Source organism: Ruditapes philippinarum, unplaced genomic scaffold, assembly GCF_026571515.1.
Source record: "Ruditapes philippinarum isolate M1 unplaced genomic scaffold, ASM2657151v2 ctg803_1_1_1_1, whole genome shotgun sequence".
In the NCBI taxonomy this organism is placed as follows: domain Eukaryota; kingdom Metazoa; phylum Mollusca; class Bivalvia; order Venerida; family Veneridae; genus Ruditapes; species Ruditapes philippinarum.
In genome coordinates this window covers 168,285-240,373 of record NW_026866327.1, presented here as the reverse complement: position 1 = coordinate 240,373, position 72,089 = coordinate 168,285, and the positions used below count along the sequence as shown (strand labels likewise).

At 31.8% G+C, this 72,089-nt stretch overlaps 1 long non-coding RNA gene across 1 annotated transcript; it reads left to right on the top strand.

Annotated features, from left to right (window-relative positions):
- The first annotated feature begins 17,344 nt into the window (after positions 1-17,344).
- Positions 17,345-38,362, top strand: LOC132732142 (uncharacterized). The gene is made up of 3 exons (XR_009625991.1): positions 17,345-17,424; positions 29,731-29,805; positions 38,294-38,362. It is a non-coding gene; the product is annotated as an uncharacterized LOC132732142 (long non-coding RNA).
- The last annotated feature ends 33,727 nt before the right edge of the window (positions 38,363-72,089 follow it).

Sequence of the window (72,089 nt, the reverse complement as noted above, 5' to 3'; positions counted from 1 at the left end):
TGAAAAATTCTAGCATTATTCTAAGTTTAGATTGTTTACGTTACGAAAACAATTTCTAACGAGTTGTTAATTTGCCAAATATTTATTTACTACTTAGCACAATCGACTGCTGAGCCAGCATTTTGGCTTTTATAAGAAATTGTTAAAATATACAAACGCAGGCTTATCATTTTTTGTTTGTTTTGGTCGTCCGACCGAAGCAACAGAAATCTTGCATAATTATCAGACTGGCAGCCTAATCTGGCATGGGGACGCAAAATGAGTTGCGTGCTCTAAAATTATGTCATTTTTGGCGTATTTTAGAATGTTCTTAGGATTGACGCAATTTCGCTGAGTTGTAAAGTTGTAAATTCATACATTTTTAAAGCAAATAAGCCGGTATTCTTCGAACCAAACTGTAACGCATGACATATATATTGCCATTCCGAACCATTCTCACTTAGGAATTGAGAAAAAAGGGAAATCTGTACATCAATAACTACATGTACAATAAAGTTTCGTAAAAACGAAATAACATTGCATAAGACATTGACGTCGAGGAGTTGTTATGTACTATAAAAACTACTTCATGTTATATCTCATTATTTCGTTATTACGAAAAAGTATTTTGTTCTTACAACATGTTAGAATTTGACGAAAGAGGTTATCAATATTATAATGTACATGTTCTTTAAGTATGGCTTTTAAGTCGTTAAAACATTTCAAAACAAATTTTAAATGTTGAAGAACGTATAAAAATCTTTAAATTTATTGCCTAATAAATAAACCTGCTGTTTAATATAAATAAAATGTTTTATCTTTATTGGTCTGAATATTGGTTTGTTGTCCTAGGGTACATATGTCACAAAATGATAATGACACACTTTTGATATAAGACCGACAGATTTATTGTATTGACGGTATTTACCGAATATTTCTATTTAAACAATACGAAAAGTAAACAAGTATTAAACTTAGTAAATATTTACTTAAGTCGTTGGAAATTATTCAAGTTATGTTTATTTAAATATATTCGTCATGTTCGCTTGTATAAAAAAGACACAAAAGAAAGTAAAAAAGGAAAATTACAAGTATGTAAAATGCGCCATTACATATCATAGGATTTTCCTTATCTATTATTATTGTTGTTGATGTCATGTGTAATTACCTCGGTTAACTGTTCTGGTTCATTTATTTTTTGTATACTTACGCTGTCTAAAAATATTCAACTTTGCGCGTAAACTACACAGTTTTTGTCAGACACGTATAGTAACAAGTCGTTACATTACTTGTTTTTCCATTTCGTTTAGCTTTTTTGGCGGTTTTAACTGTAATCTTCAGAAATAGTTAAAGTCTAATTAATTTTCAAGAGAAATGAACTGTACAATGTAGTACTGTGGTATTGTGTGAACGGATAGAATTTTCGGAATTTGGAATATCCCGCCGAATGAATTTGCAGAAAATTTCCAGTAGAAACAAGGAGAAAGTAGATTATAAGATATTAAATGAGGAAGGAGTTAAGGTGTTGGTTGAAAATGAACCTTAAATTTAAGACAAACACTTTGGCGCTAAACCAAAAAGTCGGACATATCCGGTGGTCATAGGACTGGTTAAAGTTAACCACTGGATAACGCATTTTATCCGTTGGATAAGTTTTGAGCAACAGAATTTACCCAACAGACAAAATTTAACCAGCGGATGATGAATTTAACCACTGGTTAATACTAACCAATGTTTTGAACAACCGGATCATGAATATAAAAAAAAAACATTGGATGAATCCTGTTGCAGGTATTGACTATTTGAAATCAACTCTAAAGTATATTTTACAGCCAGTCACACAACATATCCATTATTCCATTCTATTTATAAATAAAAGATAATAAGAAAGTTACTGTATAGCCTGATAACCACACTGCCAATAACCTAATTGTGTATAAACAGCTAGAAAAGTCTGTCTTAAATAGACAGATAAGGACAAACAATTTGGTAAACATGAGTTTCTTCCCCTTAAACTAGAGACAAAATGGAATTAATTGTATACATGCATGTAACATGCTTGAGCTCAATGAGCTGTCTAGGATTTACTGTATTAATTTGAATAGCTTAATAAAGGAAGATTGACATATTTCTAGGCATATATTTTTTTTATTTTTGGGGAGTGCCCTTGCTTTACTGGAGCTAGATAGGTTAACAAAGTTATGATGCACTCTCATCTTTAAACCAGGAGTTCTGCACTTACCATTTTGGGTTTTAAAGGTATATTTGAGCTAATATTTCTTTTTTTCTGTACTTATTGTGGAGGGGGTAGGCATGTGAGATGGCCTGAGATAGCTTAGTCAGTATAGCCCCATATGTTATTCTGATTGTCCGGATTTTGATATCGGGGCAATATGTAGAGCCATGGTGGTATATAGCTGAGACGTATTCTCTATACTCATGAAAAAATTGTGGAGTTCAATATAGCAGGGATGTCACAGTATTAACTGTTCAATGATTAGGGAAGGGGATATTGAAGAAACCTTAGAGCTCAGTTGGTAGAGCTTCGGAATGGTATTCATAATGTCCATGGGAGCCTCCCAGGTTTGAGCCCCAGTCAGGCTGCACAGTTACTTTCGTGAGCCAACATAGGGCCAAGACTGTATAAACAGACATCTCACTATGTCAGTTCATCAATTATTTAAGGAGATATTTCAATAAAGTGGGGGACTATATTCATGTATAGCGAGGATCGCATATTAATAGAAAAATGTTTATGCGGTAGAGCTGCAGTATGGTATTCAAAGGGTTCTAGGTTCATTCGGTAGTGCTGGTGAGGCATGATATTCTGAGGATCTTTGTTTTGAGTCTCAGTCAGTCTGCATATTTTTCTTACTCTGTGATTAATAAATATTTCCAGCTAATTATTTGCTTGTCTGCATTTATTAATGATTATGTCTTATGTCAAAATTGTGAAATATTTAATTATTGTCTAGTAATGTGATTTTACATTTTATAAGACATTGTAGCAGTACTAAATTTGACAGCTTTTGAATAAGGGGGCGGGAGTTTGCATCTAATTGTGTGGACCTAGGCAGGTGCCCTCAATTAATTGCCTCCTCACCAGTGAGTTTTTTTAGGATAGCCTGTAAGGATTAATCATTTAGATTATTATAATACCACTGGGGTATTTTCCTCTACTGGGTGTAATCATCTCCCCTGTAACATTTAAAACAACCATGTGAAATTTACTTGGAGTTTCATACTATCACCTATTCCACAGGGGACTGTGATGGTATAAAACAATGGTATAAAAGTCCTATTCACATTGTACCTATTCAAGGACGAATTTCAATAAAGCAGGGATATATGTAATTGTTCCAAACTGTCTACTATTTAGGGAGGTGATGTGTAATCAACCTGATAGTTCAGTTGGTTGAGCTGCAGAATGGTTTCCGAGGGTCCGGGGTTCAAGTCTCGGTAAGGCAGCATATTTTTAAACTTGTGACAGTAACATAAAAAGGAAGGTACAAGGCATTTAATGTTGCTTAGTAATAATATAGCATATTATTATATATTAAGCGCATATCAATAAATTTCAATTTTAAGTGAAATAAACAATATTTTCTGTTGCGATGTTATTGTTAATCCAATAACTTTACATTTTAAACATGATTCACAATATCTTTGAGTCCCACACTTGACTCCCTCATCTGGCACTAATTGAGGTGCATGAGGTTGACTGGTTTCCTTATTTTCCTCATTTTTTCCTCTCGATTACAGTTTCAGACCAAAAATAAGAGTGCATTCTTAATATTTGTATATACTCGTATTTTGTAATGCCCAAGAAATTTTACTTTTTGTGATTTCACTGGATTTCAGTAGATTCTATTGTTTATTTCTACTTTCACTTTCGTTTTGAGAAGCTTTTAATCATGCGGTGTCCCAATGAAACATATAGGACATCAATTTAAATCTACGAATTGTGCCAGCAATTTAATACTTCCTGATTCTGAAAGATTTTCCCTTAATGTTATCCGTGGTAGAATCCTGTGTTTTTAATTTGTTTTCGTGACTTCTGTCAAAATTGTTAATTCTTTTATTTTACACTCAGGATTTTAAAGATCGATTGTTTATTATGAACACTCACTTAATATATAGATTTGCCTAATAAATCCATCTTAATTAATTGTTAGTAATGTATATTTATGATAATTTGCAATGCACTTTTCCATGTCGGCCATGTTGGACTATTTCGTAGGCCTACTGTTGGTCAGACACTCACATTGATATTTCCATAGACTTACATGATAAGAAATGGTCCGTAATCCTACCTTAAAATTGAGTTTTCATGCTAAAGAGGTGATTTTTTAGCAGAATGAAATGCCTGACACATAAAATGTTCCTATTGTATAGGGGTACCCAACCAATTTTTTTGCAAAATGACTTCAAAGAGGATTACCCCCCATTTCATTGAAATTTTCTGCTGATCACAGGACTGACATACACTTTTTATAAATACAAATATCCAAGTCAAAATTATCATAGAGACTCATGAAATATTTCATTTTCTTCAGAAAAAAATGTAGTGTTATTTTCTAAATTATTTTATGCTTATAAATATCCCATTTTCATCCAAGCACCTCATGTATAAGTTGATTCATACGGTTTTCCCTGCACTTTTTTTCAGCCATGTAACGATGCGATGCCCTGACCTGAAGTCAGGTTACGTAGTTGATGTATAACGTTCGTTTGTATAGCGTGTAACGTGCGTGCGTTTTTTCCAGAGCGTGCATTTTGCGTGTAAACTGAAACGTTCACCCTACTGTATGCATAATATATTTGTTTGCAAAGGCATTTAAATATAAGGTTTTAACATTATGTCTGACAGTCTGATAAAATCATAGTTGCTATAAATATATAAATAGCACATATGTAATGACAAAACAAGTATTATCCCAAGGAAAATATACCCGAGTATTTTTACGAGGGATGATATTTTGCGAACACAATAGATAAAATGAGTTAAATTATTATTTGATAAAACAGTGTAAAATTAAACAATGTTAAAATTATAGTATCTATATCACCAGTATACTATATGTATAATGCTCAAATATGAGTGTTACTTTTGCTTTTGTAATGTTCGAAAACCTAAATAAACTCAAAAGTTCCCCTTGTTTACCTGAGATCATAACTACGCCATTGATTTTGACTACTTTAAAAACATTTGCTTCCAGAGCACTTTTTTTGTTTTTTTAAAAATAACAACTACAAGCAAATTTGGAAAAATTAAAAAGATCTAGCATGAAAATTATTGTATAAATATATATTTATCATCAAATTACCCTTGTCATTTTCAAAACGTTGGAAGACAAAAGATACTGCATGACCATGCACATATTTTAACGTGACGTTATATGCGTTTAAACACGTACTTAATGTAAGCGTTATACTATTGATCATTAATAACCAAAAAAAAAATCTTGTTATAAACAGAAATGCTGACAAACACCCAATAATTGTGAAAAGTCGAAACCATGTTGTTGTAAAGTCGAAACCACGATAATAAAAGGGTGAAACAGTTTCATACCGACTATTCACTATCTTGACTTTTTACCAACGTAATTTCATGTTTTTGTTGTTTCGGGTTATGTGTGTGTCGAGATGGTCCTAACACGACAACATAGATTCAGATTTAGATATATAGTAAATAAATATAATAAACTTTCTTGGTTACCAACACTGGGTTTCCATTAAAAATGGCTTCCACAGGATGTTTGTAACGCGGATATGTTTTTGTATATTTTTAAAAACGTATTTGTGATAACAATTTTCAGTTATTCCACGAGCGTCTAGAAAATTGAACTCTTGTAAGATTTTTCGCAAAGATAATTGATTACACTTTCAAAGTTGTTTTTTTATAAATTGTTACAATCATGAATATAGAAAAGCTCTTGTTGGTCGATGTTTGTCTACTTAGTATATTCAATGAACGCAACCCCACCCGATCCAGCAACAAGAGCCAGCGGCAAGAAGCCCAGAAGGACCCCAAACAAAAACAAAACAGGGCACAAGGCAGAGCATGGGCAGGCCAACCGCTTTAATCATAAATAATTAGATGATTGAATAATAGGCCCATAAAGTCATAGGGCATAGGGTAAGGGGACAGGAGACCCGGGTAATGGAGAGTATAAATATCACAAACAAAAACCAGGGGCAAATAGAAAGGAACTTACCGTAGACGAGAAAACAACAAGGGATGTAAGTGTCACCAAAACAGTATGAAACAACATAGACATACATCTGAGGAACAGAGAGGGGCGCAGCCTTGGAACGGTCATCAGCACAAGTACTGCTGGGGAGTTTAAACCGGTTAATGGTGTACCATACCTCGCTCTTAGCCCCACCATGTTCCTATAAACGAGACAGTGTAAATAAAATGTATCCCCGCCAAGTGAAATTCTTACAGTTGTTATGGTTACAAAAGGTTAAATAAGTAAAACATCAAAATGATCATGTCGAAACATATAAAAACCCAATGACCATAACAAAGGTACTCAATGTCTTAAAGGAAGACAGAGCAACAAGAAAATTACCTACAAGGGCCCGACAAAGCAAGACAGAAGACGAACATTAAGGCAATTCAGTCCCAAAGGGCTTTAAGAACTGTCCATCATAGAGTCTCCCACTTGGTCCGTCAGATGTATTCAAAAGAGAAAAGCGTAGCGTCCAACTGTAAGTGGTTTGAACACTAAGCATGCGGTATGTCTTAAAATAGTAGGGTCATAACCCCTTTTAATAAACCGTTTAATAATTTTAGTAAAGACAACAGAACAAATACAATGACCAGAGATCTTACAAAGTTTGTAAATAACATACCCGTAAAAATCAGGCTAGCTAATCCTTTGTCGCAGAAGTGTTTTTAGATCACTATTGAATTTAGAAATTAAATCAAAGTAACGATTGTAAAATTTTGTAAAATATATACGTAATTTATAAAAGCGGTAGCCCTGTTTTCGTAGCTTACCGGTAATGAAAATATTTCGCTCGTTAAAATCCTTTACGTTGCTACAAGCCCTAGCGAATCTAATTAACTGAGATATATAAACCCCGTAAGATGTTGCATGCGATACGTCTTCATCCAAATGAGGATAATTTACCATACCAAAATAAGTCATCTCTTTTATCATAGATTTTCGTGTGAATAGAATTGTTTTTGATAGTGATATGAAGATCCAAAAACGATGTAGTAAAATTTCAAGAATTCGTTTTATTAAGTTGTAGCTCAGTAGGATAAATATTAGACACCATTTGATCAAAATAAGAATTATCTAAATTAAAAATGTCATCAAGGTATCTTGAAGTGTTATTAAATGCTAATATAACATCTTGTTGTTTATCTTCAGTAAATATCTTTCATAGAAATATAAAAACAAATCGGCGACCAGGGGTGCACAATTAGTACCCATAGGAATTCCTATAAATATTGTCTAAAAGAAAAGAGAGTGCTCTACAAACTTCGTCACAGGTCCACATAGTATACTGTTTTACAATACAGTTTGTAAAGAAGGCTTTTTGAGAGTTACATGCAAGAAATGTAACTTTTTCCCGTGCAAAGGTTTTCTGAATAAGGGAAATTAGTATAGTTTATCATTAATTATATCATGTAGAAGTGTAGTATAAAGGGTAGAAAAATCGTAAGTACTGACAGTTGAAGCTTGATAGTTCTTAATTTTCAATTTATCAAGAATTTCACCAGAATTCTTAATGGACCAAGATAGATGTTTGTCGGTATTTTCGTACACTTTATCACAATATCTAATTACATTTGTTTAAATGGCAGTCAAACAAGACGTCAATTAAAATAGAAAGTTTACTTGTTGTGCAAGATGTAGAATTAGCAATAAATCTGGCTTTGTAAGGTTTTATTATCTAATTTAGGAATCCAATACATAATAGGAAGTTTGAGTTCTTTTTCATCGATTCGGACTTTTAGACTGGAAATATTAGTCACGTGACTGATAACAATGTCTTTTTCAGAAGCAGTAGTTTTTGGATACGCATTAGTACTATTAAGTTCCTTATGTAAAACGTTAATGTAATGGATACGTCATACAATAATGATATTATTAGCCGCCTTGTCTGCTGGCGCCTAAACAAATTTTGAGTGAAAAGCTAGAATATCCTTTTTCAAATGTCTTAAAGTAAGTATCGGTTTGTTGCGTTCATTGAACGCCGCCTTTCCTTGTTGATCTTGTTTATCATATTTTATGCTCACAAACGTGTTGTTTGTGCCGTGTTGCAGCTGTAAAAAGTCTCCCCGTACATGCAATCAATGTTGTTATATTTTCATCCTCAAGGGATTGTTCGGCGTTCAGTGTTTGTGTCCCCCTCCATGTCCAGCCTTCATAGACTAATGGTTTTTATTTATTTCCACTTTATTACATTTTTATACCCAAATTTTCTTTAATCTTACCCATTTGCAGGTTCTGTGTACACTGTGGCACTAATACTTTAGTCTCGTTACTTTAATATTGGTGCTCCACTGGACACTGAATCATTTTTTTATTACACATAATTAATTATGAATAACTTGAATAGGAACAATACACACTTTCTTTCACCTCTTCGGGTACATTCTACGTCTACTATTTCTTTACAGATTAGAAATCAAAGTACACTTATACGAACACCATCCGTCGTTCTTTCGCCTTTAAACTTTTTATCTGTTAATTATGTCTCCCCCACCTCGGGGGGAGACATATTGTTTTTGCCCTGTCCGTCCGTCCGTCCGTCAGTCCGTCCGTCCGTCCATTCTTCGTTTCCGGACGATAACTAGAGTTCCTTTTGACCTACAGCTCTCAAACTTCATAGGATGAATGGTCTTATTGAGCAGATGATCCCTATTGTTTTTGGGGTCAGTAGTTCAAAGGTCAAGGTCACAGTGACCGTTGGTCAATTTCTCGTTTCCGGATGATAACTAGAGTTCCTTTTGACCTACAGCCCTCAAACTTCATAGGATGATTGGTCTTATAGAGCTGATGATCCCTATTGTTTTGGGGTCAGTAGGTCAAAGGTCAAGGTCACACTGACCGTTGGTCAATTTCTCGTTTCCGGATGATAACTAGAGTTCCTTTAGACCTACAGACCTCAAACTTCATAGGATGATTGGTCTTATTGAGCAGATGATCCCTATTGTTTTGGGGTCAGTAGTTCAAAGGTCAAGGTCACAGTGACCGTTGGTCAATTTCTCGTTTCCGGATGATAACTAGAGTTCCTTTTGACCTACAGCCCTCAAACTTCATAGGATGATTGGTCTTATAGAGCAGATGATCCCTATTGTTTTTGGGGTCAGTAGGTCAAAGGTCAAGGTCACAGTGACCGTTGGTCAATTTCTCATTTCCGGATGAAAACTAGAGTTCCTTTTGACCTACAACCCTCAAACTGGGGGGAAACATATTGTTTTTGCCCTGTCCGTCAGTCCGTCCGTCAGTCCGTCAGTCCGTCCATCCATTCTTCGTTTCCGGACGATAACTAGAGTTCCTTTTGACCTACAGCTCTCAAACTTCATAGGATGAATACGAAACATGTACTCTACACGTTCTCTGGATGTGGTGAATTTTTGTTTCAAGTATCTACCAGAGAGGCTTCATTGTGAAAACGAGTGGAGTCATCCCAACACACTACAGTTATCATGATTTTACATACATTGTAATTTGAGTTGTCTTTCAATAGTGTAAAAAAATCTGACAATATGAACGTTTGTTTCAAGTATCATCAAAATCCTTTAAAGGTTTGAAGAATTATGGAGCAGACACAATTTCATTTAATTTCATTTGTGAAACTATATATGATATGACCATCAAGTGCAATTTCGTTTGACGCCCGCCTGCCATACGCTGATTGAATAACCAGGATTTTCAAAATTGAATACCTGGTTAAAAACAAACAGTTTAGGAAGCATCTTCTCATACAACCTTAACAATAGAAACCATCCATAGACAGCCTTCATTGAAGTGACTACCGGGTATTTACATTATCTTATCTCCATTTCCATTCCTGTTTCCATTCACAGTTATTCTCAGCAGTGGGGGAGACATGCGCTTTTTTACAAAAGCATCCTCTAGTTCATTTTATATTCCACGATCCATTAACTCTAATATTTTCAATAATGCTTTACGCATTAGACTTTCTCCTATAAAACATACCATTCTTAAGAAATATAATATAACTCATACAAATTATTCTCAATGAGCTAGAATGTATCCTTCTATAAATAAGTGTAATTCTAAGAGGTGCGGATGTTGTAACCTTTTATCGCACAGGTCTACAATAACCTCTAATGTAAATGGGAGAACTTTTAATATTATTTTAAATACAGACATTGACTGAAAGGCAACTCATCTTGTTTATGTTTCAACTTGAAACACCCCTGGGTGTGGCATACAGTATGAAGGTCAGACAGGACGTTCTCTTAAAATTCGATTCCGTGAACATTTTTATAAAATGAGAAATCGCACAAAATTTACAACTTTTCTATATCTACATTTTCGTAAAGATGGTCATTCATTTAAAAATGTTTCAATTCAACCAGTGAAACATATAATTTATGATTCTGATGCTTCTGCTAGTTTTAAAGTTAAAGTTAGACACCTAGCAGAATTAAAATGGATCAAGAACTTACAAACGCCTTTCCCACTTGGCCTAAATGACAATATTTTTCAACAAGGTAACATCTCTAAAGATCCAAACATTAATATATTTTCTATTCTGAATATTCGTAAACGTAAGTCCCGATCTCAAGGAGTACGTAGAAATGGCAACATTAAACGTAAATCTAAAATTACACTATCTGTCACCGACTTCAATATTATCTTAAAAAAAACTCTGATAAACATGCAATGTTATCACGTTTTACTTCCCTTTCATTATCATCTCTGAAAATCTTAGACGCGGAGGCAGATAATATAGTTATTCAAACAGATCCTTATATACAGCAGCTTATCTTATTCAAAGTTATACTCAGCACGTCTTAAGACCTCATATCAACAACACTTCTGACCACAACAGGCATTTCCTAAAAGTAACCTTTCTTAATAAAGATATCGATTTCATCGATTTACCAAGTATTTTTCGTGATAAACGTGTCTCTAGTTCAGTTCCTTTATACTTCGAAAACTCCGAGATACCAATTATTTGCTATAAATATAAGAAACCTGTTAGAAATATCATATTTAATTACAACAAAGTGGTTTCTGACTGAGATATACAGTCTAATACTCCAACAACTTGAGACTGCAATAAATCTAATTTCTGCAATTCAGATTTTGGCCATATAATCACTGGTAATTTTGATATAATTGCAGACAAAAGAATTCGTAACTTTTTCTTGAAAGGGCCTAAATACAGAATTCCTTCTGAGATTGATTTTAATGCTTGTCATGGTCAGATTGCTGAATCTATAGAGGAGTTTTCGGTCAAATGGCGTCGCCGTGAAAATGCGGATAGTAATGCTCTAGTTACATGGAAATTATGGATTCACGTATTAATTTCTATCGTGGAAATGAACACCTTTTGCCACCTTAACCAAGACTTACTTTAAGGCATCTGGAAAAAAAATCTAGCTTTTCATTCAAAATTTGTTTTGGTGCCAGCGGACAAGGCGGCTAATAATATTATAATTGTATGACGAATCCATTACATTAACGTTTTGCATAAGGAACTAAATAGTACTAATGCGTATTCTAAAACCTCAGCCTCCGAAAAAGACATTGTAAACGATCATATTACTAATATTTCCAACATTAAAAGTCCAAATTAAGAAAAAGAACTCAAACTTCCTACCCTAAATAACATAAAAAAACCTTACAAAGCCAGATTTATTGCTAATTCTACATCTTGCACTACAAGTAAACTTTCTATTTTGTTGACGTCTTGTTTGACTGCCATTAAATCACATGTAATTAGATATTGTGATAAAGTCTATGAAAACGCAGGCAGACATCTCTTTTGGTCAATTAAAAGTTCCGGTGAAATCTTGGATAAATTCAAAATTAAGAACTTTCAAGCTTCAACATCTTCAACTGTCAGTACATACGATTTTTCTACACTGTATACAACTTTGCCACATCAATTAATCAATGATAAACTGATTTCACTGATTCAGAAAACTTTTGCACGGGAAAAAGTTACCTTTCTAGCATGTTATTCTAACAAAGCTTTTTTTACTAACTTTATTGTTAAACATTATACTATGTGGACATGTGACGAATTTCGTAGTGTTTTAGACAACATTTATGTCAGGTTTGTTAATACCCTATTTAAACAGATTATAGGAATTCCTATGGGTACTAATTGTGCAACCCTTGTCGCCGACTTGTTTCTGTACTGCTATGAAAGAGACTTTATGTTGAGTCTCTCTGAAGATAAACAACAAGATGTTATAGTCGCATTTAATTATACTTCCAGATACCTTGATGATATTTTTAATTTAGATAATTCTTATTTTGATCAAATGGTGTCTGACATTTATCCACATGAACTACAACTTAATAAAACGAACTCTTGAAATTTTAGTACATCATTTTTGGATCTTCATATTACTATCAACAACAATTCTATTCACACTATTTACTAAATTTTACAATCGTAACTTTGATTAATTTCTAAATCCAATAGTGATTTAAAAACTATTCTGCGACAAGGGATTAGCCAGTCTGGTTTTTATGGCGATGTGATTTACAAACTTCGTAAGATTTTGGGTCATGGTAATTTTTCTGCTGTTTTTACTAAAATCATTAAACGTTTTATTAAAAGAGGTTATGACCCTACTATTTTAAGACATACTGCATGTTTAGTGTTCAACCCTTTTACAGTTGGACACTACGCTTTCCTCTTTTGATTGCATCTGACGGACCAAGTGGGAGACTCTATGATGGATAGTTCGTAAAGCCCTTTGGGACTGAATTGTCTTAATGTTCGTCTTCTGCCTTGCTTCGTCGGGCCCTTGTAGGTGATTTTCTTGTTGCTCTGTCTTCCTTTAGGACATTGAGTACTTTTGTTATGGTCATTGGGTTTGCATTTATATGTTTCTACATGATCATTTTGGTGTTTTACTTATTTAACCTTTTGTAACCATAACAACTGTTAGGATTTCACTTGGCGGGGATTCATTTTATTTACACTGTCTCGATTATAGGAACATGGTGGGGCTAAGAGCGAGGTTTGGTGCACCATTAACCGGTTTAAACTTCCCAGCAGTCATTATTATGCTGCTGACCGTTCCAAGGCGGCGCCCCTCTGTGTTCCTCAGATTTATGTCAATGTTGTTTCATACTGTTTTGGTGACACGTTTGCTTGTGTCCCTTGTTGTTTTCACGTCTACGGTAAGTATTTTCCCCCTTTACCCCTGGTTTTTATTTCTTTGATTAACCCCCTTCCCCCGGTCTCCTGTCCCCTTACCCTGTGCCCTTTGACTTTGTGGGCCTATTAGTCAATCATTTATTTATTTATTTTGAATTTCTAATATGTTACTTATTATTTATCATTTGGTGATTTACCTGTCCGTGCTCTGTATTGTGCCCTGTCCTGTTTTTGTTTGGGGTCCGCCTGGGCTCCTTGCCACTGTTTCTTGTTGCTTGGTCGTATGGGGGTTGCGTTCATTGAACGCCGCCTTTCCTTGTTGATCTTGTTTATCATATTTTAGGTGGAAGAAGATGTTCATTTCCACGATAAAAATTATTACGTGAATCAATAATTTTGAAAATATTACGTTTCCAAGAAGCTAGAGCATTACTAACAGCATTTTCACGGCGACACCATTTACTTGAAAAATTCTCAATTGTTTCGGCAATCTTACTTCGACAAGCATTAAAATCAATTTCTGAAGGAATTCTGTTTTTAGGTCCTTTTAAGAATAATTTACGAATTCTATTGTCTGCAATAATATCAAAATAACTAGTGATAATTTGGCCAAAATCTGAATTACAGAATTTAGAAGTATTGCAGCCTCAAGTAGTTGGAGTATTAGACTGAATATCTAAGTCAGAGACCACTTTGTTGTAATTAAATATGATATTTCTAACAGTTTTCTTATACTTATAACAAATAATTGGTATCTCGTTTATCACGAAATATACTGGGTAAATCGATGAAATCGATACCTTTATTAAGAAAAGTAACTTTTAGGAAATGCATGTCGTGGTCATATGTGCCTATATATGTGATAATAGGTTTTAATAAATCCTGCAAGTATGTATCGTTTAACATAAACTTTTATGTTAATCTAAACACTGATGTAAGGCGATTTTGTATTTTCATGTGTAACACACGTAAAATAAAATTCATTTCTCATTCAAGGAGCCATTTCATTTGGAGAAAATAAGTCCGCACTTTGCTAAACCGCTTTTGCAGTTGAATCAATTGCTTTAAATTAAATGTTCTAGTTAAGCAAAAATAAATGCACATCCGAAACAAATGTAACAAATATAGCAGTATTTTTGAAACGCCAAGTATGTAATAAAAAAAAACTAGAATAGGTATATCAAGGTATGTATATGTATATGATTTATACATTTGATTTTAAGCACATGGAGTTTGTATTGTCGATCTGGGTCAATGCAAGAGGAAACGACAAGATTAGATGACAATTTATCTCCGTAAATTTATAACCATTAGAAGTTTGCACACAATACAGTAACTGTATATATAGCGGCCCATCTGGTCGATAATTCTTCTCATTATTTGAAAACTTTACGTCTTATTCGTGCAAACATAAATATTCATATATTCATATAAAACCTTAACAAATTACATCAAATACTAGTAATGTTAAAGGCGATTTTTGAATGAAAAGACAAACATGTGTTTTATAGTGCTTTAGGATTAAGAGGTCTTCCTCCGACAGCAAAACTGGAAAGTCGCCATGTTGGTGAGATTTAAAACCAACTAAAACAGATACTCATTATTCAAATGCATGTTTTATGCTTATCAAGCCCACTTAATTGGAATTATTTGTCAACGTAAACATACTGGTCATTTGTCTTCCATACGAGCTAGCAAATAACTTAAACAGTTTTAATTACTTCAATCTTACAAATAAGCAATAGGAGCACCTGAGTAGAACCAGCGTCCTTCTGTAAGCTTGTTGAATAGCTTCCTCACATGAGATAATACAAAAAAATCTGCCGCGATTTGTACTCACAGTAGGTAGGGAAAAGTTATATGTATTTAGAAACCATAATAGTATTGACACGGAATTCCTCACCAGTGGTCATAATTCTATAGAGAGTAACATTGAATTTTTACACAGCTAAGTTCGAAACAACCAAATAGTCAGGTCTTATAATTGATTTGAGCCATTATAGTCGAAGATGTACGGTAAAACGAATAATGTTGTTTATAAGTCATTGCTTATCACTTTAATATGTTCAATATGGGATATTTTTTTATATTTGAAAATTATTATTGGAGTAACTTTGATTCACATATCACTCATTTATTCTTTATTCCTTACAGTTCCTGAATTCTCTCTGTGATTTAGTTTATGATACATACTAAATGTAAAATGATACTATGAGTAATATTTTCAGAGCCGTCGAAACTTAATCTTCTCATAATTCAATGAATGATTGGCCAAAGTGGGCATATGTTTAAATATATTTTTGTTTAAATTTCAATTGAAGAAGTATCAATTTCATACATGCTTATATATCTTTCTGTACATCAAAGACATGCTTGTGACATAATCTTCGTTATCTTATTCTTGAACTGTCTATTTTACTGCCAACATTCATATAGTATTCTTGTTGAAGTCATAATACTTCAAAAATATTATTCTGCTTAATACGAGGCAAGGTGCTAGGACGGCATCTGTGGTTTATAAAATAAATATGCTTAAACAACATAAACTTTATCAGGCGTTTTTTTATTGGAATTTCCTATTTCAAATGTTGTTTTAGAAATCAGAAAAGTATCTAGATATCATAAAATGTAAATAAACTTTGCTATAATTGTAAATATCGGAAATGCGTGCTTATATTAGTATTTATAATACTGCACGTCGCTTTTCATTGGGTAATCGTGAGGTTTATATAGTTTTATATACACGGCTGTTGTCGATACATGAAGAAATCTTACTTTTTTCTCTAAACAATAATGCGTGCTGTATTATAAATTTGTTATAAAGATTGTTGACAGGATACATGGCCGTATATAAACGGCTGTTTGCAATATAACCCTCGCCTAGCGGCTCAGGCTATATTTATAAACAGCCGTTTATATAGGGCCATATAACCTGTCAACAATCTTTATAACTAATAATGTGTTTATATGTGGACAATGATTCTCATTTCAAAATCGTAATCCGGTACGTATAGTGATAAGAGAATAAGATGCATCTTTTCTGCAGATATTTTACTAGCCATATTCGTCTGGATTTCATTTAAGATAAAACATGAAAATTAATTAATTAATAATGTGGTTTTACATTTTAAAGTAAATATTTGTCTGCAACAGACGTTTTTTAACCATTTTTTGCAAGTTGCAGATTTCGGACGGCGTGGATGAGGTGCATTTCTTACTAAATCCTCGCAACTTATGCATTTTTATACCACTGTGTGACAAATGAAAAAGAAAGTTCATTTTTTCCATAAATATGACATTTCACTAAATATGTCCCTGAATACAGCGGTTGTTGATATAGGACCTTATTTGGTAAGTGAAAGGATACCTTTTCCCAACCATTTGAGCTTTAGCATACCCGAAAACCAATAACCTTCGGCGGGTGGATAATTTTCACCCCAGGACCATTATTTGTATTACTTTGGCAGAGATTTATTAGATGATGAATAATGTCAAATATCTTAAATCTAGCCCTCGGTCTCAGAAAAAATGATTGAAGGTTTTGCTTTGAACATTCAAGGAAGAGTCATGACTTATCTTTAATCCTAATTTGATTGATCTGTGTAAAGATGCATAAGATAATGTTTCATGGCAAATATCTAAGCTCTTTACCCTGTTATTTAGTTTTTACTATACACATATCATACGAGAACCCTGTAACTCCGAGCGATGTCAATGTTGACCCTAAAAATAAAGTTTAGGTTAGTTAAATAACTTCTATTATAATAATTATTATAACAGACAAAATTGCACGAATAATCCGACGTGGCTGATACGAAGAAGTATAAAACCATTTTCTTAATAAAAATCTTGATATATCATTCGATCAATCTCTATTTCTTTACCTCCAATAAGGGGAGAAGCAGAAATCTTCCTGAATGACCTACTTCTGCAAGTTATTAAAGAATGATAATTTAAATAAATTGTGAGCAAGTATTCACCAATGTATTTAAAACACTTAAATTGGTGCTAAATTTCTTTTTCTATTTCCAGCTAAATTCTGATTCGGGATACAACAGCCTAAAAGATAAAGTTCATGAGAAAGAATAAGGCGAAGATAATGTAAGTTACAAAATGCTTTTCCGTTTCCTCATTTTGTACAGTTTGCATAAATTCTCTTTATCAAAACAAGGTGGCATAATACGTAATTTGTAATATCATTTCTTAAATATCAGGGACAGGCACAACTTAAGTAAAGCGGGAAAATAACATTTTCTTTTCTTCAGATACATTCCCATAAAAACCTACCTTGTGTATGTCATCATACCAATTAATTCTTCCAGTTATATCACTTGAGTGACAACCTGTTGCAGTTTTAACGGAAAAACCACAGTGTTTTCTTAATCAGCTGAAATACGAAAAATATTAAAGTATCAAACATAAATGAAGTAAGATGCACGGCTTGCAATTCATTACCATCGCTTTTTTAATATTAAGAAATATCTCAGTTTGTATGCTTCAATGATATATCAATCGAAATAACATTTTGGTATTCATACCATCTTCCCGTAAAAATAGGGGGAAAATGAGTTCCATAACAAAAAAAACCCAACTGTCAACTGCTGTTTTCCTTTCTACTTGTGATAAAAGAAACTTGCAATATGTTGGGCAGACTCTGCAAGCGCTATCAAAACGTATGAATAGTCGCCTATTTGATGATGCAATGTAATTCGACTGATCCATAAATCTTGGCCCACACTTTAATTTGAATGATCATAACTTCAAATGACTTTTCATTTATGCCCATAGATATCATTTAAATAATATTGACAAGGAAAAGAAACTTTCTTGATATATAAAATAGAAAACACAATATTCAGAAGGAATAAATATAAAATTTATCGCCAATTGATACGTAATTACATGATTAACATAATGTTGTGTGTGTATCTAAGTAGAACTTTCTTTTTTTGTTGAACGTTAAGCCTTTACGGACAGACATTTAATTTAAATCTGTGATCTTAACAAGCAAGTTTATAATTGATGTTTTTATTTTTGTTGAGGAAATGTTTCAACTGTTAAACAGCTTTTAAAAATAATCTACTATTTTATTTTTTTTTATTTGTGGAAACTATTCGTCAGTGATTCGCAATGTTCAAACACGATTATTAGTTATCTAGGACTGCACAAAATTCATGTACTATAAAATTTATTATGATGTATAATACTACTTTTATGATATAATACATGACGTGAAATAACTGGTTAATTGTAACAGGTAAATAGTTTTTGTCCTGTTACAGTTTTGGACCGTAATAAATTAAAATTTTAAACACAGCTATTTCGGAGCATTATGAAATACAAATTTAAAATACAAGCTTGATGTTTTATTTAATACGGCCAGTGACCTTGCCTAAGAGTGATTTTACCTTACATGATAAAATATATAAGTTTTCAAAATTCTGTTTGCCGAAACGAGGGGACAGAAGTACGATTGTGCTATGAAGAGACAGAGCAATACTGTAACCCAATTAATATTCGCGAATACAAATTTTCGCGTTTTGCCGAGGTCGGACATATTCGCGAATATTAATTTCCGCGTTTTCTTGATTTCCGAAAAAAATATATTCGCGGATTGAAAAGTCTGATGGGGCCGTAAAATCAATTAGCCGACTATTAATCTTCAATAATTGAGGTCATTATTGGTGTCTTAAATGGGATTAACAATACGCTAGCCTTATATTGTATTGGTAAGTGAATTGTGATCACAATTCAGCAAAACAATTTCTCTATATATGTACATGTACGCATCGTTCGTCCTCATTTCTAAACATGTCGTCAAAAGGGTAGTTCCCTCAGATTGCAGGGATGTTTCGGCATCGTTTTTGCCTGATCATGATCTGGAAAGCACACCAGAAAAGAAAAAAATGACTAAAGCGGCAAACGAAGCTGTATTTGAAATTTTATCACCAAAGGGGGGTGTGTTAAAGCGTAAACGTGAAAGTTACGGACATTATGATAGTGAACGGAGAGCAAAGATTGCCCAAAATATGCGTGGCAAATATTCATAAACAATTCATTACTTCCTAACAGGTGCCCGTAAAATTCGAAATATATCTGGCCAAATAGCTTTGCATGAACAAGGTTCTAAAATAAAAATTTCTCTCCAATTTATTCGCGAAATCGTGCGGACTTATTCGCGCAAACAAATATTCGCGCTTCGCGGCCATCCGCGAATAAAGCGAATATTAATTGGTCGCGAATATTCGTTGGGTTACAGTAATCATTTGGCAGTAAGAAATCCGAGACAGTAATCACTACGCAAATCAAGTTTAGAAAAAAATAAAAACCACACTTAAAGGTCGACGGTATCATCAAAACGAGGAAGCATATAAGCCCCTGTTGTTGTTCTGAAGTTGAGTATTCTAAAATCAATACAGAACTTAAAACAGAACATTATTTTTTCCAAACAAGAGCAACATAAAAGGAAAGGAGGATTACTAGGCATGATGTCAACGCAATCAAGCATGTACTAAAGGTGCTACCTCACCTTTGCAAGAACTCCAGGGGGTGTGTTAGGCTGCTTGAATTTAAAACAATTCTATGACGTTTCAGATCAGTACAACCAATATCAGTTGATCTTTATAATTGTCTAAGACTTGGCGAACACGCTGAAGATGAGAGATTCTCAGTATCAATATTCAAACCAAGAGAATATAAATCTGGCTATAAAGAAGTAGACCTCACACTGTTAGAAACAGAATGAGCAGAAACGAGGTTTTCTAGCACTGTGACCTCATTAACAACACAAACGTTAGATTTCGGCTGAATAATCAATGTCCTCGCAGTCGATTACAGATACGTACATACACCTTTTGCATAACCACTGTCATTGGACACTGTAACTATTTTTAGCCGAACAAGATAATTAACATTTGTATCGGGATTCACTCACTAGCTTAGTATCAGATGAAACACCTCTAACGGTACAACTGAGATAGAATGGTCATTGGTAGACTTGACTGAGTGAGGCTTACACACTTAACTGCCAAACTTGACATACATTTGAATAAACATTACAAAACCTGATAACATTGGTTTTTTTATCACAGGTCAAAATATGTTGTTATGTGTTTCAGGGACATGTAATACAGACACAGGTAACTGGAGGTTTGATTCCGGTATAGCATTCGGGACTAACAATCAGAACTTCAGTGAAATGAGTTTGATTCTGTTGCAACCATTGAGCCAGTATCTACTAAAGCTTTGGCTGAAACAGCATTAAATTAAACGTTGACCTAATTGGAACATCGAATAGTTTTACTGCTGAGTGACTGTTTCTCCATGACCGCCTCTGATTGGCCAACAACAGAGGTAGACCATAGTTTTGGTGAAACACAGAATATCCCTGTTGTGCAGCAACATGATCCTACTGATTTATACCCTTACAATGGCCTCGCTAATGTAAGACGTATCACGAAATGATTTGTTATTAAGTGCTTTTGGGTGGTGTCTTGTACACATATCTGTATGCCTGAACTGGAGGTAGTGGTGTGTTCCATTGCGACAAAGGAGAAGGCTGTGTAGTCAAAGAGAGATTATCAAGTTTCTTTTAAATGGCATTGAATCTCCTATCAACATTAGATTGTAAATGTATTTGTTCTGTGAAACAGTGTTTCGTGTCCTTCATAGATTTGTCCACATAAGAGAAAGAAACCATTTTACTAAACACCTAGGAATTAACAGAAATTTTGGACTTGTGCTGGACAATCGGAATAGTATCCTACTCAATCCTACATATTTCCATCAAAAATTCATTATTATTAGGAGCAGGATCAAGCTTATGACTACTGCTGGCTAAAACGTGGTCCTAACTTTTCACATAATAATTATTCCTATCAGATTTTAGTACAGAAACACCCTAAAATGCTCTTTGCAAAGTGCACTCTAATTGACACCCAACTGCTGTCACAGATGCATTGAAGAGTTCCTTCATAGTTACACCTTGCCTAGACGATGCAGCACAATTCACATAAAACTTGTGTAAAATGTCATCTTTGGACATAGATTAACCTTACGAAACTACCAAATGTCTACCTGTTTTCCTTAAAGAAGATCCCACAGTCTGACAAAATATTGCTCTCCTCTTCCTCAGAAAAAGACTATTTCTTCTCAACTTCTGCAAAAAGCAAGAAATAAAAAGGAGAGAAAAAACCCTGAGATTGAGTCGATAGATAAAAGAGATTTAATAGATAAAAAATAGAGAAAGTAAATAATAATAAAATTGAAGTCTATAAGAAATAAGACAAAGAATTTGATATCTTGGGTATAGACGAGGGATATACGCATAAATGATGGTGAAAACCAATAAGTCTATTTTAAATGACACTCAATATTCAAATTCATTGATGTATTTATTCTAAAGTAATATGAAAAACTAGTATGTAAATTATTTTACCTGAAAACTCTTACCAGAATTATTTTTATTTCTATACATCTTTGACAAATAATAAAAGGCTACTCTGTATTCTACTAACTTTATAAAAGTACCAATTTTAGTGCCTTATTCACACATTGCTCGTTTGAACCAGTACTGTCCAAAAGAATGATACCAAATTAATATCAGTCCAGTGCTAACTTGTCAGCATACCAAGGTATTATCAGGACATTACAAATTCTTGGTTTGAACCATTTCTGTCAAAAATGACATCAAACTAATATCAATCCAGTACCAACTTGTCAGTATACCAAACTATTATCAAGACATTACATTGTTAAGTTAACCAGTACTTGAACGTTTAAATACTCAAACTGGATACTAATCACACATACTTATTATACAGGTTGTATTTGGACAGATATTTCTTAAATAATACCTGGTAAATACCAGCACTTATCAAACAGTTGACAAAGAAAATGCAGAATAATAAATTTTAATTCCTGGATGAAACAAGTACTAGAATGATTAGTAATATACAAAAATGGATAGTTATAATTTTAATTTTTGTGGAGAAAATCTACAGAATTGATTGATTGAAAACGACAATTAATACCCTTAATAAATTACCAATTATTTCAACAGATAAATTGACACTGCAACACCTTCTAGTCACAAAACAAACGCCAAAAACAAAACAAACCGAATAAATAATACGATGGTACTTCCTTTCAACCGAAACAAATATTTTCACGCGCATTGGTTCTGAGTGGTAAGTTAGTTCAGAAGAGAAGTAACAGAAATAAAGATAAGAAATAAAGTATATTCAATATTTACTGTCAGCAATAAACACATAAATCAAGATCTTAAATTATAAAATATCTATTTCTATGTAAACACACTAAATCCAAGACCTAAAAATTTCTAATTATCTATTTGAATACATCTGTGCTATTAAGTTTTACTATATAAAATAAGCTATCCAGCTAGCTTACGGAACGTCGGTGGTTCTACTCAGGTGCCCGTTCGTGCCTGAAATAATTCACGAAAGGGCACATAAGGTCTTCCTCCACCAGTAAAGCTGGAACGTCGCGATATGACCTATACTGTGTCGATGTGACGTTAAACCCAAAACAAACAAAAATTAAAAACTATGTAAAAATATCCTAAATAACTAAATGTAAAATCAAAGTATATCAATTCAGTCAGACAAAAACATGTAATTATACTCACAAAAATAATATATAAACAGATATTCACAAACATATAATAAATTCATAGAAGCAGTTTTTTTTTACAAAAATCTATAAAAATGTGAGAGAAATGGATAAATGTGTATTGTACCTAATATGAACTATCCGAAAATGATGGCCTTTCCCAAATTTTTTCATTATGAAATTTAAAATATCGCAAAATTGTGTGGCCAAATGTGTAAACCAAATGACAAGAACCAATTATTGAAAGAATTAGAAATTTACCGTTTAAGTAACAGAGTTAAATCAACGTTTTACTTAAAATATATAACAATATAAATGTGACCTTCTTATTAAAATTCCTTAAAGTAGGTCACACAAAATTTAGAATATTGAACGAAAGTAGTACCGAAGTTATCAAAAAAATTTTTTTTTACAAAATATGAAAAATACCGCCAAAAATATAAATATACAATTATAAAAGAATATCAATTTACATACTCGTAATTATAAAAAAACGTAATACAACATAAATAGCACAACAATTCAATTTACAGGGAAATTATATGACAAATTTCTGAATATATACATAACAAGCTTTAGATAGATGATATCTAATGTATAAATCAAAATAGAAAAATACCAAATATTTCTATTCAAATGACAATTAACTTATATTATAGCTGTTGTCACTTTGACAGCAAGACAAGGAGTAGTCAGGGTTACTAAGAAATGTTATATTCCATTAAATTAATATCATACAAAATCAATCACTCATCACTGATCTTACAAAACCAGTTCAATCACCTATAGCAAAACGAAAAAAGACAAACATCAACACATAACACCACACGGCCTGTTCTGACCTTTAAGGGAAATTACCACAAAATTAAAAAAAAGCAACCTTGATTATTTTAATTTTATCTTTGTATATTCGAACATTAGATATTTCTGGATATTATTTGTCACCATATAATTATCTTATCTTAATTTTTCATATCATTTCATACAAATGATTTGGTATCTCATATTGTTATTTCAGTGACTAAATTGTGAATCAATTATTTCGACATTATCCTGACAATAATGTTATTCAAAAAAAAATTACAGTTAAAAATGATACGAAAGTGGGGCCTATTTAAAGGAAACAACCCTATGATTTACATAAGTCTGACTTTGTAAAAATACTTAATTTGATTCACGCAAAGGGGTTCAAAATGCATGGGAGTGACTAATGTGCAAAAACTGTGCACTTAAAGTGACAGTAGTGACTACTTGCATTCATAAGTGCATTTGTAGGCACCAGACCTATTATTTGTTAAAGAGTTCCCCTTTTTATTTCAATATTGACTTTAAAAAAGATGATAATATAGATATTGTATAATGTTTTTCATAAAAAATTTGAATTTTGAATTTTGGGATTTGTAAAATATGGCGAAAAAATTTAGAAAAAAATTTTTTCAAAGTATTAAATTTTTACTGTTTTTGTAATTTTTAAAACCTTAATTGTTAAAATAAGTAATATAAAAATTTAAATTTAAATTGTTTTTAAATATTTTTTTTTTACTATAATCTGGTAATGCAATATGAATCATTGAAAGGTTAATTAAACAAAATTCAGGGGGTGGGGTTGGGGGGGGGTGCAAATTATACCAATTAGTTATTTTTGATCTTAACTTATGGTTGTTTTAGTTAAACTTTAAAAGGTTATGATTTTAAGCATTAATAGCCTTTAATACATTAAAGAATTAATTTGTTTATAATTGGCATAAATTTTGTCAATTTTATCTCATTTATAATCTCTCTTACATTCTCAAACTGAGAATTACCTAATATATATAAATGATATATATTATTCTTAAAATAAATATTTATGTATAATGGTGGTATGTATGAAATGTGGATTAAGTATTGATATGTGTGGTTAAAGTATTGATATGTACCTGTGGGACACTAGTATACTTTAATTGACATGGATATTAACAAAAATATTAGAAAATCTTTCAATTCCATTTTTGAGACGACACCAATCTTTTTTCTTTTCTTTTTTTTTCATGCATGTAACATAATTATGCTATATGATTATTTTTATAAGTTTATTTTAAACTGCAAAAATATTTCTGTTTTCTTTTTGTACTACTTGTAATGAAATTTATTTGCACCAACATCCGGAGAATAATACAGAATTCCTTACATTGCCTACTTATATTTATCATCGACCTTTTGTTATTTACCCTGAGGGGCTCTCTTATCAGCAGGGTACTATATTAAAACACCAATACACAGCATGACTTTTGACACTTTAATCTTATGTAACTGTTTTCTGCTAATCAATACAATCAAGACAATAATGACAATAATATTTAACATACGTTTATGCCATTATGATTATTTTTACATTAATTTTGATGTGATAGAAACTGTTTTCTCTGATATTTTATTTTAAAAAAAAACAGATCTGCATTAAAGTGAAAAGGAAGTTGCAAAAGTTTTATAATCATGTATTTAAATATTTTCATTAAAATATATTATTTTCTAAATGTGTTTAAACTGACAAGGCAAATATGTCAAATCTATAATAGAAAAAATAACATTTCCCAAGTCAGAAACTTAAAGATGCTACAAATTTTAATGCACTCAGAATTGCAAGAAATGTGGATAAATATTGATATGAGGTCTTTCTAGAATAGTTAACACTGATATTGATTTTTAAACCAGTTTTTTATAAGATTAGAAAAATCAACTTCAAAGACAATAATGACAATAATATTTAGCATGCGTTTATGCCATTATGATTATTTTTTACATTTGATTATACAAAAATTATAGTCATTTATCTATGTCTTACATGTATTTTGAAATCAAAAAACAGGAAATTTTAAATAAATATTGTATACATCTGCATTTTTGTTATTTACCCCGAGGCCCTCTTATCAGCAGGAGACCAGTATAATGAAAACAGTCGCTCTCAGAAAAATACCAATACACAGCATGACTTGAGACTTTCCTCTTGTATAAAAGCATTCCCTTTATACATTAAATTTTTAATATAGAAATCTTGAATAAAGTTATCAATTTTATTTATTTCATGGATTATTTATATCTTTAAAAATTATGCAAGCATTTATTGGTTGAAAAGCATAATATCACAGTGCATGGATTGTTTTAAAATCAATGAATTAATATTCTCTTTCAATCTTGAACATGAGGAATTACCTCTAATAAGTTATATATTATTATGCAGAATGGCGAGAAATGTGAATAAATGGATAAATATAGAAAAATCCGCTTTAGAGACAATAATATATAATATGCATTTATGCCATTGGGTTTTTTTTTGTATATTTGATTACACAAAAATTATGGTCATTTATCTGTATGACTAACTAGCCTGAGAGCCAACGCCTTATGTCCAACATGCATTTTGAGAAAACCAGGGAATTTCAATGCATACTTATAATCGGAAAATTGACCGTTCTTTGTTATTTACCCTGAGGCCCTCTTATCAGCAGGAGAGTGGTATAATGAAAACAGTCCCTCTCAGAAAATACCAATACGCAGCATGACTTGAGGTTTTTGTCTTCAATAAAAGTATTCCCTTTATACATTAAATTTTTAATATTGAAATCATGAATAAAGTTATCAAATTTATTTATTTTATGGATAGTATTATAATTATTTATATCTTTAAAACATATGCAAGCATTACACAGTTTAATACAAAATTATCACAGTATATTGTTTTTAAAATCAACATCTGTATTAATATTCTTTTTGAATATTGATCATGAGGAGTTGTCTCTAAGTTATATATTATAGAAATAATATTTTAGCTTAAATATAAACCTTTCCTTGATTTGTTTGAGCTTATGAAAAAAAAGTTTATGTTGTTACAAACTAAAATAATTGGGCCCGAATTATCACATTGATTTTCCCATTTGTACACTAGAAAAATTGAAATATATGGCCATTAAAAAAGCTTTAAAAACACTTATTTAATTATCCATTTACCTTATCAATTCTATAAATTTGATTTTAAGGGGTATTATTTTACACTTAGTTAAATACTGGTAAATAGAAATATGAAAATTTTTTAATGAATAGGCCATATATGGAAGACGGACAAAACCCCACCAGTTAAAACCCCACCACTCAAAATTTTTGATTGATTGATTTTCTTTAGACCGGGCGGTCAAGGATAACCTACGAAAGTGCAAGCACTTATTTCCAGTAGGGTCCTTACCTCAGCAGACACAAGAGACAGCTATGAGATACAAGGAAATCCGGGAACCAGTCCCTAGCTCTTATTGAATAGATTCCTTGGTTCTTTTACATGCCCAGTGTATAGCACTGATACATGCGAGGATTACCTGGGTTTCGTACCAGTAAACCTCTAGTTAGGTGGGAAACACTGAAAGTGTTTCTGAAAAATCCCAAGGGTGTTACCCAGGATCGAACCCGGAACCTCAGGAGTGACAGTCAGTCGTCTAACCAACTGAGCTATCGCGCCACCAAAATAGAGTGGACAAAACCCCACCACTTAATTTTATAGAGTGGGCAAAATCCTACCACTAAATTTTACAGAGTGGACAAAACCCCACCACTTCAGTTTTATAGAGTGGACAAAATCCCACACTTACCAATTATTGGGCAATATTTGATGAATTAAAATATATATAATATACACATTTTTCACATTTTATTTTTCAATTTCAATATAACATTTGTGTAATATAAGAATGAACGATTTTATTAACAATGCATGTACATCTTGCATGTGCAATATGCAAGAAAGGTGTTACAAACTGTACACAAAAAAACTTAATCCAAATCCCTGAAGAACAAAACAGATTATTTAATGATGTTTTGATTGCAAAAAAGGTGTTACAAACTGTACACAAAAAACATCCAAATCCATAAAGAACAAAACATGATAATTATAGCATAAAACATTTATTTCAATAGCAATATAATACAATGAATGAGATTTTACAAACACTTTACAAACTGTTAAATCAACATCAAAGAGTAGTCATTTATTTGAGACTGTGCCACATTTATGACCTTGAATTATCAATTATTATGAGTTTCTTCAAATTCATTTCTTCAATTTATTTATATAAAAATAAACTACTTACTATTAATCAAGAATATTATTTTATAGCACAATTTCATTAATTATTAATGGTTAAAAATAACACATTTTGTATAGCACATTTCTAGTTTATTAAGTTGAGTCTATTTTCCTTCATTGTACGGATACAGTGACCGATAGCCTGAAGAAACTCAGGTACAGTCTTCTCCTTATTGATGAGTTGTTCACACATTCTTTTAAGTTTCTGCTGATGCACAATTGTTTGTTTTTTAACATGTTTACAAGAAAGTTTTGTCCACTCTAAAACTGAAGCGGTGGGGTTTTGTCCACTCTGTAAAATTTAATGGTGGGGTTTTGTCCACTCTATACAATTTAGTGGTGGGGTTTTGTCCACTCTATAAAATTTTGAGTGGTGGGGTTTTGTCCTACATTCGCCATATATATTCCCAAAGTTTTTTTTTATTACAGCAACTTAACAATGGATGCCCCCTGTCACTTGATATGCAATTATCAAATAAACCATTTAGGTGTCACCTTCCCTGGCCAGCCTGGTCATATGGTCTAGTGCACTAGAAGTGCACACGGTGTGCACTTCTAGTACAGCTCTAGTGCACTAGAAGTGCACAAGGGTGGGAAGTTTAGTGTGAACTCAACTGTACTAGTCTTACAAAAACATTGAAAACATTAGCAAGCATTGTTTCATATGTTCAGCATAGATAGATTTTCTGGTAAAAAATATATGTCATAAAACAACTACAAATTCAATGTCAACAGCAAAAGATACATGTAAACATGAATGTGCATGTGTTGATGCCATATATTCAATACCAAGGATGACACAAAAAGAAGGCATAAGCAGACTTATGTCTATTGTGGTCCTTAGAATTGATCATATGACACCAGAAAGGCAAAATAATTACTAATTATCAAGAATTGCACATAAATTATTCAGTCATAATTTCTTATATCAATTTTTGCACATAAATATTTCCATCACAAAATTTATCACACATGTATTATAATTATAATTATGACAGATATGTTTGACAATGAATAGGTACTACTAAAATATACATTGAATTAAAAAAATATATATATAAATAAAAACTAAGTAAGATGACTGGATTAAAATGACTAAACAGATATTGATTGCATAAAATGTTCCTTAAGAGTTTTTTTTAAATTATCAGACTTGTTATGAACCTAAGTTGGTAACCTGTTTCATTCCTGACAACCATTGAATACAAATGTTTTCTTTCCGAAACCCTTAGCTCTTGGAATAGAATAACTGTTACTATCTCTAAATTGTCTTGTTCACACTTTAGCCGACTAAAAATAAGCAATGCCGTCTATTAAAATTTCAAACAAAAGTGTAATGTTCGACCCAGAACAGAATTAAAGTAAAAAAGGATTTAAACCTCAGCCGTGATATAGATAAAATCAAATTCAGCGTACTCGAAATAGGTGAGGAAGCACATCTACCTGCTTGTACTTAAATACCGTTTTGGATGAAAATTTTCTGACAATCAAACCAGTCTATCGGCTACGACAGGTCTAACATACATGAAATAGAAAGCGAATATTTATATATCAACTTAAAAGGAGATAATTCATAACGTTGTTGGTATGCTTCATTTGCCAGTTTCGGTATGCCTTTATAAAATGACAATTCTTATATTAATTATTTCTTATAAACTTTTTAGAAATTCAAGTTGCCACGGCACCGAAAATCTGATTCGTCGGAATACATGTATTCCAGTAGAAGTACAAGACAACAGGTAAGTTCTATTATCTTTTTGTATCTTTTTATTGTCACAACAATGTACTATAGAGACTTTATTGTTGAAAGATGACCTCAGATATTCATCTGTGCATTAGTTAATGCACGAATAAGAACCCGAGTAGTAATATCGATGTTCCGAAAGCTGATTGGATGGAACATTAAGATTCGAGCAAAAAATAATTTTATTTTGATTTGTTTCGTCTGTACAGTTTGCCTCGATGTTCCCTTTTAACTATTACGGCGAGTTGAAATTATATAACACCAAAGAGGTGTGCTTTTTTGATTTCAAATACTATATATAAATAACCAAGAGGAGATCAAAATATGCAAAATAGCCATAACAAGATAAATAAAATTACGGTGAAAACTACAGTTATTGTAAAGTCATTTAATAATCGCATATTTCACATAAATTATCGCTTAAATCTTCTTATTTTTTCAAAGTCGTAGAACATATTTGTCATATTTGTTCTTCTTGAAACTAAATTTATAACTGCAGTACTAGGGTACATGTAACGTATAGCCTTTTTTGCTAAAACATATGTCAAAATTAAAAGAATATCGTGAATCTGACGATTGACTGTTAGCATAAAAAAGAAGAAAAAAGTAATATTCGACGTAAAATTCATTAAATGAAGTCTTACATTCTATCAGAATACGAACTTAACTTCACACTATTGTCCTCGATAAATCATGTAGAAGTTAGACATTGTTTTATGCATACATATTAAAGGTTTCCCACTGTTCCTAGCATTGGTAAATTAAAAATCAATGACATTTATGCATTCACAATTTGTATATTATTTAAAAGAACCCGACAAAGGTCCAAAAGCCTAAATACAAAACTTTTGAATATTTTGGTTACTTAAAACAGAAAGATTTGAAACAGATTAAAAGAAAATGATACATAAACAAATAAATTGAAAGACGTACTTTTGTTCTATTCTTACCATGAATTTAGTAAAAAGTGTTGCAACACTTTTCAGTTAGGGGTATTTGTTTCACAATTTATTTAACATTATTATTGAGGAAAACGGAATGAGCGAATGATCTGAAATTGTACACACACGTTAATGGTCTAGGCAAACATCAAATGAAACATTAATTTCGAAATATAAAACTTTAATACATTAGCAAACCTTGCATCAGTTGGTGTTATTTGTCGGCTGGTAAGTGTTGCTTTATCAATTTCATTTATTTGAAGATACGAGTTCTTTTTAGCAATGAGTCAAAATCAGAATCAGAATCTTGCAGCTGACACATACTTTGAAATGGGAGCATTATAGTTTTTTTTTTGGTAAATGCAAATGAAATACGTACTTGTCTAAGCTGGAAGATATTGTCAATGACATGTTAATTAAGTCCTCTAAATAAATCAGAATTTTCTTTATTGAAGTCTTCTATGTTTTAAATGAACGTGTTCTGTCAGAGACCATGTATATTTCATTAATAAATAAAATGTGAATAGAAGGAAAGCGCTCTCTTATTGACTGAAGACTTCTTGTTATCAGCTCTTTGAATTCTGATTCTCCTCCATGTTTAACTGGCAGTTCGAAGACAGAATGAAGGGCGTGTCCTTTGATTTTTGTTGCGTTGATAGCAGTTTGTTCACAAACTATAACAGTATATCCGAATATATATGCAGTGAAAATGTTTATCAATTCAACTTAAAACTCTTAAAGAAAATACTTCCCAAAGACTACAGTTATAAATAACTGTAGAACACAAGAGAAGTCTAGTTCTTCTCTGCTGGTAGTGATGAAATACATCATCAAAACACGTTTCTGATCTATATGAAAGGACTTAACCATTTCACTTATTTCATTTTCGCTCATTATATTAACTTGCTTTGCAATCATTGGCTGCTCTTAATTGACATTTATGGACTAACATACGAAAGATTATCATTTTCTTCTTTTAAAATGTTAAAATGTTGGCTGATGAATATGATGAGTATTCTTCTGTAAAACATGTAAAACATATCTACTGATTCATTGTATGATTCGTAAATTTTACGGGCTACAATAATACCAAGGTCTATATTTGTTGCACTAACCATCTGCACAATATGTTTAAGGTTATGTAAGTTCCTTTTTTGATCTTCAAAATTGAACAAATATTGTTTTGAGTGACGCCTATTCTGCTGAATTACAATGTTTGCTGAAAATGATTCTGTTATAAATGGTCAGTAAAACATCAGAACAGAATATTATGAATTATCATTAGTTGGGTTGAATTAATTGCAGGTTTCACTCGCCGTTAAATAATTGTACATGTATCACTTTTCATTAACTTTCAGCGTTGTGGCACCAAAGACCAGGTTGTATTGTGGTAGAAGATACTTTGTACCACGATGCAAACTGCATAGATGAGGTTTGTGCTACACAATCTGGACGATCTTTTGATAATCTGTTATATTTTGGAAAAAGATATATGTACAGTTTGTGCTTAAATTGTTACGGCCTTTGTTCGATTTTAATAATCGGACACGTTCTTTTTGCGTTCACAAAAGTTCAAGAAGACCAAATCAATTGTAGATTTCCAAAACGGGCAGAAGTCTCTTGTGCACTTAAACGTCAACTTTCAAGAACAAAATTACCAATTAAGTACAGCTGTCTCTATAAGGAACTTTTTGTTCTGAGATGTTTTCAAATACATTTTTAGGGCTGGTCTTAGCTCATCTGGTTCAGTTTTTGCTATAACTGCAGACAAATATGCAAGGCCATGAACACTGTTGACCATTTCTACATCTAAAGGCGCCCGCCATTTTTTAATAATTCACCATTGTAAGCATCCATTGTAAGCATTTATATACACATCTGATTTTTGTTGGGGGAGGGGGGGGGGGAGTTCACGTTCTTTATTTTCCTCGTCAACAGGTATATGTAGGTCGAGGGCATCCTACTGTATACCGTACAATAAATATGTGGACAGCATATAAATAACAATATCAAAATAATACATGTACATGTATTGGTATTGAAAGCGTTTTCTTGACTACAATTCTAAAATATAATATTTTGCATATAATCATAATATATCACATATATTTCAATTCACAGATAATTTCGTTAAATGTATTTAAACCCAATAAGAAAGGGAAAAAGGCCTGGCAAGTTATATATTTTGGATGTTATTTATACTTCTGGCTATCGTTTTTAGCTTTACAAGCAAAAGAAAGAATAACTATGGATCTATCTTTTCACAAAACAAATTCAATGTCTTAAGTAAGGTATCTATATCATAATTTGAAAAATTGCTGTCTCTCTGAAATTTATTAACTGGTACTTTATATATTGTTTTGCTCTTGTAATATTGGTACCTGTCTGTTTATTCTATAGTTGTAAATATATATTTTCAGACAAAGGAAATTAATATTCATTGCAGTTGAAGTACATCTTTCAAACAAAGAATATAGTTACAACAATTACATCATTGCTTTCTCATTTTTTTAGGACACCTTTATGAAAATATGTAAAATATATCAAATAAACCAAACAACAACAAACAATTAAACAAACAAACAAACAAAAAACGACAAAAAAATAAAAAAAATAAATAGATAAAAAAGAAGCAAATACATGGCTTCTTATCTACCTAGTGTATTTTAAAAGTTACTTTTGGAATCGTATTTAAAGGATGTATGTTTCTTTGTATCTGCCGAAAAAATATACATGTGGACATAAATTATGATAACATCAAAAAACTCGAGCAAAAACTTGTGTCATACACATACATTTTAATTTTTTAAACAATTTTGAAAATATGTTTTAATCAGCTGCATATTCATTCTTCACTTCAGACTTATAACTTCCTTTATTGAGATATTATTTTATTTGCAATGCATTTTGTTCGGAACGAAATGATATGAGCAGTTAAAGGAATTGTAATATCAAATACGTTCTCATTTTTATTTAATGAAAGAAATCAGAAGTCTTTTGCATTTTATGTATTATACATTAATTTATTCTTTTAATTGCTACCAAACTGAACGGAGTTTGTAATTTGTGTAACTATATGTAACCGCACACACATATTTAATCAGTGGTTTTAGTATTGAGTTGGATCAAATTTGTTGTATTTCTAGCACATGGTTCATGTTATTAAGTAAAATAACCCTTTAAAAAGAAAGCATTAACATAAACAAAAACATACCATGTTTCAAATCTGTATCTTTTTGATTTGCTAGTTAAGTAATAGACAAGTTGATGTAGAACAATTCATACTAACATATTATAGTTTGAAACTATATATCTAAATAACACAACCATATTTATTCTAGTTTCAACATGCCACGCGAGTGGATTATCATGGTCTAAGAGAGGTAAATAAGCTGAATAGAGATTCAAGGTGCAAATAATGTTATCTCATTTTTGTGCTAAACTGTATATCAAGCAAAACAGTCATATACATGTACCTGCTAAACTTATCCAGTAAATTGTCAATATTAACAGTTTTGAAAGAAGAGTCGGCAAGTTAAAATATTCGTTCAGGTTTAATTATTCGATGAATTTAAAAAAAAACGATTATATATCGATAAAAACAAGTATAAAGTCATTGTTATAAATACAAAAATAGTTGTTTAACCATAATTAAATTTCAAAAATAGTTTTAGTGATTTAAAGTTCAAAGATTCAAATCTTTTGTAAGACGGAAGAAAATTTCAAACACTGATCTAAATCGTAATCAAGTAAAATTATATGCAAAGCACTAGTACTTTTTACAAATAACAATAAATGTTTCTCGCTGTAGTATGGTATATCGCTATACACAATTAGTTTATCAGCAGGACGGTCGTCTTATCCTCCTGAATATAAATGACAAAAATCTTACCCTCATGTAACAACGCGTTTTTCAAAGAGTCTCGTAGTTCAATCGCACAACGGAGAGCACGTCCTGGTTGATCTTAGTGAGGTCATCATTTAAATAAATTGAATGTTGGCGCGGTTGTTTTGCGTGTTTGAAAACATGGATCTTGTTTTGTCGTCGAAATATTTTTTCAATTACTAGTTTTTTTCGCCTTGTCCATATTTTCCTAGACGATGTGCGACCTCAATATCATGAGCACTGAGCTTGAGTTTAATTGTGCTTATGACAAGTTCCGTAGTTATTTCTGATGAGTGACGGTTTGTGTCTCCATTTAGACCAGAAATGCGGACATTGTTTTAACGCCCATACTGCTAAAGTTCATTTGTCACTTTATCAACGTACAATTTGTCAGATTTCACGCGGTCTTTCAAATGTTTGTTGTCTTGCGTTAGATTTTCTATTTCAGATATATTTATGTTTTCTTTTGCAGCAGCTCTATTTATTTTGCTTGATCCATGACGTCGCTTTCTAGTATTTAGATAATGTGAATCAGCGGCTTTAACAGATCGCCTTTGAGTTCACAGATTGTGTCTTGGATGATTAGTTTAAGGAAGCAGGTGCCATTTTTTGGTCAACATATTGCCGAGTATTTCATTAAAAAGTGTAAACTGCTTTTCCACGCCATTGCTTCAGGAAGTATCACAATCAATGCTTTCCTTTGTGGGCGTGCTTGGTTCTGCTGTCTGTAATGTCTGACTGCTCACTCCACTCGAGTCAATGTCGCTGAATAACGCAGATGTGGGCCGCTTTTTGCTATTATCCTCACTCATTGTATTATTGGAGATTTACGGTAAACAACTGATTAGATAATTTTGCGACACAGTCAAGTGTGACGAAATTGTGGACAAGATCTCAGTCCGCACTCAATTTATTTCGTTTCCGTTCATTTTTACGGTCATGTAATTTTTTTATTTTGTAATTGTGAATGTCGTTTTAGCTCAAAGAAAAATGTATAAATAATTGACGTTTAATCAAATTGAAATTTTTATAGAAAGTTAATAAACGTCTTGTCGATACGAAATATCCGAATCAACAAATCCGTAACGCAAATGAAAATGACGAAAGACACCTAAAATCTGAAAAAAATGTACCAATGGACATAACGAAAGACACCAAAAACGAAACAAAAACAAACTCAAATAAGCTGTCTAATGTAAAAAAAATACTTTGGACAAATAGTTATAGTAAACAAACCACTCAGTCGTTAGCGGTTATATAAAAATACTTCATTAATGAATAAATATATATATATGAACATTATCCACTTTTATCAATTCTATTAAAGTAACAAGGTTATACTTGTTAAGTTCTTTTCTATTGTGCTTTTTACAACTCTCTTGCGGAATCGTAAACGTTATTGTTATTGGTGGTTCATTTATATTTGAATAAATCTTGAATTCATTAAAGCAGCGTAAAATAGTTTGTAAGTTGATGGCTACATGGTACTTATAAGTAATAAGAGAATGCATAATTACACAGAACATAAAGATCTAAAACTTACCTTATGTAGTAGAAGAACTTATAAATATAGGTAATTCGTTTCCAGAAGTCCTTTAAAATCTTTTTAATTAAAATTTAACTTGTTAACCATGTCGGATAAATCCTTAATGTTATTTTACTAGGCTAGTCAGATTCCGAAATTCAGCTTGTTCGGTCAAATGATCAATGAACTTTATACATATATTCAATTCTTCCCTGCTAATTTGACAAGGATCGGAAACAGACGGCCTTCGGCCGAAAAATCTACTTTTATCAGAGAACCGGTTTATAAATATATCCAAAAAAGAGCTCAGAATAGCTCACTAGGACAATATCCAACTGGAAATATCTCAGTAAAACAGCTCACTGGACAAAAGCCAAGTCTACTAGCACACTTATATATTTCATTAGGACAAAAGCTCCATAAAGATGGGTGTTCAAATATGAATTCAACTGGGTAAATTTTAATAACAGCTTAACAGACGGTGCCAAAATGGTTGTAAATTGTGCAACAGTAACAATTAAATCCTTTACTTAGTCAACAATTTATGACGAAGTTGCAGATTTCGGACGCCGTGTCTGCGGTGTACTCTTACTGTATCCACACGTATTTGGTGAGTAAAAGGAGACCTATTCCCAAACATTTAAGCTTTAATATACATGAAGATAGCTTTAATCGAGTTATTGTTAAAGCTAGACTGAACGTATTTACATATTTGAGCCGTGCCATGACAAAATCAACATAGTGCGTTTGCGACTAGCATGGATCCAGACCAGCCTGCGCATCCGCTCAGTCTGATTGGCATCCATGTTGTTCGCTTACAAACCCTTTTACAAATAGTGAAAGTGATAGCGATCAGCATGGAGGCGCAGGCTGGTCTGGATCCATGCTGGTCGCAAACCCACTATGTTTGTTTTGTCATGACGCGGCTCATTTATTTATCAATTGAGAGCTAACACTACCATCTATACAATACATGTACATAGTTCGTGCAAAACATGATGGAAAGCCAGATATTAGCATAGTCACATTCATATTTGAACACCCCTCGTATAAGATGTTTTAACTAAGGATTAAACGAGATCGTGATAGTTGATAAAACTATATGCGATAATAAAATTTAGACAATCCTTCATTAAACAAATAAGAAGATTCATATTGAATTTATCTTAAAAGAGTAAAATATGACGCATATTCAACTTTATATCCTGGTGCTTAGAAATAAAATATAACTGAAACCCTTATTCTAGAACATATAATTTCAAAATGTGTACTTTTCTTTCAGAGAAGATGATTGACGATTTTGCTTTGTACATACAAGGACCTATCCTTAATCCCAATTTGAACGATTTTTGTAGAAATGCATTAGATTATGTTTCATATCAAATATCTTTACCCTGTGGTTTCAGCGATGGCGATTTTGTTCAGTTTTTACTACACACATATCATAAGAAAATATATAACTCGGAGAGATGTCAATGTTAACCATAGAGATAAAGTTTATGTTAGATAAATAACTTCCATTATAAAAGCTGCATGCCTCCAAATGAGCCAAAATATAATTTAAATATTTCAAGAAATCACACTTTGGAAAAATGTACTAAGAATGTAAGAAAAGTAAAAAGATTAAAGATTTAAGTGATAATTTATATCTTATGTGCAATAAATGACTAACTTTACATTATTCATTAAATTATATGTACCGCGTAACGAACACAGTAGGGGCTATGTTTGCATATTTTTACCTGTTTTTGGTAATTTTAGTATATTTTAAGTGTCGATTGCAATGTGTTAATTCTTTCTTTGTTCAATTCACAATATTTTATTTTTTAATACATGTTCAAATTATTCGTGAACTTTAGGATGAATCTCGAGACGTGCTGCATTAAGTAGAGACATAAACTTGACCTAGTCGAATAATCAGGCGGAGTTGATACGAAGAAGTAAAAATATTTCTTTTTATAAAAATCTTGATATATCATTCAATCAAACTCTACTTCTTTACCTTTAAAAAGGAGAGAACCAGAAATGTTCCGGAGTGATCTACTTCGGCAAGTTATGAAAGAACGATAATTTATATAAATTGTGAACTGTATATTTGTGCTAAAATTTCTTTTTTTCTATTTCAAAAAAGCCTGGTGCTGACTCGGGATTAATAAGCTTACAAGATGACGTTCATGGGGAACAATTCGGCGAAGAAATTGTAAGTTAAATAATTGTTTACATTTCCTCATTTTTTTATTTTGGATTACTTATTTGTACTTAATTTATCAACTTTAAAATACTGAGGCATAATAGGTAGTTTGAAATGTCATCTCTTAACTATCTGGGTGATGAGACAGAACTATTGTATCATACCCTCTCCATCCCTGCCCCCCCCCCCCCAAAAAAAAAAAAAAAAAAATAATTGATATGAGTTTCGTTAAAATAAAAATTGTCAACTGCTGTTTTCCTCAATACTTGTGATAAAAACAAATATGCAATATGTTAAGCAGACTAAGCAAGCTGCGTCAGGACGTATGAATGGTCACAAATTTGATGATGCATTGTAATTTTACAGATACCTTATCATCCTTAAATGTTGGACCACACTTAAATTTGAATGAACATAATTTCAATGACTTTTCATTCATGCCCATAATTTAAATTAAAGATAAAATTGACCATGGAAAGAAACTTTCTGGATATATAAAATAGAATCACAATATCCGGAAGGAATGAATATAAAATTGTAATTCATTGCCAATAGATACGTAATTACATGTTTATCATAATGTTTTGTGGATATTTTAGTACAGTTTTGTTCTTGTTCTTGTTAAACGTTAAGCCCTTTTGGACATAAATTACTGCATTTAGCTTAAATCAGTGATCATAACCAGCAAGTTTTTAATTGATGTTTTTTTTATTGTTTTGAGGAAATGATTCAACTGTTTAACAGCTTTTTGTAATAATCTACTTTTTGCTTTTTTATTTGTGGAAACTATTTGTCAGGAATTGAAACACGTAAGTATTCACAATGTTCAAACACGACTATAAGGTTTCTAAGACCGCACTAAATTCATGTACTATAAAATGTTTTATGATGTATAATTTTACTTTTATGATATAACATGACATTGGAATAATTTTTCAATTGTAACTGGTAACCAGTTTTCTTCCTATTACACCTTTGAACCGTAAGAAAATTTAAATTTTAAACACAGCTATTTCGGAGCATTATGAAATATAAATTTAAAATACAAGCTTGGAATTCTTTTTATACGGCAAATGACCTTGCCTAAAATGTCTTTACCTTACATGATAAAACATACATGTTTTCAAAATTATGTTTCCCGAAACGAGAGGACAGAACGACACTTGACAATAATTACAGTCAGTAACCTTTATATTTATGCTCGTATTCTTGGGGTTTCTCATATTCTCGGGATTGAGTAAAAACGGAAGGAATCCATAGTCATGACCAACTCGGATATCCGAAAATGCACCAACTTTCTAGCGCTTATCGTTATTCATTAATTGAAGAAGAAAATGAGGCAGAAGCATGTAAAACTAATAAATATGTCATAATTTTGTTAAAATATACCCAAACAGTTTTTAATGATATAGATACAAAATTAACGTTATTTCGCTGATTAAATTCTAACCACAGCAACAGGAGCTAGACGCTGTAAAATAACATAGGTCGAACGATACTATTTGTACTAAAATTTCTGTTCCACTCATTTAATGTTAGTGGTCCAAAACGCCAATTAAATATCAATTAAAAACAATTTTGTGTTCTCTATCATTTTATTTTTTCCTTAGAATGCCAAGGTCAACATGCATTAAATTTATTATAATAACACCTAGGTTTTTATTTATGTTTATTTTTTTTTAAAAATCATCCAAATCAAATACTTCAAATGAGTCGTCAGTACGACCAAAATAATTTATTTGATAATTGCTTATCAAGCTGTCAAAGAGAATGTTTCGAATGTTGAAAAGGCAGCAATGTCTTTTGGCGTACCTGCTCAAACCCTCAGAGATAGAACTAGAGGTGCAATAGACCCCTCTTCTTGCAGAACAGGTCTTTAAACGACCCTGTCCTATGAAGAAGAGGAAACTTAAGTCGTTCATACTGAAGATATGGCAGAACTAGGTTATGGCGTTTCCAATCGTCAATTTCATGTGATGGCTGGTGAGCGTAAAGTAACCTTAGAAGAACTGATACTAAACCACTGAACAATAACTGGCTGTATGCATTTTTTTGCTAGATGGAAACATCGTTTAGCTTCCCTTGCACCACGCAAGTCGGGGCCAACATGTACAAAATCAGCAACACCAGAAGCAGTTTGATAATTATTTCAAGAATTAGAGGGAAAAATGACCAAACATAATCTGCATTCTAAACCCAATATTATATATAAAGTGGATGAGTCCGGTATCCAGCCTATTCATAGACCACCAAATGTTATTTCTTCTCCAGGAAGTAAGTTGCAAGCTGTAACATCACCTAGGTCAACATCCACTACCTTAATTGCATGTGCAAATGCATTACGCAGTATCATACCCCCATTTTTCATTTTTAAAAGGAAACGTTTTAATGAAGACCTGTTGGAAGGTGCAAGTCCTGATAGTCGTGGTGGGTTCAGAATCGGGGGTTTCCAACTGCAAAAGGTGTAGAAAGATGTCTATATGATGTAATAGGTTAAAAGAGTTATCTTGTTTACTGAATTCATTTCATCAAAACAATCGTTTGCTTTTTCCTCTATGTTGTTAAAGTTACAAGTTGTCCTATTCTATTAGAGGGTAAGACGATTCAGCATAAATGTTAACTTTCTGCTCGAGTTGACTAGTATACCTATGCCACTTAAATAAATACTGACCTGTGGTGTTATTCTGACAAACAGTATATGAATATCTAAATACTGCACTTTTGTAATAATCTAGGTTTTAAGGTAAGTAAAAAGTGTAAGATAGCAATTCCTACAGACAGTCATAGGCAAATTTTACCACAAATTAATGGATGGATGATCACCAAACTCGATGTGTAGCCTTCTTAAAGGTTCTTAATCAAGTTTGATCAAATTAATTTGATTTGAGCTGAAAATGGAAAACAATCAAGCAGCATGAGACGATATGCTTGTTTCTATCATTTTTACTACGAAGAATAAAAAACAAGCAATGTAGGGAAACTTGATAACAAGAGATGCAAGTTGTAGTTGAGCTGGACTTGTCCTTTTACAAGTTCATTTGAAAAGTATTTATATAATCACTGAAAAACAGTTGTTTCAAGCGATTCATGGCCATCATGGCCCTCTTGTTTTTATTTTTGCAACAAAACTGTTAATATAATATGGCGACATAACTGGTGAACTCGTGTACCCATCCGTGCATTAGTTCAGGAACAAATAAGAAACTGAGTAGTACCATCGATGTTCCGTAAGCTGATCGATAGAACATTAAGATTCGAGCAGTGAACCGTGTGCTAAAGGGGTTAGTTACTACGGCAAAATATCTCTAATCATTATCAATAAATGGGTAAAAGTCAAAGCAAAATATTACAGTGACAAAGTTCTAAAGCCATTTTACAAGAAAAAGACTTTTTCCTGGACGAGTGATTGCATAACATCTGCAGAATTGATGCCAACAGGCCCAGATGCAGCTCCCATGGACTTTGGTATCTGTGGAACCTTTAAACGTAGACTATAGAAACGCTATATTTATATTACGTCCAGTCTTAAAAAGCTCTCAAAGACGAATGGAGCAAACTTGACTAGACATGGATAAACATTACTTTAGACAGCTGGCCAAAAAGATGTAGAATGATTTACTATTGGCATAGATCCCATATTTAGCATTTGTTGAAATTAAACACATGCGTGTAAATAATTAGACAGGTTTAAAATATGTTTCATAATAGATTCAACACCTTTCGTACATATTCATAAACATGTCCTTTCTTACGCATATATGAGCATCTCTTTGTTTTGTGAAAAGAGCATAGTTACTTGGCATATATCAATAGTAGTCTCAAAAAAGTGAAATAAAATAATCATGAAATTTGTATAAAAATCTCTTTGCCGTGTAGGTTACATAGTATCATACTGACAATTGAAATAAAACATTTTTCAAGGTTTCTAGATCTAGGTAACTTAAACATGCATTTAGCCGTATATTTCTCGTCTGTGCGCTGCTTATCTTTTTATTCATCCCTTATTATTCAGATCATTCTAAATATCTGGTTTTCTAAGTCTGGTGTTTGCTCTTAAAATTTAAGTAAAGCTTGAAAAAACTTGGAATTGATATTTTAGGATTTAAATGTTATAACTGATGCAACAAAATTATAAAATGAACGTCATAATTGTTCAAAATGAACAAAAGGACATATAACAAGGCATCGTTACAGATACCAAGAAACAATTAAGCGAAACAGTAGACTGGTTCTCTGTTAAAAGTCTAACCGAACGGCATTCTTAAGTACAAGCATGTAGTCATACGTTTTTACATATGCAGGGTACGCTGAATCCAGTTTTTGCTCTACAACGGCTGTACTTGAAGTCATTGACCTTCTAAAAAGGTCAAACACAGACTTCTACCATTTACTTTTTTCATTTCTAGTTTTTAGCGTTAAAATCTAAAACATGGTATCACACATAAAAGAAAGTAATGTTATTTAAAATAATTAAAAATATGGCTATATTATTAAAGGACATGGTAAAAGACATGCAAATGATACTTGGATAATAAATACATTGTAAAATCAGATATTCATCACAGAGTTAATGCGCAGAAAAACATTTACTCTTACATGTCTTAGTTTCTACACTTTACTGACTTTGACTAAAAAAGATTAAAATAGTCTCTGAAGAAATGAGTCTTCAAGTCTTTCTTGAAACTATCAACTGATGAGCATTGTCTGATATTTAATGGAAGATCATTCTAGAGTTTCGGGCCGATTGTACTGAAACTTCTGTCACTGAAAGTTTTACACTTATTAAAAGGCACTTCATAACTGTCAACTGAAAATGATGATGATCTCAGAGAACGTTTTTGAACTTTAGGTGTAAGCAGGTCGGTAAATAAGTTGGTGCATTTGCAGATGTTTCTAAATTCAAAATTTTACTATTTCATGTTTAAATGTTAAATTCTGCTTAAGCCGGTGCTAGGGGGCGTGGACAGTAAATTGCACTTTCCAGTATCGTCCATGTCCAGGCTCAATCAAACCGAGCCTGCAACATTTTCAATTTTGCCGTGTTGGGCTTTCTTTAGGGATTCTGTATTTATCTATTTTTGTTGTTTTCTCGAGTACGGTAAGTATCTTCCCCTTTGCCCCTAGTTTTTATATCTTTGATTTTATTTTATTCAATCATTTATTTGTTTTCTTTGAATTCCTTATCAGTTACAAATTATATCCTATTATTCAATCATTTATTTGTTTTCTTTGAATTCCTTATCAGTTACAAATTATTTATCATTTTAGTGATTAACCTGTCCGTGCTCTGTCTTGTGCCCTGTCCTGTTTTTGTTTGGGGTCCACCTGGGCTCCTTGCCACTGGTTCTTGTTGCTGGGTCGTATGGGGGTTGCGTTCATTGAACGCCGCCTTTCCTTGTTGATCTTGTTGTATATGCCGTTGGTGATTTTCTTTAACGTGAATGTCTTGTTTTTGTTGATCACCTTTTGGTATTTTCTGAAACTTTTGAGGAGCATATTGTTGGGCTTGACAATTTTTTTCAAAATTTATCTTTTCATGATAGTAAACGAAAAGGCCCGAATAGTGAATTTTGTATGTCATCTGTTTTTCATTCAGGGCATATTATCTCTGAATTTTTTTATTACTGATCCTAAGAAAACTTCTGCTATTTCCTTGGCAAGTGCCTAAGAACATTGCTTTGAACTGGAGGTTTGCACAGGAGATTTAGCAAGGATTATTCCAAGTTAGCCAAAGTCCTTAACGACTTACTTGAGAGTCACGGTAGTTTCCCAAATCTAAGTTCAAACGTTCTATAAAGATGACGACAGTTAGCCGTGAACCCTCTTCTATCTCAACTTGCCAGTAAGCACTACGCAAATCAAATAAAGAAAAGAAGAATCCCTAAAGAAAGCCCAAAACGATTAAATTGAAAATGTTGCAAGCTTTGTTTGATTGAGCCTGCTCATGGACGGTACTGTTAAGTGCAATCTTGCGTTCACGCCCCCTGACAACGGCTTAAGCAGAATTCGACATTTAAACATGAAATGGTAAAATTTTGAATTAAGAAATATCAGCAGATGTCTTCATACGGCGGTTTTCATGGAACCTTCAATATGACACTTCCGTGTCATTCCATGAAAAGCGGCGTATGGTCCCCAAATAATAGAAACCGTGTGCCCTAAACGAGAAAACAATGGGCGGAACTAAATAAAATGGAATTTTGAAAGAGGTTCAGAGGTTATAAAGCCTGCAAATCACAGATAATATATCAAAAGACAAAGTTAAAAAGAGTGTCTTATCATTAATCATTAATCATTATGTGAAAAATCTGGAAACAAAGTGATCCCTCGGAAGCATTAATTAAAATGAAATTACAAGAGAACTGCAGACTCGGTTTGATTGAGTCTGAACATGAGGGATAATGTAAAGTGCAATATCCCTCACGTCCCCTAGCACCGGCTTGAGCGGTACTGAATTCTCAACAATTAATAGTGCTGGCATCAATGATCCCGAAGGACCAGAAAAATATAACAACACTGAATTACGGGGCAATTTTATTAAAGCTGCAACACAGCAAGACGTATTACAAAATGATGTGTTAAAAGGTGGTGCCTGGTATACGAGTATGTATGTCTGTACTGGAGGTGTGGTGTGTTCCATTGGGTCAAAGGAGTAGGTTGTGTAGGCAATGAGAGATTAACAAGTTTCTGTAAAATGGCATTGAATCTCCTATCGATACTAGATTGTAAACCATGTATTTGTTCTTTGAAACAGTGTTCCGTGTCCTTCATAGATTTGTCCACATAAGAGAAAGAAGCCATTTTACTAGACACCTGGGAATTAACAGAAATTTTGGGCTTGGGCTGGACAAACGAAATAGTATCCTACTCAATCCTACAGATTTCATAAATAATTCATCAAAATTAGGAGCGGAATCAAGCGTATGTCTACTGCTTGCCCTTTAAGAATCTGACCTTAAACATTGTCATAAATTTTCACATCATAATTTACTCCTAGCAGATTTTAGTAAAGAACCACACTAAATTGCTTTTTGCACAGTTCACTCTTATCGACACCCAAATGCTGCCACAGGTGCATTGAAGAATTCCTTCATACTTACACATTGCCTTCAATTTTCAGCATATATCACAGACAACTTGTGTAAAATCATCTAACTACCAAACTTCAGCTGTTTCCCATAAAGAAGATCTCACTGCGTGACAAAATATTGCTCATCTCTTTCTCAGAAAAACACTATTTCTTCTCAACTTCTGACTCTGTCACCTTTGAAAAAGGCAAGAAATAAAAGGAGAGAAAAAGAGACCCTGGGATTGAGTCGGTAGATTAAAGAGTCAATAGATCAAATGACCTGAAAAAAATGATGTCTATAAGAAAAAGGACAAAGAATTGGATGTCCGGGGTATAGACCAGGGATATACACATACCTGGTATAAGTATATAAATGATTTTACCTGATAACTCTTTTCTATACATATTTAATAGATAACAAAAGGTTACCCTGTGTACTACCCAGTACAAATTGATAAAAGTACCAATATATGTACCTTATTCACACATTCCTGGTTTGAACCAGTACTGTCCAAAAGAATGATACCAAATTAACATCAGTCCAGTGCTAACTTGTCAGCATACAAATGTATTATCAGGACATTACAAAATCTTGGTTTGAACTATAACTGTCAAAACTAACATTAAAATAACACAAGTTACAGAAGAGAAGTAATACATAGAAAGATAAGAAATAAAGTATATCCAATATTCACTGTTAACAATAAACACAGAAATCAAAAGCCTCAATTATATAATATCTATTTCTATGTATACACAATAACTGCAAGACCTAGAAAAATATAATTATCTATTTAAATACATCTATTTAGTTTTACTATATCCCAAATAACCAAATGTAAAATCAGAGTATATCTATTCAGTAAGACTAAAAAATGTATTTACACACACAAAATAATATAATATTATAAAATGCAAAATAATATAATACAGATATTCACAAACATACAGTAGGGTGAGCGTTTCAGTTTACACGTAAAACGCACGCTCTGTAAAAAAGGAACGAATGTTTCACGCACGCTATACCAAACGAAATACGCAGATGCACGCAAAACGATATACGCTAAACGAAATACGCTAAACGATAAACGCACGCTGAAACGCACGCAAAATAAAAACGTTTCTAAACGTTTAATAAAATATCGTAATCATATAAGTTTTTAACAACTTTGGCTCTATTTAAGATATTATTTAACTTCTCAATAGTAATAGACGCAAAACATGGTTCTTAAACGTTTAGACGATCGCAGACGCACGCTAAGCTTTTCTGGGGAGAACAAATGCACGCTTAAACGAAAAATGATACACAAAAACGATCAACGTTAAACGCTTGTAAATAATGCACGCTTGAGAAAGCGTTCTATCAAACTCGCGTTGCACAATATACGCACCCACGATATACGAATAACGCACGCACGAAAAATGCTTTTTTGATAACCGAAACGTTCACTCTACTGTATTAAAAATTCACAATAGCATTTTATTTTACAAAAATCTATAAAATTGTGAGAAAAATAGATAAAAGTGCATTATACCTTCTTATAATAAAATTTAAAATATTTCGAAATTGTGTGGCAAATTTACAATATCGGGTTTGACTTAAAAATAAACCAAATGACAAGTACAATTTATTGAAAGAATCACAAATTTACCACGTAAGCAACATAATTAAATCAATGTTTTACTTAAAATAGGTAAACATATCGAGAATTTTACCTTGTTATTAAATTTCCGTGACGAAGGTCACACAAAATTTAGAATATGGAACGAAAATATTACCAAAGTTATCAAAACAATAGTTCTTACAAAATATGAAAATACCGCCAAAAATCAAAATATGCACTACTAGAATATATTTATATCACAAATTACAAAATATATACATACTAGGCTTTAAATAGAGGATGTCTAATGTATTAATTAAAATAGAAAAATATCACATATTTCTATAAAGAAATAAATAAAAGTTAACGTACATTATAGCTGTTGTCATTTGAAAGAAAGATAAGGAGTGGTCGGAGTGACTAAGATATGTTTTATTTCATTAAATAAATATTATACAAAAAAATCACCCGTCACTGATCTTGCTAAACCAGTTCAATCATGTATAACAAAAGTACAAAAGAAAAACATCAACACATAACACCACAGTGGATCTCTTTTGGCATTAAAGGGAAATTACCATAAATATTCTAAAAGAAGACTTGGATTATTTTAACCTTATCTTTATAAATTCGAATGTTAGATATTTCATGATGTCATGTTTCACCATATAATTATCTTCTCCTAATTATTCATATCACTCTATACAAAAAAATCGGTATTTCATAGTGTTATTTTGGTAACTAAATTGTGAATCAACCATTTTTACATTATCCTGACATTGATGTTATTATAATACCAAAATAAACAAGGGATTTATGGTTAAAATGATCCAAAGTATGGTCCATTAAAGGAAAAATCGTCTATGATTAACATCGAAGGCATGTCTACTGTAATAGACTTACAATTCTTACAAATACTTTGGAAACATTAACAAGCATTTATTCATATTAACAGCATGTCTTTTTATTCTACAAATTATCTATTATATTATTATTATAAATAACAATAATAATGATAATAATCATTATTGCATAATGATAATAATTAATTATTGCATCATAATCTCTTCTTTTGTAAATCAAATGGATTCCTTCTGGATTATTGCTCAAAAGCTTGTTAATGGGACAAATCGCATAAGAACTTTTTCAAATATTTTCTATTGGAAAAAAAACGATAGGCATTTTTAACAAAAAATATAGTACATAAATCCAAAAGGATTCTTCCTTTTTTTAAACACTTTATTATAAGCAATACAATGCATATTATTTTTAATGTCCATCGAAAATGAGATTATTTGCATTGGATTTTAACCAATTTATATTTATTTAGATTTTTTTATGTTTTGTGATTGATATTGTAAATGTATGTATATCACACTTGCAAACAATTATATATGTATTTATAAAACTATGCAAATAAAACAATTTTCAAACATCGAAGAATATGTAAAATATGTACTGCAAACATTTGTGCACATTATATTTAATCAATTAATTACATGCATTCATTTCTTATTGGAAAATTTGACTTAGAATTTATAGAAAATAAATTTCAAATAACCTCCCTTTATATACATGAAATGCTAAATTGGGTAATAACTTTATAAATAATGCTTATTGGAACTTACAATATTGACAAATCTTAATTTGAGCATCATATTTATGAAATAAAAGCATGAACAAATTGTGTTACATGATCTTCAAAGTCCAATCGGATTTTTTTTTCGAACTTTCAAAGTGGGATTTATTTTATTTCTTCGGATAAGCTCATCAGAAATAGTCAGAAAATCGTCAAAGGGCAATTTATTGTTATTTTTTTTAATTCTTAATGTTCTCAAAAAAGCGAAGTTCCCGTTGGAATAAATGATATAGAGGATATTTGTTTGTTTTGCATGTAAAATTGAAAGATAATTTCACTCAGTGAACACCAGATGCAATACTGTCACGAGCGGCGAAGGCACGAGTGAAAATCTAATAGCTGGTGTTCACGAATGAAATATATTTCAATCTTATATGTAAAAACAAACAAAAAATATTTTTATTTCATGCTTTTTAAGTGATTTTAAGTATTTTTTTACTGATTTTGCAGCGTAACGTCGCGCATTCTCCGTTTTAATGTCATCACATCATGACGTCACATCATCCATTTTGAATATAGTTCTGTTAAATTTCTCTAACTTTGTTACATTTTTATTATGATGTATTGTGACATGGACTTTCGGTTTCTAAAGAAGCAAAATTTACGCATGACGGCATTTATTTCTGCCTGTTATTCCATTTAGTTATTATTTCCTTTTCATCTGCATTCAGATATAGTTCGGCTATAGTGAATATTATATTTTATAAATTTCACTAGTGGTTTATCAGACTATAATCATGTGATATATTACAATAAAACACTTGAAAACATGAAATAAAATATTGTCAAAAAGTCCTACTGGAACTCCAATAAGGAAAATCCAACTGTTCTTAGTTGACCCTTCTGGCAGTCGATCTGGTGATTAGCATTACAATAATTCATGATGTGCCATAAATGTATGCCTAGATATGCTAATATCCACGCAATAACAGAATTCTAGACACCGTTATGACCACTTAAACATTTATTAATATACAAAACAAAATGTTACCTTTTATGTCTACTTGTGATCCATATCTTAAAGCTTCACTGATTTACTCATCAGTACACATTGTTTCATAGTCACATATTTATCCTTAGAAATTGATCCATTACTTGTATATTCACTGGACACCACAATTAATGAACTTTTATATCTTGACTTTTGACATTCAAGTGTGACCTTGGAACTCTTGTACGCTACATGTCGTCTTATGAAGCGGCATATTTATGCCAGACTATTTTAAATTCATCAACGAATGACAGAATCTAAGCGTGACTTTGATCTTTGATCTACAATATCAGCTGGGTTTTACATGTGACTCACTCTCTCAATTTACCATATACTTATACAAAATTGTTTCAAAAGGCATAAAGTAATGACAAAGTTATAAACTGGACACAACCACATTTTCACATTTATATCATGATTAATGGGTTAGAAGTTTTAACCTTAATCATGATCATGTTGCCAACCCATGACGTGTTTAACTTAACACATTCACGCTAAGGTACTGTCGTTTCAAGGTGATATATATAATTAACAAAATTTGACCATTTCTACCCGTACATCTCCTGTCTTAGCATAGGCCAATCAGAGCGATAATTTCATATGAGATGATCACAGAATGAACGACAAATGCCCAAAAGGGTGTCTACCAGGCAACGCCAATCCGACTAATTTTGTCGGGTTACAGTTTTTTAAAATATTCGTTTGAAATAGTCATTCCCTATTTTTTTTGGCAATTTTTTGGAAATGCTTTATTTTTTTTTAAAGAACCCCCCCCCTCAATTTTGTGAATAAAAATTGTTGTATCGGATGCCTACTTAATGAACAATGAAAAAGGCCATGATACTAATTTTTGGGGGGTTGTTGATTTAGCTGTTAGGCCACCTTTATGTGCTAGTACAAAAAACCCTTGGAAATAAAGTTAAACAAAAAACCCCCCCTTTTTAAAACAAACCCCTTTTATGATCCCGGGTTTAAAACAAAAGAAAAATTTACGGTAAATAAATTTCCAAAATTGTTTTTTAAAGCCAAAAGTAATTTTAAGAAAAAAATTTTTAAATGTAATAAATTAAAAAAAACCCTAAAAAACTGGAAAACATTTTTTGGGTTTTTTAAAATTTGTAACTTTTGGTTTTTTTTAAAAATTTGGGAGTTTAAAATTGGGTTGTTGCTTATCCCATTGTCTAAAAATTTTGCCCAAAGGGATTAATTGGCAGTTTTTTTAAAAAATTTATAAAGAGACGGGGAACAAGGCGGGGAATTTTTTTTTTTTGGTTTTTGGTCTGGGGGATTTCATTTTTTTTTTCAAAAATAAGAAGATAAGGAAAATTCGTCAAAACCCCATTTTAAAAAATCAAGATGGCTGTCGCAAATTCATTCTGTCTGTTTTTTTTCCCAATCTATTCGTCTTGTTCACACTCTAGCCGACTAAAAATAAGCAAAGCCTTCTATCAAATTTTTAAAGAAAAGTGTCTTATTTCTCCCAGAAGATAATTGAATTAAAATATAGATTAAAACTTTAGCCGCGGTAGAGCAAAAATCTAATTCACAATAGTCGAAATATGTTAAGAAGCACATCTACTGCTTATACTAAAAATGTCGTTTGGATGAACATTTTCCGACAATCAAACCAGTCCACGACAGGACCCTCGAACATTAAAAAGAAAGCGAATATTTATATATCAACTTAAAAGGTGATAATAATCAAAAACCGTGTTGGTATGCTTCATTGGCGAGTTTCGGTATGTCTTTGGAAAATGAAAATTCTTATATTAATTATTTCTTTTATAATTCTTAGTTGCCCTGGCACCGAACATCTGATTCGTCGGAAAACATGTTTTCCAGTAGAAATACAGGACAACAAGTAAGTACTTTTTATCTCTCTGTATCATTCTATTGTCAAAACAATGTAATATAGCGACTTTATAGTTGTAAGATGACTTCAGATAGCCATCTGTGCATTAGTTCATGCACGAATTAGAACCCGAGTAGTACTATCAATGTTCCGTAAGCTAATTGGATGGAACATTAAGATTCGAGCAGAAAAATAATTGTATTTTGATTTGTTTCTTCTGTACAGTTTGCCTTGATGTTCCCTTAAAGCTATATTGGCGAGTTGTTTTGTTGATTTCAAATACTATATATAAAATAACCAAGAGGAGATCAAAATATGCAAAATAGTCCTAACAAGATAAGTTAAAATTACGGTGAAAACTACAGTAATTGTAAAGTCATTTAATTATCGCACATTTCACGTATATTATTGCTTGATCTTCTAATTTTCTTAAAGTTTTAGAACATATTTGTCATATTTGTTCTTCTTGAAATTAAATTTATAATTGCAGTACCAGGGTACATGTAACGTGTAGTCTTATTTCCTAAAACCTATGTGAAAAATTTAAAAAAAATCTTGAATCGGACGATTGACTGTTAGCAAAAAAAAAAAGAATAAAAATGTAATATTCGATGTAAAATTCATCAAAGGAAGTCTTACATTGCATCAGAATACGAACTTAACCTCACACTTTTGTCCTCAATAAATCATGTAGAAGTTAGAATTGTTTTATGCATACATATTAAAGGTTTCCCACTGTTCCTAGCATTGGTAAATTAAAAATCAATGACATTTATGCATTCACAATTTGTATATTATTTAAAAGAACCCGACAAAGGTCCAAAAGCCTAAATACAAAACTTTTGAATATTTTGGTTACTTAAAACAGAAAGATTTGAAACAGATTAAAAGAAAATGATACATAAACAAATAAATTGAAAGACGTACTTTTGTTCTATTCTTACCATGAATTTAGTAAAAAGTGTTGCCAACACTTTTCAGTTAGGGTATTTGTTTCACAATTTATTTAACATTATTATTGAGGAAAACGGAATAAGCGAATGATCTGAAATTGTACATAAACGTTAATGGTCTAGGCAAACATCAAATGAAACATTAATTTCGAAATATTATTTCCAGTATCTTCATGAAACAATACCTCGATGGTGTCTATTTATTTCTACATATCTTCAAAAACAATGATGATAATCATTCACGAAAAATAACTTTTCATTTTAAGTGGATCAAGCAAGTCTTTCTGAAAATTCAAATCGGTTTAATTCAACCTTTTTATCAATAGTATTAATAAGTGCAACCTAATTCCTAGGATTCTGTCCACAATCCCTACGCCACTAACACTAGATAAAAATTAAATATTGGTCATAAAAGTGATATTATTCGAACCAAAACAAACAAAATGAAAATGGGCTAAAAAAGGGAGAACCTTTAGACATCTTCTTCTACAGAACTGATCGATGAATGATCACCAAACTTTGTCTGGGAAGTATTTAATCAAGTTTGTTCATATTAATTTGATTGGCCTCTTTAAGATTTCTCTGGGGCTAAAAATAGAAAAAAAGCCTTAAGACATCTTCTTCTACAGAACTAATTGATGGATGATCACCAAACTTTGTTTGTAGCATTCTTGGGTAGTCTTTTATCAAGTGTGCTCATTTTAATTTGATTGGCCCCTTTAAAAGTTCAATAGGGCTTAGAATAGAAAAAACATTTAGACATCTTCTTCTACAGAACTAATTGATGGATGATCACCAAACTTTGTCTGAAGCATTCTTAAGTAGTCTTTTATCAACTTTGCTCATTAATTTTATTGGCTCCTTTTAGAGGTCTCTAGGGCTTAAAATAGAAAAAAATCATTAGACATCTTCTTCTACAGAACTAATTGATCGATGAATACCAAACTTTGTCTGTTGCATTCTTGGGAAGTCTTTTATCAAGATTGCTCATTTTTCTTTGATTGGCCCCTTTAAGAGGTCTCTGGTGCTAAAAATAGAAAAACCTTTAAACATCTTCTTCTACAGAACTAATTGATGGATGATCACCAAACTTTGTCTGAATTATTCTTGGGTAGTTTTTTAATCAAGTGTGCTCATATTGATTTGATTGGCCCATTGAAGGGGCCGCTAAAGGTAAAAAAAGAAAGATATTTTAACGTCTGCTTCTACAAAACAAATTGATGGATGATCACTAAACTTTGTCTGTTGCATTCTTAAGTAGTCTTTATCAAATATGCTCATATAAATTTGATAAGCCCCTTTTAGGGGTCTTTAGGGCTAAAAATAGAAAAAAAATCTTTACACATCTTTTTCTACCGAACTAATTGATCGATGATCACCAAACTTTGTCTGAATCATTCTTTGGTAGTCTTTTATCACGGTTTTCATGTGAGCTCATATTAATTTTATTTGCTCCTTTTAGGGGTCTCTAGGACTAAAAATAGAAAAAAAACTTAAGACATCTTCTGCTACAGTACTAGTTAATGGATGATCACCAAACTTTGTTTGTAGCATCCTTCGGTAGTCGTTTACCAAATGTGCTCTTATTTTTTTGATAAGCCTCTTTTAGGGGTCTCTAGAGCTTAAAATAACAAAAAAAAAACGTTAAACATCTTCTTCTATAGAACTAATCGATGGATAATCACGAAACTTTGTAGCATTCTAGGGTAGGCTTTTATCAAGTTTGCTCATATTAATTCGATTGACCCCTTTTAGGGACCGCTATAGCTTCAATGAGAAATATCTTTAAACGTCGGCTTCTACAGGAATAATTGATGGATGATCACCAAATTTTGATTGTAGCATTTTTTTGTAGTCCTTTATCAGGCGTGCTCATATTAATTGGATTTGCCCCTTTTAGGGAACGCTATAGCTAAAAATATAAATATCTTTAAACATCTGCGTCTACAGAACTATTTGATGGATGATCACCAAATTATGTTTGGAAGTCTTTTATCAAATTTGCTTATATTTATTTGATTAGCCTCTTTTAGGGGCCACTAAAGCAAATAATGTATTAGGAGCAACTAAAGCTAAAATGCCTTGGGCCATGACATGTTTTTCAAATTATAGTTTAATACTGAAAGAGAAATAACTCATGTTGGAATGTTTCCATATATGTGTACATGCATACATGTGAACTCTCCCAATTTGAGCGGAAGACACCCTCTTTCTGCTGCTACATTTTTAAACATTTTTCTAAGAATAAGGGGTGTTTTAAAAAAAGAAATCTCCCTCTTTTTCGTTTCAAAATTTCCTGTCATTTAAAAAATCTCCCTCTTTTTGAAGACACAGTTGAACCTGATGTTTCATGTGCATGTGATATTGTAAATGTGTAACAGATAGGTGATTGTTGTTCACCGAGACTCATTTACAGTATCTGTTGTATTATATGAGAATATAATAATGATATATAGAATAGCCCGACCGATAGACCTGTAATTGTCTTATTAGCCTGAACTGCTGCATAACCACTTTCCCTGATCTCAGTTTTTTCTTATTTAATCTTTCATTAGGTAATATTCAAATAATGTTTCAATAATGTTTCACACGCTCAAAATAACAAGTTAAATGTTAATAAATTTGAATTTATTTCATAAATCTAGATATGGCTGAAATTATTTTTCATCTTATTTTACTTTAATATCTTTTGTAACTTAGAACTTTACATTAAGAAACAAAACTTAAGTTTAAGTGAACTCATGTCAACTTTAGAAGTACCTCTTGCATGTCGTTGTGTAATTTTGTCATTTTTTATTCTTTGTGCTATTTTAGTATCAGTTTCAATTATTTCTATTCAGAATCAAATTTTGCAAACTTGGTTATCACTTGTTGAAAGTAATTTTGCACTGTTTCATACAATGTATGTAAAGTTGGTTTCATGTTCACTGAATACATTTCATCAAAACAACATTTTGCCTTTTTCCTCTATGTAGTTACAATTACAATTTTTCCCATTTCTATAAGAGAGTAAGACAATTAACCTGAAATGTAAACTTTCTGGTCGAGTTGACTAGTACTTAAATAAATATTGACCGGTGATGACATCCTGACAAACAGTATACATGTATATCTAAATACCAATTATAATGTAATTATCTAATTTTGAAATAATTAATGAAAAGAAAGATTGCAATTTTGAAAAACAGTCATAAGCAAATTTTATCACAAATTAATGGATGGATGATCAACAAACTTGGTTCCTATCATTTTTACTATAAATTAAAAAAATAATCAGTGTCGGGAAACCTTATAACTAGAGAGGCAATTGAAGTTGATCTGGACCAGTCTGTATACAAGTTAGTTTGAAAAAAATATTTCTATAATCACTGAAAAACAAATGTTTCTGGTGAACGATTCAGGGCCATCATAGCACTCTTGTTTCATTTCTAGTTTTTAGCATTTTACTGCATGAAACAAAGATTCTGATACATTTAGGAATAGTTGGCTAATGAGTTAACATGATTTACACATTGACTACTATAGTGGTCATCTTTGATTCAAAAACACATACCGGTTTGTTAACAAATATACGTAAAATGGTTTTAAACAAATGGGTATTTTTGTTATAATGAGTATTATAATTTATTATCTACAGGCCAAGGTCAGTTTGCCAATATTTCAATAAATTGTCTTTCATCTTCACAGACTATTTCTTTAAGGCCGCATGTCATTCCTTATATATCTGCTTAACAAACCGATTTTAAATAGAAAATAATAATGCCTTAGGAACACCGAAAACTACAAAGAAAATATTGCAGGTTATGTTTGATTGAGCCAGTTCATAAACAATATTGGAAATTGCAAGCTACCGTCCACGCCCCCATAGCTCGGATCTATAAGCAGAACTTTTAAACATAGAAATGGTAAAATTTGGAGCAAATGTGTTTACGATATTTTTGTGTTGTATTTATGTAGGTACTTTATATCATGTTGTATTTATCAGTTTCATTTAAGTGAATGATTTTTAAATAAATTTTAATAAGATTATCTATTAATGAATTGAAATAAAAATAAATCAATATCAACATCAACATCATTTTATCTATTCGTTGGAATACGTCTCGTAAGCAGCGATTATGTTGAATTATAAACAGCCAATGGGCTTGTTATATTTTAAAGGTAGATGAATAATACAGAGTAGAACATTGTATGTCTACCGAGGGTATTCGATCATTGTAGATGCAAAGAAAGCTTGAAAATTCATGTCAGTTCTGTAACTAATATATTGACAATTCACTGCTGTTATCCCTCGTTTTACCTTCGTAAAGCGAATGCCATATTGTTTCTTATTCTAATCAGCCCTCTTATGGGCAACATCACAGCTATAGATTAACATATTGGAGGCGTTCCTTTAAATGACAAACGGAAGTAGAAGAAGACAGATGCTAAGAATTAGAAGGAAAAGTACAACTAAAGGCATTAACTGAAAGACGGGAAATTCAATGCTATCTAAGTAAGCAAAAAAAACCTGTAGAAGAGTTCTTAGTGGTGTTATAAGCCTGAACAAGATAAGAAACAAAGTCTGCCCACTTAGATTTATGATCTTCAGCCAGAGTACCTAACCCTCTGAGAATGGTCCGATTAAATCGTCCGCCTGATGGATTTCCCATAGGATGGAAAGGAATGATTATTTTCCTTCGAACATTTGCAATATTGCGAAGGTCAGAATTTCAAATTTCGCCCCTGATCAGAATGTAGCTGCTCTGGAATAGAAAAGTGGAAAATAAAATGTTAATATAGTCAAGAGCAGAAGTAGTCGCTTTTTGATAATGGCAAGGAATAAACTTGGCATATCAAAATGGTTTGTAATCACCAAGATGTCCTCATACCCTCTTTTGGACTTCTCCAGCTTCAAGAAATCTATATACATAAGTTGCATGGGTTTTAGTCTTGATTTGAACCATTTCTGCAACATGTACAACCAGTATCCTTCTGCAAATACAACATCACAGCCTGAAATGCAACTATTGAAAGCTGACTCCATGCCAGGCTAATAAAAAAGTTGACAAAGTAACCATAGATATTGTTCAGTCCATGATAGCCTACATTGTCATGAACACAAGTAAAGCAATATTTATATGAGAGTAAGAAATTACTAGTTGTTGTACTTCCTTTCAATCTAAAGCGGCGGTTTGATAAAGACCATTTTTGATAGGAAGACGAGAGATAGCAGGAAGAAGACATTCGACATCTCCACCCCCACCAAGACGAGGAGCATAACGCCCGCCCGATCCACTGGTCTGGTTGCAGCTTCAGAAGGAAAAGATTCCCCATTGGCCATATGAGGAACCGCATCTCCCGAACATCATTCAGCAGAATAAGAGATACAAAAGAAGGAAAGCACACTGCTTTGACAGCATCGATTAAGTATTGTGGTCGGCGAGATAGCCCATCATAATCTTGATCTGGTTTCCTGACTTGTTGTTTTCTCGTCTACGAAAAGTATCTTCCCCTTTGCCCCTAGTTTTTATTTTTTGATTTAACCCCCCACCCTCTTCCCACGGTCTTCTGTCCCCTTCCCCTGTGCCCTTTGACATTGTGGGCCTATTATATAATCATTTATTTGTTTTCTTTGAATTCCTTATCAGTTACAAATCATTTCCTTTTATTCAATCTTTTATTTGTTTTATTTGAATTCCTTATCAGTTACAAATTATTTATCATTGTAGTGATTAACCTGTCCGTGCTCCGTCTTGTGCCCTGTCCTGTTTTTGTTTGGGATCCGCCTGGGCCCCTTTCCACTGGTAATTGTTGCTGGGTCGTATGGGGGTTGCATTCATTGAACGCCTCCGTTCCTTGTTGATCTTGTTTATCATATATTTTATATATGATCTCAAAATCATAGGCAGGCAAAGTAGCAATCCAACGTTGACCTGTCGCGTCCAACTAAGCAGAGCATAAGTTTAACGGTTGTTATCAGTAGAAACACGTGAGTTGCCAAAAATAAAATAGTCGTAAAACTTATCAAAGACGGCCTATATTAGCAATCATGAAAACCTGCAGTTCAAAGCAATGTCCTTAATTCAGCAATGTTATTAGGCACTAGCCAAGGTGAAGTAGCAGAAGTTTTCTCAGGATCAGTAATGAAAACAATTCAGAGATAATTGCCCTTAATTAAAAACAGATGACAGAATAAATTCACTATTCGGGCCTTAACGTTTACGACCATGAAAATATAAACGTTAAAAAACATGTTCAAGGGTAACAATATGCTGCTAAAAGGTTTCAAAATTCCAATAGTGATCAACAAAACAAGACATTCACGTTAAAGAAGATCACCCACGGCAAGTTCCATACATCTTTGAAAATGTGCGCCTGACTTAACCAATTCAAAGGCAAGTCTGTTAAACGCAAATCAAATAGAGAAAATAAGAATCCCTAAAGAAAGCCCAAATCGATAAAATTGAAAATGTTTCAAGCTCGGTTTGATTGAGCGTGTTCATGGACGGTACTGTTAAGTTCAAACTTGCGTTCATGCCCCTAGCACCGGCTAAATCAGAATTCAACATTTAAACATGAAATGGTAAAATTTTAAATTAAAAAATATCCGCAGATGTGTTCATACGGCGGTTATCATGGAACCTTCAATATGACACTCTCGTGCCATTCCATGAAATGCAGCGTATCGTCCCCTAGAAATACAAAGCGTGAAAACGATAAAACAATGGGCGGAACTAAATAAAATGGAATTTTTAAAAGGTATTAGAGGTTATAAAGCCTGTATATCACAGATAAGATATCAAAAGACAAAGTTAAAAAGCAGGCAACATATCCTAAGGGTGACTCAGCATTATTCAAGTATGAATATGACCGCGCTTAATGAGATTGTTATTGTCAGGCGTATTACAAAATGATTTGTTAAAAGGCGGTGATGTTATACGAATATGTAAGGCGGTATTGGAGGTTGTGGTGTGTTCCATTTTGGCAAAGGATTAGGCTGTGTAGGCAGTGAGAGATTAACAAGTTTCTGTAAAATGGCATTGAATCTCATATCAACACAAGATTAAAAAACATGTGTTTTTTCTTTGAAATTCTGTTCCGTGTTCTTCACAGATTTGTCCACATAAGAGAAAGAACCCATTTTACTAGACACCTGGGATATAACAGAAATTTTGGACTTGGACATGTTTCCCTTAAAGACGATCTCACAGCGTGACAAAATATTGCTCATCTCTTTCTCAAAAAAACACTATTTTTATTCAACTTCTGACTCTGCCACCTTTGCAAAAGGCAAGCAATTAAAGGAGAGAAAAAAATAGGACCTGTGATTTAGTCGATAGATTAACGAGTCATTGATCAAATGACCTGAAAATAAAACATAATAAAATTGAAGTCTATAAGAAATAAGACAAAGAATTGTATGACTGGGGTAAAGACTAGGAATATACACCTACCTGATGGTGAAAACCAATAAGTTTTTTTTAAATGACACTCAATAATCAAATTTATTGATTTATTCAAAAGTAATATGAATAGCAAGTATAAAAATGATTTTACCTGATAACTCTTTTCTGTACATTTTTAATAAATAGCAAAAGGTTACCCCGTACTCTACCCAGTACAACATTTATGATAAAAGTATCAATATTAGTACCTTATTCACACATTCCTTGTTTGAATCAGTACTTTCCAAATGAATGATACCAAATTAATATCAGTCCAGTGCTAACTTGTCAGCATACCAAGGTAGTATCAGGACATTACAAATTCTTGATTGAACCAGTACTGTCAAAAATGACATCAAACTAATATCAGTCTAGTACTAACTTGTCAGTGTACTAAACTATTATTAGGACATTACAAGTTCCTTGAGTTAACCAGTACTAGTACGTTTTAATACATAAACCGAATATTATTCACACATACAAAATATACAAATTGTATTTGGACAGATAGCTCTTAAATAATTCTCGATATATACCAGCACTTGTCAATCAGTTGACACGGAAATTGCAGAATAATAATTTCAATGTAGTTCCTGGATGAAACAAGTACTAGAATAACTAGTAACATACAAAAAGGAAAGTTTAGGGACAAAATCTACGGAATTTATTGATTGACAAATTTCGACAATTAATTCTCTTAATAAATTACCAATTAGTCGACCAGATGACTTGACACTGCTTCGCCTTCTAGTCAAATAACTTACCAACCAAGCAAACGAAAGACAAAACAAACCAAATAAATTACACGACAGTACTTTCTTTCAACTGAAACAAATACTTTCACGTGAATCTGGGTTGTAGGTTAGTTCAGAAGCGAAGTTACACATTAAAATATAAGAAAAGAAGTATATTTTTTATTCACTGTCAACAATAAACACAGAAATCAAGAGCCTTAATTATATAATATATATTTCTATGTAAACACAATATATTCAAGACCTAAAGTAATTCTTATTATCTATTTGAATACATCTATTAAGTTTTACTATATAAAATAACTTAATGTAAAATCAGAATATATCTATTCAGTAGGACAAAAACATGTATTAGGTATACACACAAAAATTATATATTATACACACAAAAATAATATATAAACAGACATTCACAAACATACATGTATAATAAAGTCACAGTAGCAGTATTTTCACAGAAATCTATAAAAATGTGAGAGAAATGGATAAAATTGTATTGTACCTAGTATGAACTATCCGAAATTATGGTCATTCGCAAATTTTCTTATAATAAAATTTAAAAGATCTCGAAATTGTGTGGCAAATTTACAATATCGGATTTGACTTAAAATAATCCAAATGAAAAGAACAATTTATTGAAAGAATCAGAAATTCACCATGTAAGCAACATAATTAAATAAACGTTTTACATATCAAGAAATGTACCTTGTTGTTAAATATCCGTGAAGAAGGTCACACAAATTTTAATATGGAACGAAAGTAGTACCGAAGTTATCAAAACAATAGTTCTTACAAAATATGAAAAATACCGCCAAAAATCAAAATATGCACTAACAGAGTATCTACATACATCATTATAGAAATCGAAATACAAAATATATCACACAACAATTTACAGGCCAATTATACCACAAATTACTAAATATATACATACAAGGCTTTTAATAGATGATGTCCAATGTATTTATCAAAATATAAAAATATCAAATATTTTCTATTTATAGTTATGTTGAATATAAATAACCAAGAGGAGATAAAAAAATACACAAAATAGCCCTAACAAGATATGTGAAAATTACGGTGAAAACTACAGTAATTGTAAAGTCATTTAATTATCGCACATTTCACGTAAATTATTGCTTGAATCTTCTTATTTTTTCAAAGTCTTAGAACATATTTGTCATATTTGTTCTTCTTGAAATTAAATTAATTATTGCAGTACTATGGTACATGTAACGTAAAGTCTTATTTTCTAAAATATATGTGAAAAAATAAAAAACAAAATCTGTGGTATATTTTGTGGTATCTGAAAGCAGATGATTGACTGTTAACAAAAAAAAAAGAAAAGAAAAAAGTAATATTTTTCGTAAAATTCATTACAGGAAGTCTTACATTGTATCTGAATACGACCTTTACTTCACACTATTGTCCTCGATAAATCATGTAGAAGTTAGACATTTTAATATGGAACGAAAGTAGTACCGAAGTTATCAAAACAATAGTTCTTACAAAATATGAAAAATACCGCCAAAAATCAAAATATGCACTAACAGAGTATCTACTTACATCATTATAGAAATCGAAATACAAAATATATCACACAACAATTTACAGGCCAATTATACCACAAATTACTAAATATATACATACAAGGCTTTTAATAGATGATGTCCAATGTATTTATCAAAATATAAAAATATCAAATATTTTCTATTTATAGTTATGTTGAATATAAATAACCAAGAGGAGATAAAAAAATACACAAAATAGCCCTAACAAGATATGTGAAAATTACGGTGAAAACTACAGTAATTGTAAAGTCATTTAATTATCGCACATTTCACGTAAATTATTGCTTGAATCTTCTTATTTTTTTCAAAGTCTTAGAACATATTTGTCATATTTGTTCTTCTTGAAATTAAATTAATTATTGCAGTACTATGGTACATGTAACGTAAAGTCTTATTTTCTAAAATATATGTGAAAAAATAAAAAAACAAAATCTGTGGTATATTTTGTGGTATCTGAAAGCAGATGATTGACTGTTAACAAAAAAAAAGAAAAGAAAAAAGTAATATTTTTCGTAAAATTCATTACAGGAAGTCTTACATTGTATCTGAATACGACCTTTACTTCACACTATTGTCCTCGATAAATCATGTAGAAGTTAGACATTTTAATATGGAACGAAAGTAGTACCGAAGTTATCAAAACAATAGTTCTTACAAAATATGAAAAATACCGCCAAAAATCAAAATATGCACTAACAGAGTATCTACTTACATCATTATAGAAATCGAAATACAAAATATATCACACAACAATTTACAGGCCAATTATACCACAAATTACTAAATATATACATACAAGGCTTTAAATAGATGATGTCCAATGTATTTATCAAAATATAAAAATATCAAATATTTTCTATTTATAGTTATGTTGAATATAAATAACCAAGAGGAGAAAAAAATACACAAAATAGCCCTAACAAGATATGTGAAAATTAAGGTGAAAACTACAGTAATTGTAAAGTCATTTAATTATCGCACATTTCACGTAAATTATTGCTTGAATCTTCTTATTTTTTCAAAGTCTTAGAACATATTTGTCATATTTGTTCTTCTTGAAATTAAATTAATTATTGCAGTACTATGGTACATGTAACGTAAAGTCTTATTTTCTAAAATATATGTGAAAAAATAAAAAAACAAAATCTGTGGTATATTTTGTGGTATCTGAAAGCAGACGATTGACTGTTAACAAAAAAAAAAGAAAAGAAAAAAGTAATATTTTTCGTAAAATTCATTACAGGAAGTCTTACTTACATTGTATCTGAATACGACCTTTACTTCACACTATTGTCCTCGATAAATCATGTAGAAGTTAGACATTGTAATAAGCATAAATATTAAAGTCTCCCACTGTTCCTAGCATTTGTAAATTAAAAATCAATGCCATTTATGCATTCACAATTCGTATATTATTTAAAAGAACTCGACAAAGGTCCAAAAGCCTAAATACAAAACATTTGAATATTTTGTTACTTTTTACTGAAGGATTAGCAACAGATTAAAAGAAACTGATACGTAAACAAATAAATTGAAAAACGTACTTTTGCTCTATTCTTACCAAGAATTTAGTAAAACGTGTTGCAACGCTTTTCAGTTAGGGGGTTTTGTTTCACAATTTATTTAAAGTTATTATTTAGGAAAACGGAATAAGCGAATGATCTGAATCTGTACACACACATTAATTGTCTGAAGAAACATCAAATGAAACATTAATCTCGAAATAGTATTTCCAGTATCTTCATGAAACAATACCTCGATGGTGTCTATTTATTTCTACATATCTTCAAAAACAATGATGATAATCATTCACGAAAAATAACTTTTCATTTTAAAGTGGATCAAGCAAGTCTTTCTGAAAATTCAAATCGGTTTAATTCAACCTTTTTATCCATAGTATTGGTAAGTGCAACCTAATTCCTAGGATTCTCTCCACAATCACAACGCCACTAACACTAGATAGAAATTTACAGAATTAATAATTATAGTACATTTTGAAAACTTTATTTTTTCATTAGTGTTTGAAACTTTTAAGCCAGATGAAATATCCGAAATTGATATCCCTATACAGCAATGTACAGTAAAATCCCTGCTAAAGACATCCCGGAATTAAGACCGCCCCACTATAAAGACCATTTTTTAAAAGTATGGAATTTTCTGTTCTTTATTTCAATGGTTACATGATTCAAAAATTGCACAAGGTGTAAAAACACCTGATATCATTGGGATATTGTATGAAATTAGGTGAGCATATTCCTAAAGCTACTGGACTAGAATAATTTACAGCATATGTTAAGTGTTAAGTATTTTTATTCTGTGACAAGATTGTTTAAAAGCTAAATAAAAAAACGTACGAATTTGATATTTTACTATGTTATAAACCCATATAATTGAATTATTTTCACAAATTTACATAGAAAAATATCAACAAACAACAAACATATGCCGTAAATACCATGACAACTATTTGAATCGCGGCGCACGTCAAACGTCAAAGACGGCGTTAAATCTATATAAGGCGCCTTTTTTCAAATACTCTCAATGGCTGTCAACGCAATAATGGTCCAGCTTTAGCCATAAATCGTCAATTACAAACTTAAATCATGTAATTGTTAATGTCTGTTGAATGTCTGTATGGCATACATGAATTTAAACTACACGCGAACCTGCGGTCTCGTTGCAACTGCTTTTAGCTGTAGGAAATAGGAGACGGAGATCGGTCTTCCATTTCGCGTTTTCCTTATTTTCGCTTTTTGTAGTGCAGAACTCTAGTTCTGTTCATGTATTTAGTAAGCAAATGCTTATAATCTTGTAAGGTGTTAAATAAAAATAATTCAAAAGTTGAAGTAGAGGTAAATAAAAATCACTTTTGATTGTTCATAAATTAATTATGGTTAATTCAAGATGACTATTGTTTTCTTTTTTCATAATTATTTATCATTAAATAGTTTCTCTTCTGTTTAGTAAATTTACTGCTGGGAACCAAGTTGATTTTGCATTTGAGTGTTGTGACTAGTGAAAAAGATAAAACAGGATGTCAGAAAGCAAAATGATTTTGTTTTCAATAATGTATTTTTCATAATTATTGTTTGTTTGTTGGTGTTTTGTATTATTTTATTTTATTCATTTAGGGTATTTGTGGGGGGGGAGGTTAATTAGCAATAAGTACACCTTTATTCTTTTATTTATTTTGTTGTAATATGGTAAACTTTCAGTAAAGCTCTTCTTTCATAAAACATAGCTTTGGCAAATGCAACAAGATTTCCCAAAGGTGACTGATATGGTATTTAGTTACTGAAACGGAAGTTTATATATTATATAGTAAAATTACAGAGAGTAGTTTTTCGGTTTTCGCGCGAGCCATGGTAGTTCTAACCAGTACTAGTATTGTCTGTATTGTAGTTCATCAGGACGGTCGTCTTGTCCTCCTGATTATAAATGATGAAAATACCCTCATGTGACAACGCGTTTTTCAAAGAGTCTCTTATTTCAATCGCACAGCGGAGAGCACTTCCTGGTTGATCTTAGTGAGGACATCATTCACATAAATTGAATGTTGGCGCTGTTGTTTTGCGTGTTTTAAAACATGGATCTTGGTTTGTCGTCGAAAACTATTAACAATTACTTACTCTTTTTTTGCTTTGTCCATATTTTCATAGAAGATGTGCAACGTCAATATCACGAGCACTGAGCTTGAGTAGCTCTTTTTCTTTTGCTTGATCCATGACGTCGCTTGCAAGCGCTTAGATTATGTGAATCAGCGGCTTGAACAGATTGCCTTTGAGTTCACAGATTGTGGTGTCTTGGATGATTAGTTTAAGAAAGCAGGTGCCATTTTTCGGTCAACGTATTGCTGAGCTTTTCATGAAAAAGGGTCAACTGCTTTTCTCCGCCAATGATTTAGGAAGTCTCACTATCAATGCTTTCCTTTGTGGACGTGCTTGGTTCTGTTGTCTTTAATGTCTGGGCGTGCACTCCACTCGAGTCAAGGTCGCTGAATAATGTTGATGCGGGCCTCTTTTGCTATTATCCTCACTCATTGTTTTATTGGAGATTAACGGTAAATAGCTGATTGGATAAGTTTGCGGCACAGACAAGTGTGACGAAATTGTGGACAAGATCTCAGTCTGCAATCAATTTATTTCGTTATAGTTCATTTTTACTGTCATGTATTTTTTTTTTATTTTGTATTTGTGAGTGTCGTTTTAGTTCAAAGAAAAATGTATAAATAATTGTAGTTTAATCAAATTGAAATTTTTATAGAAAGTTAATAAACTTTTTGTCGATACGAAATACCCGAATCAACAGATTCGTAACGCAAATGGAAATGACGAAAGACACCTAAAATCCAAAACAATGAACCAATGGAAATAACGAAAAACACCTAAAACGAAACAAAATTTTGGACAATTATTTATAATAATCAAACCACTCAGTTGTTAACGGTTATATAGATACTTTATACATTTCCACTTTTTACCAATTTTACTAAAATAACAATTTTTTTTCTATTGTGCTTTTTACAACTTTCTTGCGAAATCGTAAACGTTATTTTTATTGGTGGTTCATTAATATTTGAATTACTCTTGAATTCATCAGATCAGCGTAAAATAGTTTGTATATTGATGGTTGCATGGTATTTTAATGTGTAGGAGGCATAATTAAACAGAACTTAAAAATCAAAAACTTACCTTATGTAGTAGAAGAACTTATGAATATAGATACATGTAGTTCGTTTCCAGAACTCCTTTATATTAATTAAAAATTAAATGCGTAAACCATGTCGGAAAAAATCCTTTATGTTATTTTACTATGCTAGTCAGATTCCGAGATTCAGCTTGTTCGATCAAATGATCAATGAACTTTTACATATATTCAATTCTTCCCTGCTAATTTGACAAGAATCGGAAACAGACGGCTTTCGGTCGAAAAAACTGTTTTTATCAGGGTACCGGGTTATAACAATTACCAAAAAGAGCTCACAATAGCTCAATAGGATAATATCCACTAAAACAGCTCATTGGACATAAGCCAAGTGTACTAGCACACTTATATATTTCATTAGAACAAAAGCTCCATAAAGATGGGTGTTCTAATATGAATTCAACTGGGTTAATTTTAGGAACTGCTTAACAAACGGTGCCAAAATGATTATCTCAAAATGTCTCATGGGAAAAATCTGGTGCATAAGGAGAGTGAGGAAGCTCGACAACATTTTGCTGTCCCAGATAGACTCGTACAACCATTGATGAAGCATTTTCATGCAGCATCCTGACACCACAGAGACCAGTTGCCGGTCAACGGTTTTTGAAATATTTCTTTCATTTAAGAATGACATTGTCTTTGTAAAACTTGGCATTTATAGATTTACGTTTTGGTACGGCAATTTGAATAGCAGGAACTTGATTGGTAAAAAAATTGACATACATGACATATTTTACGCTATGCAAGGTACTTGACTTCCTTTGGTTGCCCATATTTTGTAAATTATCTATCGCTTGGAGATTCTTACCGGAGCAAGTTTTTGCTCTGTTGTAAGGAGATTGGGTATCCATCTGGCAATTATCCTTCTCATTTTTAAATCACGTCTGAGAACTGTATGAAGAGCACCTACAGAGATACCAACGCATTGAACTATATACCTTGTAAATCGTGCAATAGTAGCAATTAAATCCTTTACTTTTTCAACAATTTATGACGAACTTGCAGATATCGGACGCCGTGCATGGGGTGAAACTCGAACTGAACCCACACCTACTTGGTGAGTGGAAGGAGACCTTTTCTCAAACATTTCAGCTTTAGTATACACAAAAAGATAGCTTTATACGAGTTATTGTAAAAGCTAGACTGAACATATTTGCACATTTATTGTATCAATTGAGAGCCAATACTACCATCTAGCCAATACATGTCCTAAGTTCGTGCAAAATATGATGAAAAGCCAGATATTAGACTAGTTTTATTCATATTTGTATACCCCTTGTATAATATGTATTTTATTAAAAAATTGAATATGTTATAAAACACAATTGCGTTTACTAAATTAAAACAACGTGTACGCAAACACAGATACAGCACTTTAACTAAGGATTAAACGAGATCGTGATACTATATGCGACAAGGAAATTTAGACAATCCTTGATTAAACAAAAAAGAAGAGTCATATTGAATTTATCTTAAAAGAATACAATCTGACGCATATTTAACTTTATATCCTCGTGCTTAGTAATAAAATATATCTGAAACCCTTATTCTAGAACACATGTTTTCAAAATATTTGTACTTTTTTACGTAAATACATATTTAATTGCATCATATTTGGTATTGTAATTAGTGGAATTAAAGGTTTTTCTAAATGCATTAATGGAAATCCAATAACCGTCGGCGGATCGAATATTGTCACCCAAGAGATATATTAGATGATGAATAATGCCAAATATCTGAAATCTAGCCCTGTGCCTCAGAGAAGATGATTGAATGCTTTGTACATACAAGGACTTGTCCTTTATCCCAATTTGAACGATTTTTGTAGAAATGCATTCGATAAAGTTTCATAGCAAATGTCTTTACTCTGGGGTTTCAGAGATGAAGATTTTGTTTAGTTTTTACTACACACATATCATAAGAAAACATATAACTCCGAGCGATGTCAATGTTATCCCTAGAGCTAAATTTTAGGTTAAATGAATAACTTCAATTTTAAAAGCTGAATGCCTTCAAATGAGTCAAAATTTAATTGAAATATTTCATGAAATCAAACTTTAGAAAAATGTACTAAGAATTTATGAACAGTAAAAAATATTAAAGATTTAAGTGATAATGTATATCTTATGTGCAATAAAAGACTGTTTTTATATTATTTATCAACTTATTTCTACCGCGTTACGAACGGGGGTATTTTGGTAATTTTAGTATATTTTAGGTGCCGATTGCAATGTGTTAATTGCTTTGTTTGTTCAATTCACAATATTCTATTTTTTAATACATGTTCAAAATATTCGTGAAATTTAGGATGAATATGAATCTCGAGACGTGCTGCATTATGTACAGACATTAACTTGACCTAGTGGAATAATCTGGCGGAGTTGATACGAAGAAGTAAAAATATTTCTTTTTATAAAAATCTTGATATATCATTCGATCAAACTCCACTTTTTTACTTTAAATTAGGAGAGTACCAGAAATGTTCCGGAATGATCTTCTTCTGCAAGTTATTAAAGAAGGATAATTTAAATAAATTGTGAGCAAGTATTCACAACTGTATATTTGTGCTAAAATTCATTTTTATATTTCAATAAAGCCTAGTGCCGACTCGGGATTCAGAAGCCTTCAAGATGACGTTCATGGGGAACAATTCTGCGAAGAAAATGTAAGTTAAATAATTGCTTTTGTTTCCTCATATTTTTTTTACATTTTGGGTTACTTATTTTTTCAACTTAAAAACACTGAGGCCTGATACGTAGTTTGTTATGTCATCTCTTAACTATCTGGGGGAGACAGTACTTTTGTAAAGTGACAAATATGCGGGCAAATTAAATGTTCTTTTCTTCATAAACATTCCCGTGAAACAAACTTACCTTGTGTAAGTCCTCATACCAATTATGTTTTTCGGTTATATCACTTAAGTGACAACCTATTGCAGTTTTAACGGGAAAGGGGATGAACCACGGTATTTTCTTTTTCAGCTGAAATTTTAAAAATATTAAAGTATCAAAATTATTCAATAAAATGCACGGCTAGCAATTCACTACCGCTACATCTTCTTTAATACTAAGAAATATCTGAATTTCTATACTTCCATGTTATACGTACCAATCAACAGAAATAACAGTTTGGTATCATACCCCCTCCCCCCACACACACAAAAGAAATAAGTAATTGATATGAGTTTAGTTACAATAAAAACTGTCAACTGCTGTCTTCTTCAATTTTTGTGATAAAATCAATATGCACTATGTTATGCAGAGTAAGCAAGCTGCGCAAGGTCGTATGAATGGTCAAAAAATTGATGATGCTTTGTAATTTTACAGATACCTTATCATCCATAAATGTTGGACCACACTTTAATTTGATTGAACATAATTTCAATGACTTTTCATTTATGCCCACAGATTTAATTAAAAATAAAAATTGACCATGGAAAGAAACTTTTTGGATATTTTAAAAAAGAAACACAATATCCAGAAGGAATGAATATAAAATTGTAAATTTATTGCCAACAGATTCGTTATTACATGTTTAACATAATTTTGTGTGTATATTTTAGTACAGTTTTGTTTTGTTCTTTTAAACGGTAAGCCCTTTTGGACATAAATTATTGCAATTAATTTAAATCAGTGATCATAACCAGCAATTTTTGAATTTATGTTCTTTATTGTTTTGAGGAAATGATTCAACTTTTTAACAGCTTTAAGTATTAATCTTCTTTTGCTTTTTCATTTGTGGAAACTATTCGGCAGCAATTGACACAAGTAAGTATTCATAATGTTCAAACACGATTATTTAGTTTCTAGGACTGCAATAAATTCATGTACTATTAAATCAACAATATTTAGTTTTAACAGATTTTGATTCTGATGATGAGATTGTAGATGATGATCCATGTTTTGTGTGTGGAAATTCAATTCAATTTAATAGCTTTATTGTACAAAAGGCTTCCGGCCCATACACAGTGTATGCAAAATACAATACAAATAAGCATTGCTGGAGATAAAGTAATGGTCAAATTTCTAATTGGACTCAAACTACAATTTTGACGACGTCCTAATGGACATTAAAAAATATTTGAAAGATTCCCATTCGAACGTACACATGATTTAACAGAAAAGTAAATACTTAGAATTGTGTTATACAATTTATCCTTTACTCCATCTCTTCTCAAAATATCGTATGATATTGTGTGGTTCACGGAATCAAAAGCCTTCTGAAAATCTATAAAAGCTACATACAAAGATCGACGTTTCATATTGAAATACCTAGAGACAATAGATTGTAATATAAATGCGTTATCGATAGCACTATATCCGACTTTGAATCCTGCTTGGGATTCACAAAGTTAATTAAAAGCTTCGGCGTAAAAAGAAAGTCGTTTAGTAACAATAATTATTGTATTATACACTTTACTAAGTACATCAAGAAGTACAATGCCCCTATAATTAATGGGGTCATTTAAACTTCCTTTTTTATGTTAAGGAATAATAATTGAAGTTGCCCAACTAGTTGGAAATTCACTTCACCTTTCGTTAAAATATCTATTGAAAAATTTACAAATATACGGTAATAAAAATTGAATGCCGTAAGCAAGTTGCTGCGGCAAAAGTTTAACACCCGAAGTTTTATTAAGTTTAAGTGATTTCATAATTCTCAGTATCTCTTCATCAGATATATCAGAGTTAAATATTAAGTGCTCAATTTAGTCAAAATGTGTGAATAAATATGTATCTTCTGAACAGGTTTCATTGTTATATTCAGTTTTAGATTTAATAAGTACACTTTTTATTTTCCGCCAAAATTCACGCGGGTCATGAACACATGAATCTATTTTATATAAATACTTGTTAGTATATAACCAATATTTATATGTACATACATTTCTATAAATTCGTTTACTTTCTAAATAAACATATAATGTTTCATTAAATTTTCTTGTTCTAAAATTTTAAGCAGTCTTTTTTTGGCTTGTCTACAATCTTAACCATGCATTTGATATCACTTTATATTTTTTTCTTTTTTTCTTAAACAACTTTTGTTCATTGACATTTCCAATTCTTGTATAATATCATTAAAATAAAATAAAAACTCCAACAACCCTACGATACAATCCAAACATTAAAATCGTTTCCTTGGGTGGGCCCAATGTAATAGTTTCAGCCTTT